The sequence below is a fragment of the Kogia breviceps genome, chromosome 14 (genome assembly GCF_026419965.1).
Source record: "Kogia breviceps isolate mKogBre1 chromosome 14, mKogBre1 haplotype 1, whole genome shotgun sequence".
Lineage (NCBI taxonomy): Eukaryota > Metazoa > Chordata > Mammalia > Artiodactyla > Physeteridae > Kogia > Kogia breviceps.
The window spans coordinates 6024872-6085819 of NC_081323.1; the positions used below are offsets into that span (position 1 = coordinate 6024872).

Genomic DNA, 60948 nt, shown 5'->3' on the forward strand with positions numbered 1-60948 from the left:
ATTCAACAAGAAGACCCCTGCCCAGCTTGATGTATCATGACCCCAGGCAAGCAAGTGATTTTTAGCACAGCTTGAACTGTAATTAAGGGGGAAATTTTTCAAGGAGCTCCTTGTAAACAGCTTGATGTGGTTGGGACCAGGTTGCAGGGGCCAGCAGGGACTGTCCTGGACTATCAGGACAGGGCCAGTGGGATTCCTGAGTAGGTGGCCTAGTTTATGGGTTTGCAAAGTTGCAAGTTCTTGAGGCAGGAGACATGCCTGAGAAAACGTCCGTTTTTCAGCCCTTCAGAGCTTAGAGACCCGGGCTGGGCCGGGAGAGAAGTCAGGCGGGGCTTTGGGGACACTTGTCCCCCTGCCTTGTCAAATTCAGGCGTCTTCCTTAACAAACTCATTTTTGAGAATATTTGCCAGGGAAATAAATGTCCTCAGTAGAGCAGCTTTGGAAAAGTCTATGGAAGGGAAGCGAAATGCAGTCACTAAAAATGGTGGTGAGGAAGGGTGTTTACTCACTTGGAAGATGTTCCTAGTATATGACAGGGTTGGCAAACATTTTCTGTAAAGGGCTGGATAGGAATTTTAGGCTCTGTGGTACATATTGTCTCAAAAGCAGCCACAGGCAATATGCGAATAATATGGCTGCTGTCACTACTACAACAGTGAAGTTGAGCAGATGTGACAGAGACCAGATGGCCCTCAGAGCCCCAAATATTTACTATTTCTGGCCAATTACAGAAAAAGTGTGTGGATCTCTGAGTATACTGGGTGGATTACAAGTCAATGAAGGAAGAAACTCAGGAGAAGCAGCACCCCTACTCTTCCATCATGGTCAAGATGAAAGAACTGACTCAAAGGTGGTAACCACTGGCCACCCTCACCACCTGAGCCAGGCAGCCCACGGATGAGACTTGCTATCTCCGGGATGCTGGCTCACATCCTCCACACCTCCCCACCCCCGCCCCCTGCATCGAAGCTGCAAGCACCTCCTTTTGGGCCCTCCCTGATCTGGCCCCAGCTACCCCTGAGCATGAACCCCACCACTCCAGGCTTTCACTTTACATTCTCATAAAGACGGTATTTGGTGTCCCTTATGCATTTTCCATCCATCCTTCCTCTGGAAACAGGTGCCCCCGCTTTCCCCCAGGCCCCTGCTCCCATTCCACAGGTCTCCCCAAACTGAGCATCCAGGCCGAGGATGGGGCTTGTGACCTAGGCCTAAGCCAATCAGCACTCGGCTTTCACCTCAGCCATCGCGATTGGTCGGGGATGGGCAGATGATCTAGAACGAGCCAATGAGAGGCCAAGAGACGTAGGAAAGATCTGCATGGCGGTGGCCTCAGGAGCTCCTGGCAGCCTTTTTGCAAGCACAGGGGAAGGCTGGTCTGAGAATGTAGTCAAGATAATAGAAATTGGGCTTCCCTGGTGGTGCGGTGGTCAAGAATCCGCCTGCCAACGCAGGGGACACGGGTTCGAGCCCTGGCCCGGGAAGATCCCACATGCCACGGAGCAACGAAGCCTGTGCGCCACAACTACTGAGCCTGTGCCCTAGAGCCCGCATGCCACAACTACTGAGCCCACATGCCACAACTACTGAAGCCTGAGTGCCTAGAGCCCGTGCTCCGCAACAAGAGAAGCCACCACAATGAGAAGCCCGCGCACCGCAATGAAGAGTAGCTCCCGCTCGCCGCAACTAGAGAAAGCCCGTGCGCAGCAACGAAGACCCAACGCAGCCAAAAATAAATAAATAAAATAAATAAATTTATTTTTTAAAAAAAGGAAATAAAAATTTCCTTTTCCAGGGAAGAGGGTATATTTGGCAACTTTCCCCCAAACTACAAAAATAAAATAAAATGCTGAGCAGAGGGGATTATCAGCACCCTCATCTGGGCTAGGAGAGTTGATCACAGATGGGAGCCTCCCATGGGGTAAGTGTTGAAACCACTGCAGAAGCAGCAAGTTTCAGGCATCGGTTCCCAGAAGATAGTGGCCCCTCCCACCCCAACTGCCCCCACCCCGCTCCCCGCAGCACACCCGTTTCCACCACTTGTCCCAACACCTCCCCTCTACGTGACAGGTTCCGAGGAAGATAAAGTTGATGGTGCAAAGACTCTCAAAGCAGAGGTCGCGGTGGCCAAGAGAAAAGCAGCGTCTCCAGGCCACACCTGGAAAGTGTGAGAACTTTCTTCTCCCTGAGCTCAGGATGCCCTCACTTCCCAGGGGCCTGACTCAGTCAGTGGGAGCAGGTCCAGTTCCAATCACTCATTCATCCTTGTGGGCCAGGCACCCAGCAGTGATTCAGACAAAACTCTGTGCCTGCTTGGAGCTGACAGTGCAGTGCGTGAGGGAGGAAACACACAGATACGCGTAGATCAGCAGGACGATGGTGCAATAACGATGAAGGAGGTGAGGTGACATGATTAAGAATGAGAGAGCGAATAGCCCAAAGGTGCAAACAACCCAAATGTCCATCGAGGGACAAATGGATAAACCAGATGTGGCCCACCCACGCAATGGAATATTATCCAGCCAGGAGAAGGAACGTGATACGTGCTACAGACACAAAAGGCTGCGTGTGTATGACTCGGTTTACGGGAAATGTCCAGAAGAGGCCAATCCATAAAGACAGAAAGCAGATTGGTGGTTACCCGTGGGGGCGCCGGGATGGAGAGTGAGTGCTAATGGGTGTGCGGCTGGCGTCTGAGGCGACGAAAATGTTGAAAGTGGACGGTGGTGATGGTGGCACGTACCTGTGACTAATATACAAAACACGCCGTTCAGTTGTGTGCTGTGAGCCGATTGTGGGCGGTGTGAATTATACCTCAATAAACTGTTAAACAGCGTGAATGGGAGTTGAAGGAGAGTCCTCCCTTACTGCCTCTCTGTAGAGGTGACCTTACCATTCAAACTGTGGTCAGAAGGCAAGTATGACTTTCAGGATCTTCTACTTCTCTTTTCCCAAGGTTTTTTTGTGTGTGTGTGGTACGCGGGCCTCTCACTGTTGTGGCTTCTCTCGTTGCGGAACACGGTCTCCGGACGCGCAGACTCAGGGGCCACGGCTCACGGGCCCAGCCGCTCCGCGGCACGTGGGATCTTCCCGGACCGGGGCACGAACCCGTGTCCCCTGCATCGGCAGGCAGATTCTCAACCACTGCGCCACCAGGGAAGCCCTTCCCAAGGTTTTTAAAAAAGATTTTAAAAAACTTAAAAAAAAATTTTTGGTAGCGCCACGTGGCATGCGGGATCTTAGTTCCCTAACCAGGGATCAAACCTGTGTCCCCTGCAGTGGAAGTGTGGTCTTAACCACTGGACCACCAAGGAAGTCTCTAAAAAAGATTTCTTATTAAAGAATAGTTGATTTGACTTTTTTGCCAAGATTTTGTCTCTTGTGTCCACCAAACACTGGACAAGGCACCATGGGTTGCCTGGTAACATACAAGGTGCCCAGATAAACTTGAATTTCAAATCAACAAAGAATAAAATTTCAGTATAAGTATGTCTCAGATATTGCACGGAATATACTTATACTACAATTATTCAGGGACTTCCCTGGTGGTCCAGTGGTAATGAATCCACCTTCCAATTTAGGGGGTGGGGGGTTCAATCCCTGGTCGGGGAGCTAGGATCCCACATGCTGCAGGGCAACCAAGCCCGCGTGCCACAACTACTGAGCTCGTGCGCCACAACTACTGAGCTCCCGCGCCTCAACTAGAGAGCCTGCGTACAGCAAAACTACAGAGCCCATGTGCCCTGGAGCCGCGTGCCACAACTAGAGAAGAGAAAACGCATACGCTACAACTAGAGAGAAGCCCGCGTGCTGCAACGAAAGATCCTGCATGCCTCAACGAAGATCCCATGTGCTGCAACTAACACCAGATGCAGCCAAAAATAAATAAATAATCTTTTTTAAATTGAAAAAAAAATTATTCATTGTCATTGTGTGTCTGAAATTCAAATTTAAGGGGGCATCCTGTATTTTTATTTGCTAGATCTGGCACCCCAGGGTGGAAAGCTATTAGAATCTAGAATCAGCCTGTGATTCAAAGCCTCCTCCAAGCTTGCTCCAGGGGTGCTGAGGCCATCCCCACCACCCACCATGATTTGGGGCCTACGAGGATGTGAAGAGCAGGTATGAGGGGCAGGGTGGGTTCCCTCACTCAGGGCCTCCCACTGTCGCCCCCTATTTCACTGATGAGGAAAAGTAAATTCAATAAGGTGGGTCCCAAGTCCAAGTTCCCAGGGCGGGACGTCATGGAGCCAGTGACCCCTGCCTGACTCCAGAGCCCAGAGCTCTTTGCTGGAACAGCTGTTAGGGTGCAATTAATCAGATGAAGTTTGTGAAGCCCCCAGTGAGTCCTGCTTGCAGGAGGGTTCCAGGAAATGGTGACTTTTACCCACGAGTGATGACGGTCTATTAATCAGAGGGGGACCAGGGGGTGGGGAGGGGAACACCGCGAGGGGTAAAGAGAATGACTTCTGTTGAGCCAGTGTCTGGGGAATAAAATGAGCCCACAGAAGCCTCCGTGGCGTTTCCTTTCCCTCAGGTGTGCACGAACCCCTCCAAAGGTGCCCTCGTCTTTCCCAGGCGAGTTTTAGAGGCAGACACAGGTTTGGGGGGCTGCACGGCCTTGGGGGGCTGCTGCGGAGAGTGAGAGGGCCCTGAGCTGACTTGAAGGAGACTTGGCCAGCACTGGCCATCCGGCTGCAATTTCTGGGCAGCTCCCTGGGACAGCCTAGAATCGGGGCACACCTTCCCCTGTGAAGGTGTCCTCTTCTCCCACACTAGGGAGAGGGGAGCAACTCATCCCTGGAGATGGAGGGCTGGCCCTGAGTCTGCATAAACAACCTCACCACCATAACCCTTATCTTCCATTCGTTTCCCCCATAGATTTCCTGGCTGCATCCCCATGATTTGTCATCCCTCAAAGCTCAAACCCTCTTTCCCTGGTTAAAATGGTCTATGACTTCCCGAATCTAACCACGTCTTTGGGGTTCACATCCATTTGGGGTTCATTTTTTTCTTTGAACTGCTGTGCACATAAGTATTGGTAAAAAATGTATGCCTTTTCTCCTGTTAATTTGGAGAAAAGGTATACATTTGTTAGTTTAATTCACAGGCTCCCATGGACAGAACCTAAGAGGGTGGAGGAGGAGTTTTTCCTCCATAACATAGATCATACAGTATGTGGTCTTTTGTGTCTTCATTCCTTTTTTTTTTTTTCAGTCTTCGTTCCTTTTTATGGCTGAATAATATTCCATAGTTTGGGTATTCCACACTATTAATCCATTTACCAGATGATGGACATTTGAGTTTCCACTTTTTGGCTATTATGAATAATGCTGTTATGAACATTCATGTACAAATTTTGTGTGGACATACGTTTTCATTTTCCTTGGTGGACTCCTAGGAATGGAATTGCTGGGTCATATGGTGAGTCTGTATATGTAACACTTTGAGGACATGCCAGACTCTTTTCAAGAGTAACTGCATAATTTTACATTTCTGCTGGCAATGTGTGAAGATTCCAATTTCTCCACATCCTCACCAACACCTCCTATTGTCTGCCTTTTTGATGACAGACATGCTGGTGGGTACAAAGTGGTGTCTCACTGTGGTTTTGATTTGCATTTCCCTGATGACTGATGATGAGCATCTTTTTATGTGCTCATTGGCCATTTGTACATTTCTTTGAAGAAATGTCTCTTTAAGTCCTTTGCCCATTTTCAGTTGGGTTTTTTTCTTTTCACTGTTGAGTTGTGAGTTCTTCATATATGCTTAATACTAGATCCTTGTCAAATATATAATTTACAAATATTTTCTCCCATTCTCTGAGTTGTCTTTTCACTTTCTTATAGTTTCCTTTGGAGAGCAAAAGCTTTTAATTTTGATGAAGTCGAACTTATCTATTTTTCTCTGGTTACTTTTGCTTTGGGTTGCATTGCCTATGTAATCAGAAAAAAAAGGAAACAGTTTTTACAAAAATAGGCCCAGACATTATGCGGTTTATTTAGTTGGCAACATTCTTGTCCTCGAGGGGCTGACACTCGGCTGAAGTTCCTTGGGACTCACTGCCAGTGGTTAAAAAGCGCTCCGTCTTCATCTTGGGTATTTTTCCAGGTTGCTGGGCAAAGTCTTTCAGATTCTGATGAACCAGATGGCCCTTTAAACAGCTCAGAATTTAAGTGGGGTGAGTCATCACTTAACTGTACTTAGAAATTCTAAAATAAGTCACGTGTAAGCCATTGCAGCGTTTTTGTTTTCAGTGCCTTGCCTGGCTGTGCTTTCAGTGTTTGCTGACTGTGGAATAAACCCAAACACTGGCAGATGGCGGTTGTGCGGCCTGAAGTGGGAAGCATCAAATCCTGCGCCATCTAGGGAAATAGGTACCATATGTGTTCGTAATAACAAAACACTGGAGGGTACCCAGACATCCACCAGTAGGGAACTGGTTAAATTATGGTACATCCAAACTCGAGAATGAGAAGAGCCAAAATCTATTAAAAATAGAGAATGTAAAATGTTGGGGAGAAAAAAAAAAAGAAAACTGAAAAATAAATAATAATAAAAGAAAAAAAAAAGACAAAAAAATGTTGGGGAGGAAAGCTTTTCCTCTACTCTGTTATGCTCAGTAAATAGGGGTTTATGAATTAAACTAATAAAAGATGAACAGAAGACAATTTTTACTAATACTTGTGTGCACAGGAGTTCACAGAAAAGAAGTGACAATCAAAGAAGCAGGTAGACTCAGGGGCTTACGTACCATTTTAACAAAGGAAAGAGGGTTTAGGGTTCAAGGGACAAACTGTGGGGAAGTGACTAGGAAATATATGGGGAAACTAATGGGAAACAGGACTGTTCTAGTCAGGTCTGTTTATGCAAATGCATCTTGGTTTCAACTCCCAGTCTTTTTTTTTTTTTTTTTTTTTTTTTGCGCTATGCGGGCCTCTCACTGTTATGGCCTCTCCCGTTGCAGAGCGCAGGCTCCGGACGCGCAGGCCTAGCGGCCATGGCTCACAGGCTCAGTTGCTCCGCGGCATGTGGGATCTTCCCGGACCAGGGCACGAACCCGTGTCTCCCGCATCGGCAGGCGGATTCTCAACCACTGCGCCACCAGGGAAGCCCTCAACTCCCAGTCTTTGATGATAAGAGTCACTGTTCTCCCCCTGGTGTGCGGGGAAGGGGGGGGGGCACCTTCCTCAGTGGGAAATTTATGTCCTGCTTTTAGGCAGAAAAGGGGAGGGCGGAGAACTCTTCCTGCCTCAGCTGCCTTCAGCTCAAAATAACCCTTATGCCAAAGTGGCACATTTGGGGACAGCATATCCATTAAGGACCCACTTACAACACAAATGAAGGTATAATTAAGTATGGAGGTCAGCCCTCTGAAGGAAGGGGTGGGTTTCTAGGAGAACCTCAGGGCCTTTGCACTTGCTTTTCCCATCACTGTGTCATCACCTCACACAGGTTTGTTCAAAGTGTCCTCTGAAAGGTCTTCCCTGACCATCTGGCACAAGAGACCCCTCCTCTGGAGTATTTTAGATAAATGACGGAAGGAAGGATGAGTGAGTGAAGGGGAGAGGGTGTTTCTGGAAGAACGAAGTGGCCAGAAGGCACTGGTCCAAGCGAGAGGCAACACTCCTGCAGCGTCTGCCTGACGTCTAAGTCCACACACGCTGGGGAGGGAAGGGTACTGAGCAGACTCGCGGTCTCCTCAAGTTGAAGGAATCCGGAAGTTTGCCCAATAAAGGCAGGGGCTTTCGCTTTCCTGAGGGCACCAGGAGTGACCTCAAGGCTGGGGAGGCCTCCCTCTCGCCTGCACGGGGAGCAAGGGTCTGGTGGGAGGAGGGGGAGGGGCTCGTGGTGAGACCAGGCTCTGCCCTCAGGAGCTTAGAGCCTCCCCTTTGCCTCCAGGGTGCTACATCTCCCGGGTCACCACCCTCGGGCAGGTCCCTGCTGGGCCCCCTCCCCTGGGTGTCCCTGACGCCTAGAGAATGGAAGACAGGAGAGCCTGGGCCGCAGCGGGTCCTCCCACAGCCACTGCCCCCTCCTCTCCATCACATTTCCTTTTTATGGGTTTTCCAAATGGAGGGAAATCTAATTTCTTCACCTCCTGGGGTAACGTGCTAGAGGTGTCTTCATGTCCGCACCATGGCTGAGAAGGGCTCAGGGCACCAGGAAAGGGAACTTCTGAAGCGGCAGACTCACGACTCATGCAATATAAGACGATTGTGTGTCAAAAACGTGACTCGACTCATGGGTTAAGGAGGGGCCAGTAGGACGGTACAGCAAGTTCAGAGGAGGCTTCAAAGGACCGGAAGCCGACGGGAGGACAGACAGACAGACGCAGAGCTGCACAACTAACTGCATCCCTGACTTGAGATCCACCTGCATTTTGATAAACACCGAGGCTTCGTGTATTACCCATTTTCTACAGTTTACGGAATTGTTAAGTGGCCCAAAGACAATGGAAGGCGGAGGTCACCCAGCAGGGACGCTGAAAGGTGCTTCGTCTCCCACAGGAAGCCTCATCTCCCCCCATCTGTCGTCACCATATCCCCCACCCCCAAGGGCCCCTGAGAACAGAAACCAACAAAGCCCAGATCAGGTGTGGCCCGGGCTGGGCCTTTTGGAGATACCTGGAGGATGGGTGCGTCTCTGTCCAGGGAGTCGGGCAAGGAGGGTTTCCACAGTCTCTCCACGGCCCTCATCTCTCTAGGAGGGAAACTCGAGTCCTGCCGGTGGCCTGCGAGGCACCTGCTCCCTGTGTCCCACCTCATCCCCTCCCTCACTGGGCCCCAAGAACAGGACCCCCAGCAGCTCGCCTTGAGGCCTGGCGCTCCTGCCTCAGGGCCTTTGCACTTCCCCTTCCCGTGTCCTCATCATCTCCTCGCGGGTCCTCAGGGCTGACTCCCTCCAGTAAGGGCTTCTCAGCAGCCCTTCTCCGGCCACACTAAGATCCTAAACAACCATTCACTCACTGACCCCCAAACCCTGCTCCCCTTCCTTGTTTTACCTTTCTCTGTAGTACATGGGCCCACCTGACAGCCTACATATTGGACTTACGTACGTGTTTCTTGTCTCTCCCCCAGTGGAATGCTAGCTCTGTGCCGGCAAGATGTTTGTTTGTTTTTATCTCCTCATGCCCAGAGCCTGGAACAGTGCGTAGAACAAATACTTGAATGAATGAGTGAATAATCAAACGACAAATGTTCATTGTTAACAAAAAGTAACGTTTTCATTACTACCAGTACAATGAATGCTGGTTGCTAACTGGGATAAAAGTGTTATGACAGCTACTACTTCAACTCACACGTGACTGTGATCGAGGGCCCTTGAAAACGAAATCTTCGGGAAACGAGAGCGCTGTTCCCTGTGACGGGCTTTGTCTGCCCCCTAGTGGAAATCTTCAGTAACTGCAAGCCACGCAAAGCGTTCTGAGACCGGCGTTTCGGGCAGCTGAAACGCTGTGCTGGCATCCCTGATGAGAACGCGACTCAGCACAAACCTTCTGGAGGGAAATTTAGCAATGCCTAACAAAACCACACATGCGGGGCTTCCCTGGTGGCGCAGTGGTTGAGAGTCCGCCTGCCGATGCGGGGGGCGCGGGTTCGTGCCCCCATCCGGGAGGATCCCACGTGCCGCGGAGCGGCTGGGCCCGTGAGCCATGGCCGCCAAGCCTGCGCGTCCGGAGCCTGTGCTCCGCAAGGAGAGAGGCCACAACAGTGAGAGGCCTGCGTACCGCAAAAAACAAACAAACAAACAAACAAAACCACACATGCGTTCACCCTTCTCCCCACCAAGCCCACTCCTAGAAACCTACCCTGAAGACACATCTCCAACACCATAAAAATATGTATGCACAAGGTCATTCACTGCATCATTATTCGTCATTTCAAACTACTGGAAGCTACCTGAATGCATACAAGACAGGGGCTGAACAAACACAATGGAGCACTCCGCAGCGGGAAAAAAGAATGAGAAAGACCCCCTAAGAGCCACTCTGAAGGGATTTCCAAGAACCTTCTGCTAAGTGGAAAAAGCAAAGCCCCAAATTTGGAAAGCTTGCTGCACGTCGGAAAGAAGGGGTATAACAAAATAGACACGCATCTGTTCGTTTGTGCAAGAGAAAGACAGGAAGGACAAAACAGAAACCAACGAGGCTGATCACATCACTACAGGGCTTCGTGGAGGGCAGGAGGGAGTGGGATCCGGGTCGCCGGAATGAGGAACGAGAGGCAGTTCCCTGGGTGTATCTTCTTCTAAATCTTTGACTCTTAGTGGAAAAGCCAAAACATGCATTTCCCATGTGACCCAGCGACCGCAACCCCGGGCATTTATACCAGAAAGATGAAAATGCGTGTTCATGTAAAAACCTGCACACGATTCTTTGTAGCAGCTCTGTAATTATAACTGAAACCTACAAGAGACCAAAACTTCCCCCGCACCGCAGGCAGAGGGTTCCACCGACTCAGCAGCAGACAGGCATGAAGTGCTGGCACATGAGACTACCTGGATAGATCTGGAGGGCCTTATGTCGAGTGAAAGAAGCCAGCCTCACAGGTCACACACTGTAGGGGACTTCCCTGGCAGTCCAGTGGTTAAGACTCTGAGCTCCCAATGCAGGGGGCTCGGGTTCGATCCCTGGTCGGGGAACTAGATAGATCCTGCACACCGCAACTAAGAGCCCACATGCTGCAACTCAGAAGCTTGCGTGCCGCAACTAAGAACCGGTGCAGCTAAATAAATACATAAATATTTTTTTTTTAAAAAAGGTCACACACTGTATGATTTCATTCATATAACATTCTTGTAAGGACAAAAATCACAGAGATGGGGACTTCCCTGGTGGTGCAGTGGTTAAGAATCCATCTGCCGATGCAGGAGACACGGGTTCAATCCCTGGTCTGGGAAGATCCCACATGCGCGAAGCAACTAAGCCCGCGAGCCACGACTACTGAGCCCACAAGCCACAATTACTGAAGCCCCCGTGCCTAGAGCCCGTGCTTCACAACAAGAGAAGCCACCGCAGTGAGAAGCCCGCGCACCACAATGAAGAGCAGCCCCCGCTCGCTGCAACTAGAGGAAGCCCGCGTGGAGCAACGAAGACCCAACACAGCCAAAAATAAATATAAAATAATAAATAAAATTTTAAAAACATCACAGAGATGGAAACTGATTGGTGGGGGTCTCTGCTGGGATGGTGGAGTGGTGGGCCCAGGCCTCCACCCCTGGGATAAAGCAACACAGAACTCCACACACACATTGTTGCAATGTCAGTCTCCTGGTTTTGTGACTGTACGCAAGTTACTTAAGATGTAACCAATGCGGAAAACTAGGCCAAGCAAATAAGGAGATACTCTGCTACTTTTGCAACTTCCTGTGAACCTACAAATTTCAAAATAAAATGTTAGAGAATATGATTCTGGGTCAAACATGCCCGGGTTGGGGGAGGTTTGGTCCCCGAGCCAACACTTTGTAACCTCTGGTTTCAAGGAGCAGGGTATCCCTGTTGGTGATCCTCTGCCAATATTCCTTTGGTCCCATTCCCCTGGTTCAGAGGCTGGTGACTAGGCCAGAGCAAGCGTGGATGTGTCATCTGAGGCATCAGAAACAGCAGATGGAAAGAGTTTGTGTGCGTGTGTGTGTGTGTGTGTGTGTGTGTGTGTGTGTGTGTGCTGTATTGATTTTCTACTGCTGTGTAATTAACTACCACAAAGCCACTTGGTGGCTTCAAACAACACACATTTCTTATCTCACAGTTTCTGTGGGTTGGGAGTCTATGTTCTGGTAGGTGGGCTCATATGCTCAGGGTCTCACCAGACTGGGATCCCCTCTGACTCGGGGGGCTCTTCCAGGTCACTGGGTGCTGGTAGAGCCCATGTCCTTGCAGTTGTATGGCTGAGATTCCGGGTTTCTTTTCTAGCTGTTGACTGGAGACCATTCTCAGATCCTCAAGGCTGCCCTCACGTCCCTGCCCCACGACCCATCACCTCGCATATGGCAGCGGCCTCTTCAGGCCCCCAGGAGAGGGTCTTGGCTACGAATTCTGCCAACCACCGGAGTGAACCTCCTCTGACAGAGACAGCAGCTGTAGACAACTACGGCGGCTACGATTCGCTGAGTCACTGCGGAGGCGGTAACACTGGGGTTTGAGCTGACACTGGAACAACGGAGGTGAGCAGCTTTGTGGAGCTCTGGCTTCTCCATCTGTATCTGACGCATTTGTGCCTGAAAATATTGCATGAAATGGACTGGGGTGAGGAAACACTTGTTTTCCAGGCAACGCCGAGGTCTGCAAAGCTCTGCGTTAGGGCGAGGCAAAGACCCGGGACACTATTTTATGGCAATTGCTAAATCCAATTGTACAGCCGATTTCGTTCTCATTTATGTCCTCGATGGATTTGCTAGAAGGCATTTTGATGTTTTGCTCTTTCTTAGGATTCCCATCATTAGCTGGTAGTGACCCGGACAAAACTAGACACAAAAATATGATATGAAATTACATTTTTGCCTATCAGACAAAGAGGGGATATTTGTGAAGGTTACTGAATACATTGGTTCTCAATGAACACCTTTTCTGGTTGTTAACATATAAATAAGATTAGCATAGGGCTTCCCTGGTGGCGCAGTGGTTGAGAGTCTGCCTGCCGATGCGGGGGACGCGGGTTCGTGCCCCGGTCCGGGAAGATCCCACGTGCCGCGGAGCGGCTGGGCCCGTGAGCCATGGCCGCTGCGCCTGCGCGTCCGGAGCCTGTGCTCCGCAACGGGAGAGGCCACAGCAGTGAGAGGCCCGCGTAACGCAAAAAAAAAAAAAAAAAAAAAAAAAAAAGTAAAGATTAGCATAAACTAGGATTGGCAAACTTTTCCTGTAAAGGCTAGTTAGTAAATATTTTCAGCTTTGGGGCCATAATGGTTTCCGTGCCGTAATTCAACTCTGCCACAGAGCACAAAAGCAACCATAGAAAATATGTAAATGGGTGCAGCTGTGTTCCAATAAAAATTTATTTATGGTCACTGAAATGTGAATTTCATGAAATTTTTTTTTTTTGGGGGCCTCACCTCGTGGCTTGCCGATCTTAGTTCCCTGACCAGGGATCGAACCCAGGCCTTTGGCAGTGAAAGTGCCAAGTCCTAATCACTGGACCACCAGGGAATTCCCGAATTTCATGTAATTTTCATGTCATGAAATAACAATTCATCATTTTGAGTTTTTTCAACCATTTAAAAGTATAAAAACCATTATTAGTTCCTGGGCTGTACAAAAACAGGCAGTGGGCTGATCTGGCCTGTGAGCCATGGTTTGGCAACCTTTACATTATCTCTATTCTAATCTAAAATGTGCCCCATGTTGACATCACAGGTTAAAACCAAAGTCTTTTTTCCTTATCTGCATTTCTTCAGAATGTGCTGTGAAAATAACTCACATAGTCCCAGTTGCTTGAAAACACCCAGAAAGAGTACAGAAGGCACAAAGGAGGCGTCTCAGCTCCTTCCAGTTCTTCCACATCCTGCAAGTTGAAGTTTCGGCAGAAAGTAAAGGGTTCAGGGACCACTTTCCAAAGGTAGCGTCACAATTACGAGAGGGGAGGAGATGGCCGGCTCTGATCTGAGGTCTCTTCCCGAACACGTATGTGTGATTGATCCTGAGGACTGTGACCCCACGATGAGGATGAACTCTTGGAACTCTTTGTGGCTGGGAAGGAAGGTGATGGAGAGGCAAGCCCACTGTAATTTGGACTGAAGTAGAAATAAGGGAATTTCCATGGTCTCGCACAGCCGGTGTCTCTGCCCAGGCCTGCACCTGCAGGTCTTTTTTTTTTTTTTTTTTAAAGATTTTTTTAAAAGACTTTATTGAATTTGTTACAATATTGCTTCTGTTTTATGTTTTGTTTTTTTGCCACTAGGTGCCTGTGGGATCTTAGCTCCCTGACCAGGGATCAAACCCACACCCCCTGCACTGGAAGGTGAAGTCTTAACCCCTGGACTGCCAGGGAAGTCCCTGCACGTCTCTCAAACCACCAGGCTGGCCTAGATTAGGGGTCATGAGCTAACAGAACAGCCTGGAGTAAGTATAGTTTCCATTAGCCATACAGACATGCCAAAATACCCATATTTTAAGTAAGTGTTATAAAGAATATTCACATTGACCAATTTGGGAACCCCTGGTTAGCTCATCTATATCCAAATTACATTAAAAACATGGTTTGATTCTCCGTTTTTCTGAATCCACTCAGACACATGTAACTGTTAGTTTCGTAGTAGAAAAGACAACACATGGGACCCATGAGACAGAAAGAGTAAGACGACTTTTCTGGTGGAAAGAAAATGAAATGATTCTAGAATCCACCATCCCCTTGACACACACACCTCCTAACAATCATTTTTATCATTTTAAAACCTATAAAGTTGTCCTTTGTAATATAATAAATCATAAAGATAAAAAAGGTTCTGTCTTTTGCAAAAATAGCTATTATGCAAATAATATCAGCATCTCACCCCAAACTTCCCAAGCCTTATTCTACAAGGGCCACGGCACAGTGGTCAAGAATGTCACCCTACACTAATGTCACTGTCCATGCACTTCTCACCACCCTCAGCTCTAGAGGAAGTGAGGAAGGCAAAAACAAAACAATAACTGCTATGGCTACTGGCCTCACGCTTTTTTCAAGCTTAAAAAAAGAGAAAGGAAAAAGATCCCCAATTCGAGAATTCTTTTTCTTCAGAATAGTTTTATTAGTTTGCATACGGTTTGTCAACACTCAAATTTTTCTCTCCTACTGTGACACACGAACCGTCACTCGGAGTCTTCTTCGCTCCATATCTCATATATTGTAATATTATTGTGTGGGTCTGCAGGCACCTCTGAGTTCTGAAGCTTGAGGTTACCGCCGGTTGCCATGGCGGCTTTCAGATTCTGCACCTTGGACATGAATTTCACAAGGTCCATCTCGAGCTGGGTTAAGGTATTGAATGCATAGTCTTTGTTGGGGGAAGCATTTTGATTTTTCTTTACTGGAGAGCGAAATGAACAGCCTCGAAGGGCAGGAGGAGTCTTCTGCTCCTGTCAAGAAAGATATTCAGGGTGAATAATACTGTTGACGTTGCTGGTTTTGACACAATTCTGAGAGAGCTGGGCTCACCTAAGAGAAGTTGGCTCTAGCATTGATCTAGCCCAGGGATTGGCAAACGGTGGCCAAATCCGGCCCACTAGCTGCTTTTGTTAATAGTTTTACTGGAACACAGCCAGGCTCGTTCATTTGCATACTGTCTATGGCTGCTTTCATGCTCAAACGGCAGAGCTGAGTCCTTGCAACAGAGACCGAGTGGGCTGCACAGCTGAAAATATCAACTATCTGGCCTTTTTCAGAAAAGGTTTGCCAACCGCTGCTCCCATCAGTTTGGACACAGAATCCTGAAGCGGTGGGTTTGTCCAGGAGCGAACATGCTGCCGTATTTCTCTCCCTTCCCCTTCTCAGAGCTGTTCAGCCACTTTATGGACAGGCTGTTACCTCCTGACACCTCTGACCCTTTACGACAGGTCTTTTCCTTTACCTGGGATAATGATACCATTTCCATTCAGTTCAGCAACTTGTAATGATTCAAACGCTAGGGAAATTAAAAATCAGAGGCGGTGAATCTGCCTCCATAAGTAATGTTGACCTGAAACACGCCAAGTTCTTGAATCTCTCCTCAATTTGAAAAATCTGATTTAACAGGATAAATATTGAGCCAAGGTTTCAGTTGCCCAGTAAACAGAAGGTGGTCTTCAACTATGAGACCCCCACCTCTGTGAGTTAGGATCTACCGTCCTCCCTAAGGACACGTCGGGAAATGAGTTAGCCAACGTTTCTCAGGACCAGAAGTAGGTACTCTGTATTCAAACCCGTTGTACTTAACGGTCTTGCCTGTAACAACCAGAGCATGTATTCCTCTGAGTCTGAGCTTTCTGAGATGGAATCAATGTGGTGTGAAAAACGGAGCCATCCTTACCTTACCCTTCTCACTATCTCCTCGAAACTTTAGCATCACATACAGCGCGACAACAAAAATAAGCCAGAGCCACTTGCTCCCAAGCCAGCCTTGGGCATGCTCTGGGAGATTCTGCCGAATTCGAAAGTGCCCTCCGCAAGGCACCTTCCCTTGGGGTTCTCTGACTTCCGTTCTCCGAGAAGAAAACATAAAGGCATAGCCGCAGGAGAGGCACAGAGGAAAGAACAAGAACCATTTCAGCGTCCGCATGGTGGGCAGAGATGGGGGACAAAGTGGCTCATGGTGTGTTGGTCTGCCCTTTACACCCAGAGACTGGGGACCAGGGCTGGGCTGGGCGGTTGGTGATGTCACAGAGGCCCTGAGCCAGAACCAGCTCGGGCCATTGTGATGACTTCAGGGCGGAGGATAAAGAGGCTCGCAGGGGTCACCTGGGAGTAGGGCTTAAAGGGAAATGGCGAAATTTCCAGCGGGCAATAAAAAGAGAGGTGGGGGGGTGACCGAAGGCCATCTCCTTGCCAGTATGTTCTTTCTGACCCTCATGCTCTACTGGGAGAGTCCATCTATTTTTGTTTTTCTATTTGATAACTGCAGACGCTGTGGTGAGCAGAGCAGCCCGGGAATGTGCCCCTGTGGAGCTGAGAGCCTAGTGGGAAAGAAGGATATTAAACCAGAGGCTAAAAAAAAAAAAAACCAACCAAAAAAACAGAGGCTATAGACTAAGAGCCACTGAGGTACTTTGGCCTACATTGTTTCTGAAAATGATTATTTGCCAATATTTAAATGTCGGTGGGGGGAGGGCTTCACTTAAAAAGGCCAGATTTCAAAGGAAACTAAGTTTCCTTTGAAAAGCATGGACCATCTGGTAACACAGGGGCCCCTCTCTGCTGGAGCTGAGCAGCAACCGCCCCTCTAGGTGGCCATGTTTTCTCCGCAGTCCCCACCACTCCCTATCGCCTCAGTTACGTTCATTGACTTCACCTGAGTGTGCAATGCCTGAGTTAATTAAGAGTATCATTTATTTCATTAAAATTGTGCTAAGGGGACTTCCCTAGTGGTCCAGTGGTTAAGACTGCATGCTCCCAATACAGAAGGCACGGGTTCGACCCCTGGCTGGGGAACTAAGATCCTGCATGCTGCATGGTGTGGCGAAAAAAGAAAAAAATAACACCTGTGATAAGAATAGAGAGCTTTAAGAGAACACAAGGGGGCAGCTCTAGGTTGGTTCAGGCAGGAAGGCTTTCCTGAAAACGACATTCAGGTAGAATGTGAGGGATGATCAGGGGGAGGCTGGATAAAATGGGGAAGTCGCTGACATCCAGGCAGGTGTGAAGACTCTGAAGCGAGAGGGACACAGCCTGCAGGGCGACAGAGGCTGCCGCCAGGAGTATAGCCGGGGCTCACTGGTCAGTGCACTGGAAACCATCAGTTTCTGAAAATGACATCAAACAAAAAGTCCTGACTAATGGAACGCAGGGCTTGTACCTGTTCCGCTGGGTCACCTGATTCACACTTACTCCCGGGGAATAAAGCCTTCTGCTGGATATAACCAGGGGTCCACTGGGTGCCTGCACTGTGCCTCTAACTGTGTTGAGTGATGAAGTTCTGTGAGACGGTGTGAAACCAGGAGGGGAGACGGAGAGTGGGATCCAGAGGCACAGACCGCCCTGGGGCACATGCTCCCCCAGCTTGGGGTGGGCAGGCAGGGCGCCCTGCCGAGAGCATCTGTGCAGGGCTTACGGGGGCGCGAGGTCCAAGGGTCGATTAGGAAATAGGCACAGCTATTATAACCAGACTTACCTGTATGTAAAGGTATGTAAATGCTGATCTGGGAAAGAAAACAGATAATCTTCAGGTTTGTTCTGGAAAAGTCCACAACAGAAGTTCACCGATGTTAATATCATTCTGATGAAACTCCTCTATATTCACAATGTCAGCACATCCTTGGGCCCAACTCCCCAGCCTGCCGAGGTGCAGGGCCTGGGCCGGGGCGGCCTGCCGAGGTGCAGGGCCGGGGCCGGGGCGGCCTGCCGAGGTGCAGGGCCGGGGCCGGAGCGGCCTGCCGAGGTGCAGGGCCGGGGGACGGAGCGGGCTGCGTTCGGCTCTCCACCCGCCCCCCAGAATCCTCCCCCCGCTGAGGCCGCCCCTCCCGCCTCCCACCTTCCTCTCCCAGCTCCTCTGCCTGCTTTTTAAAAAAACGTATTTTACATAAGCGCAGCCGACTTACAACGTCGTCTCCTCTGCCTGCTTTTTCATGGGAACCGGGGCCCTGGATCTGGTATAAAGAACCATCTGAACGACACAACTGTCTCCAGAAAGGCAGTGTTGAACCTGGATGTTCCTGATTCTTAGTCTCACAGGAGACTTTCATTGATTACTCACTTCAACATACTTTATGGATAAGATACACCAATTTTATGCACAGTTTCCCCCTTTTATAATCTTCTGCTGAGAGAGAAAGTGGAATTGACATGATGTCATAGAACTACAATCGCTATCAGTGCAATGGCCGCGATTTTCTTACTCAACGTTCGGGGAAGAAAGAAGAAAAATACAGAGATGAGAGCAAGAGCGGACTTCAGACTTTCGCACAAAATCATCAGTGCCAACTAAATCTCCTCTCTCATCAAGGCGATCCGCAAGGAAGCCCCCTCAGTCCCCTCCCCGGCGCGCGCCGAGACGACCCCTCCTACAGCCCTGCAGGCGGAACGCACTTCAAACTCGTCCTTCCTCAAGTTCGGTTTCACTTGGCTTGTTTAATTAATTAACCAACGCGAGCAAAACCATGAGAATCTGAGTCAAAATGAGCCAACCACATACCCGTGAGGACTCTGGCGTCTTTAATTATTTTAAGCATAAATAGTGCGGCCAGCGTGCTTTTGGCCGTGGGCAGGTCCACGCGCACTGGGGGAGGAGGTGAGCGGAGAGGGTGGCGGGGTGGGGCCGGCAGGGCCACCGAGCCCCCGTCCTGCCCTGCCCCGCCGGCTCTGAGCTCTGGGCTGTGCCAAGGCCACGGCCCGGGCCTCAGAAGCAGTAGGACGTGTGGGTGACCCAGTGGGCTGACTCCTCCTTGGAGCGCTTGGCGGAGCTGTGGGTCGTGAAAAGGGACTTGTAAGCTTCTGACTCTCCGCTGTCGGCGATGGACCTCTTCACGGCTCCACACGGAGGCTTCCCAGCTTTTCCAGAAGAGCTCCCGTGCGCTGCTGGAAAAATGAAAAGCCCAAAACTTTAAAGCTGGGACTACAGATCATTCCAAACGTCACGTACTAAAAAGTTCATTAATCCCAGGAATTTCCCTCCTGCTTTCTGGGGATGAATGTTGAAATACATTATCTCAATCGCCAAGTCCTAAAAGCAAATGAAGCGACTGCATTTAAAATCACACTCATCACTACTTGCTATATACTCTCGGCACTGGTCCCAGCTCTGGGATGACGTACATGAGATGCCGAGGCCAGGTGGCCGAGGTGTGTGTCTGGGGGACTGGAACCCATGAAGACTCTGGAGGACGATTACACCACAGGATTACACACTCCTTTACCTCATCAATCTGTGCTTTTCTTCTTTGTGAAATGAATACTGTTTTCTTTGCTAAAGGTAGTGAGTTTCGGGAGAAAGGCACTAAATCCTGGACCATCCAGCAAACAGAATGGCTCTCCGTCAAGAGCAGGTGGAGGAAGGCCGGCTCGAATGCACACGTGGTGCAAGGCAAGCCCCAGCCTTAAATTAGGGAATACCCGAGTCAGGCCTTGGCACCCCTTCTTAGCCTGGCCCCAGGTGCAGACTCCACAGGAAGACCGGCATTTGTGCCCACACCCCTTCCGTCCCGAGAGGGCTCCTGCTCTAAGGTGAATCAACTGTTTCTTAGTTACCCGCCAAGAGAGCTCAGTGAACTATTTAGAGACACCACGAGGACGAGCTTGAGTTCTCGAATTCATGCCAGCAAAACCGTGACGCACCCACGCAGGTTCCCAGCGGCCTAGGGGCCCACTGCCGTCTCCACAGGACCCACCTGCACTTCTGGGAGCCGAGGTGGCTTTCTTCTCTTGAGAATCAAGGCTGGTTTCTTCAGGCTTCCCTGTCTTCATTTTTGATGGTCCTGGGGCTTCTGTGAAAGAACAAAGTAAGCAAAACAAAACAACATCAGGAACTTATTTAGGAAACAAGCCTATGGCCTTATTTTTGCTAAAATAAGGACCTCTTTTAGCATCTTACCTTCACTGACATCTGATTTTGAGAGAGACTCTGCCTCTTTGGGTTTCTTTGTTTTCTGTGAAAAGAAAGGGGAGGGTGGACACGTGCTCAGATTCACTGATTTCGGTGTGTGGCCCCCGCCGGTCCGGGAGCCCAATGAGAGGCCAACACGGGTCACTCAGGGCAGGGCTCCCGGAGAAGAGGACTCTGATCCTCTGCCCTGAACCTCGGGCCTCCCCACGTCGTTTCCAGTTGTGCCCTCTTGCCTCACGTGACATCCATCCGTAGAGACTGCTCAGCTGTAGAGTTATGTTCCAAAACCACATCCTCAAAAAATCTAAATGCGGAGGACAGGTTTCAGTGGTGACAGTCAGTGTTAATGGTGGCGACCGCACACAAAAGAGCAGTTAGCTGGATAATAACGGAAGTCCAGCCGCTGCTGAATCTTAACCTTTCCAGGAAGACTTCTTCAAAGTTGTCCAACTGCTTTGACATCTGTGTAGTTAACTGTAAGGACTTGAGGCCTGTACTAAAGAACACTTGAGCCAATTCTCCTCAAATCTCCTCTGGATTACTTCTGTTAGAATTCTGTCGCTCATAATAGTTAAATTGGTCAGCAAAAATTTAAGAAATGAAACAAACCATTCTAAAACCACACAGCTGATTACATCACAGAAAGGACAAACAGGACTTATGTTCACTCAGAGAATTTACTTTAAACATGCCATTTTCCTAAGCATGCAAAAGGTGGCGTTAAAGATACACAGCCTAAACGTTTCAGAAGGCTCCCATCACTAGAAAACGTCAGACCTCGCTCAGGCAGTGGCCCTGAACCTGTAATATATACATGCTACGTGATCTATTACACTTGCATAAAACATAAACACGACTTGTTCATTTCACACATGGAAGACGTGCATTCAAATTTGTGAGGGTAACACCTCATCCTTCAAAAAAAAAAATGCAGAAAACTGCTAATTTCTAAGCCCTCCATTCACAGCTGAGGTTGTCTGAAAAGCACGAGCAATGAGGCCTTAGACAGGAAATGCTATGCCCTGTCTCCAGCTGCGGGTATATTGGGGAAATATTTTGGTTTCCTGGTAGCCGTCTCTAGGAAGCATTCCCAGAAGGTCCGGGGAGTATTCTGCCGAGAGGGGCATGTTAGTTCCACCGGGCTTTGAACAACTTGGCAGGAAGCCCGGGACAGAGGAGACAACTCACTAAAAAGTAAGAGAAGGCTAATGACCACACCAATGTCTCTAGGAGCTTCTGTTAAAATACAATTTTTCCCTTTTGTGCTTCTTAAAAACTGAACTTGATCAATAGTAGCAACAAAGAACAAGCAGATCCTTTTTGGTAAATGTCATCAAAAATATCTCAAACTTCTATTCTCTTCTAAACCCGAACTCACCCCTGTAAATGACAGAGTGTCTCTTTATTTCTCATGAATACTGTAATAACCTCACACAAGACTGCTTCATGGAGTACTTCTACTGGCATTCGATCACAAAAGCTGCGCACAATTCCTTGTACTACAGAACCATTCACACGCATTATTTGTTTTCTACCTAAGTGAAGCTCTCAAAGGAGGAAATGCCAGTGGTTTGGCTCTTTCTGAGAATTCTGGACCCATACACAATAACAATACTGCTATCATATTCTCAGCTTTTTAAAGCCTCATAACCATGAATTATGTATTATTCCAGGGTGATACGGTCTTGTACTTTCCTCTATTATGATTTAAAAAAATGAAAAACCTGAAAAATCTTTAATTATTACATCACTGGTAAATGCACACGCCAGTAGCACAAAGCCAGGCAGGCTATTTCTCTTCACAATTTTATGTCCTCAGGATACTGAAACTAATTTTCTAATACTTTAGGCATTCTTTTGCCTTAGTTCTGATGATGATATGAAGTTTCTCCCACATTTACCCTGAACCCTTTTTTTTTTTTTTAAAGAATGAAGAAAAGACCACGGCTATCATCTGTAAGTACTCAAGAAATAACAAAATTTACTACTGGATCCAGAGTCGATGACACACTGAATGATTTCTTAGCTGATCAACTGTTTTGAGCCTGCTCATCACATCAGATCATTAAGCATGGATCCCACTGCTTATGGAAGGTGGTTCTAAACCTGGGGCGCAAAGCAAAGCCTTCACCCCAGCACCCCAGACCCAGAGCGCCGGGCATCAGCAAGCATCGCCAGGGCGCCACTCAAGACCGGGGCTGGGGGAGGCTCAGGACGGCCAGGCGGCGGCTTCCACGGGGGGAAGGCTGCTTGTCTCCTTGTTCCAGGGAGTGCAGGGAGGGGGTGCGCGCGCGTGCGTGCGTGTGCATGTGTCTGCGTGTGCGCGCGCGTTTGCATGCATGTGCGTGTCTGCATATGTGCGCGCGTGTCTGCATGTGTGTGTCTGCATGTGTCTGCGTGTGGCCGCGTGTGTGTGCGCATCTGCATCTGCACTCCCAGGAGTGGGTGGGAAGCGCAGGCCCCGGGCTCCCCCCAGATCTCTCGGACGTTCAAACCTGGGCGGCACAGGCTCTCCAGAGGTGCTGGGGGTGGTGACTTTCACTCCTCCTCCGTTTTACAAGGTGTGACACCAAGCCTCTTTACACTCAGTGCCCGCGCAGCAATCGTGGTGGCCGTCTTGCCCCCCGGACGCACTTCACAGGCCTGAGCTTTTTCACCCTCCTGCCCACAGCCACCCCCGCCGCAGGTGGCGTGACCCCCGCCCCCCTTCACCGATGAGGCAGCCGAGCGCAGAGCAGACCACTGAGCCCGACCCAGCGAAGCCGCCTGGAATCTCCTAGCGCCCGGGCCCGCCTGGTCATAAAAACCGCCTCGATCGCGGCAAACCCCGAACCAGCGCCAGCAGCACAGCTGGTGGGTTTGCAATGGGCTCTGGAGCAGAGGCCGCGGCTGGGCAGGGCCTGCAGACTTGACTTGCACCCAAACTCAGGAAGGTGAGGAACCGAGCCCAGGACTCTGGTACCTTTCCCAGCTTGGCTCGCAGCCTCCTCCCCTCCATCCTTCTCTTCAGCGTTTCCACATCCTCCTTGGTGCCATTGAGCACGATGACGTCGTCCTCCTGGAAGGCAGCCCCACACTGAAGGGGACGAAAGAGAGAAGACGACAGATTCCATCACCACGCGGAAGGCAGCTACCCTCAGGCCCTCACTCTTAACCCAACCACTGGTCCTCAAGTTCTTGGCAAATTCCTGTTGTTTCCCTGCCTGCACCTTGGCTTGGCCAGTTTTTGACCCTGAGCCCTGCTTGAGAAAGTTTCTGTGTACAGTTAGCATAGCAGGCCTGCCTGCCAGACTGGCCCTGGCTGGTGTCTAGGAACTTGGATTTCTGCAGGGTTCCTCCCACTTCCTAATTGTGTTAGGCTTCTTTGCTTACAGGCCTCCCCACTGGACCCGACCTCCAGGGGCCCCATGCAAAGACCCAAGCACAGGGTGGACGGTTAGGAAATGTCTGTTGACGGAATCATTAGCAATACTTATTGAGCACCTACTGCTGGCTCATCTCATGGGGACCGACTTAAGAAGAGCCTGTGAGACCCACACACAGCTGAGCCAAGGCTAAAAGGAGAGGCTGGGGGATCTCACATCCCAGACAGAGGTTTGCAACCTTGACCTTTTACATCAGCATCTCCGGGGAGATCCCTGAGACCCACCGCCAGTTTCTGACTCAGGAGTTCTAGGGTGGGACCCGATAATTTGCATTTCTCATGTTTTCTCAGGTCATGCAGATGCTGCCTGTGGGGGAACCAGGCTTTGAGAACCACTGTTCTAGAGTTTAGGAAGTTGGCCAATCAGGGTAAATGGGCTAAATCCCAGCAGGAGAAGGGAAGGACCATTGCGGAGGCACAGCCTGCATTTCGGCTCCTTCCTGGGCTGCAGCTGCCACTGTCACGCCCACAGGGGATCTGCATTTTCAATCGCTCCCTGGGGAGCCAGGCCTGCTGAGGACAGTATTTGGGGCAGCATCCATTTCGGGGTTTGTTTCCCGCTTCCTGTGGGTTCTCCAGAGTCCCTCCACCTAGACCTCGGCCTCAGTTACCGCATCTGTAAAATGGGGATAAACTGAACTCCCAGCATGATCGGGTTGGGGCAGGAATTAAGGGTAACGCCGTAGGGAATGGAGCCCAGACCTGGGCACTGAGCACTCAACCATCACCAGTGTTGCATTTTACTAACACAGATGGAGCTCCAAGTTCCAGCCCTCAGCATCATGTCTCTAACTAGCTTCCCTAGGCAGAAACATCGCATAACCTGGGTTCCTCATCCATGGATTCAACCAACTTCAGACAAAATATTTGGGAAGAAAAAATTTTCCAGAAAGTTCCAAAAAGCAACACTTGAATACTATATAGTAGCCACTTACCAGTGCAGGGCGGGGCAACTATTTACACAGACCAGCAACTATTTACATAACAGTTACACTGTATTTACAACTATTTACATAGCATTTACATTATATTAGGTATTATAAGTAACCTGAAGATGAGTTAAAGTAAACACGGGAAGATGGGTGTGGGTTATATGCAAACGCTACACCATTTTATGTAAGGGGCTTGAGCATCTGCGGATTTCAGTGTATGCGGGAGTCCTGTGCCAATCCCCCCAGCCCCCCAACCAATAGGGAGGGATGACAGTACGCCCTGCTGCATTTTCCTCACTGGGAGTTGTGGCCCCTCGTGGAAGCGAGAAAGCAGAAGGAAGCCTCACGCGGCTTCCTCTAGACTCTGCCTGGGTCTCTGTCCCTCACCATCTGAGGGCTACACAGCCCTGCTGGATCACTGCACAAACCTGGGCCGTGAGGGCGGCCGTATGCCGAGTCCACGCCCAGAATCCCTCTGAGAGAAAACATTCTCAGCACAAGAAAAGCCACGCAACTGCTCTTTTTCTTAAAAGTTGTCACAGCTTTCCCAGCACCTCCTAACACACAGAGGAGCCGGTCACCGTCTGCTGACTCTCCTTGGCCGCTGCCTTAGCTGGTTTATTTATTGTGGTTCTGTGTCCAAAACCCACAGCTCTAGGTCAAAGTCGGCTCCTTTTCTAAGGTGGTAAAGACCCACACAGCCTGAGGTTGGTGCCACAGAGAGGAGCTCTGTGCACAGACAGGGGGCGTGTGGTACGGCATCTGGCCAGGGCTGCCTCTGGAGAACAGAGATGCCAGGAGGCCAGGGGAGGGGAACAGCCCCTCTGCAGGGGAAGGCCGCCTGGGAAGCCCCGGGCTGTGGGAGACTGAGGCAGAGCCTTCCCCTGGGGGCTGTCCTCCTCGGAGAGAGAAGGAAAAAGAATCTGCAGGAACAGAAGCAGGTGGTAGATAAGGCCCGGTGGGGCTTGGGGCAGGGGCTCTGGCGTCAATAACCCTCCTTAGCGCATCTGCCCCCCTGCTCCGCCACAGCCCTCATCCTCCTCCCCCGCTGGCTTTCTGCGCCTCTCCCCACCACTCCTGCTGCCCGGGTCTGACCGATCGTGTCAGCGGTCCGCAGCCTCCTTCCCTGCACACGACTGTTTAGTTGTCTACGTGGGACGGTGGGCCCTGTCCTGCCTACCGCTGTGGTGTGTTGTACCCGAGCTGTAGTCCTGGAGTTGAATCGGCTGCTAATAACAACGAGCCAGGAACCTTGCACGTTAAAACTTGAGATATCTTGCTCTTTGTCCCCAAATTCAAAAAATCCACTAATACCAAACCCACCCCCCTCAAGGCCTCTCCTGCCTGGACCTGAGCGGGCAGCCCCTGAGGATGGCAGCACGTGGCCCTCCCTCCAGCTACGGGCCCCTCGCCTGTTCTGGGGTCATGCCTGACACCTCACCGGGCTTCTGCTGGAAGCCAGGGCCCTGCGAGGAGCGGCCCATCCCTGGAGGCAAGTAAAACCAGGGCAGGAAGCAGGTTTCTGCCCCGATGTCAGCTGCCAGACAGGGGCTCTTCTCCGTGCACTAAAGGGCAGGGGGGCTTTAGAAAGGGAGGGGGGCTGCTGCAAAGGCACAGCGGCCCAAAGGGACTGACCCTCTCTTTGCTTATAAAAGTAACAGGTACACAAAGTAGAAAACACCCGTATTTCCCATTTTTCTATGTGTACTGTTCCCGTACAGGTGAAATCACATATTTATTTTCAGTTTTGCTTCCTTTTATTACTTGTACCTCAGATGTCCAAAAAAGGGGGGAAATGGCTAAATAAATCATAATACATTCCTAAAAAGGAAGAGTATATAGTTATTTTAGAGTTTTCGACAACACAGAATATGCTCATTATATGTTAAAAGGAAAAGCAGACTAGAAGTTGTATATTCACATGACCTCTGGATGTTAATTTTTTTTTAATATTGAAAAAAAAGGCCAGTAGGAAAGTGCTGAAGGAAACAGAATTAAGAGTAATGTACTACTATATCTGTATATTTATATCACAAACAAATGGAATAGTGGTTTCTCAATCTTTGCTCTTATGTGATGAACAACTGATTACATGCATCTTTGACCCCCAAATTCCACGTCTGAGACTTGGTTGTTCTCTATCACAGAACCCTGTTTCCCGCATTCATGGCTTATGACAAATGAATGTATGCCTGTACGTGTGTACTGACTTTTAAAATAGGGCTTCCCTCTGTCACACTGTAAGCTCCAAATGGGAAGGTTCTGTCTTTATCTTTCATGGTTGTAGCTGAGTCTGAAGCCAAGGGTCCTGCACACAGTGGATGCTCAGTAAATAATTGCTGAATGAAGGAATGAGAACATGACCTAAAGAAATATTTCAAACCAGGATGAAAGGGAGTGAAAGCCAAATAGCTCCCCTAGAAGGTCACATGAACTTTACCCTCCTTACAACATGTGAGAATGCCCATCATATCACGTAAAGGAAGGAAAAAAAAAAAACTTATGCTAATCTAAAAAGCAGAAGACGACAGTTCCTTTTTGGCTTTGATTAAGAAACATAAAACACCCCACTGTATTCACAGCTTCTCTTTTATGCTCTATGTCTGTTTTATTTATTAGGATTTTCACCTTTCAAAAATTTTAGTTGAATCACATCAGTATAAGAAGCTGATACAGGGCTTCCCTGGTGGCACAGTGGTTAAGAATACGCATGCCAGTGCAGGGGACACAGGTTTGAGCCCTGGTCCAGCAAGATCCCACATGCTGCGGAGCAATTGAGCCCGTGCGCCACAATTACTGAGCCTGCGTTCTAGAGCCCTCAAGCCACAACTACGGAAGCCCACGCGCCTAGAGCCCGTGCTCGCTCCGCAACAAGAGAAGCCACCGCAATAAGCCCACGCACCGCAACGAAGAGTAGCCCCAGCTCGCGTAACTAGAGAAAGCCCGCACACAGCAACGAAGACCCAATGCCGCCAAAGATAGATAAATTAAAATTTTTTTAAAAAGAAGCTGATACGTTAAGCCTGGTGTTTTTGTCCATTTATTACAACACTCCGTTCAGCATGGTTGGTTTTACTCTGTCTCCCCCGTAGAGCTATGGGAGTATAAAGCTGCACGCAGGCAACTCTCCGCATCATTTTCTCAGGTTCTTCCACTGCTGTTTTCCAGGTTAAGCATGTGAGGTCCAGGTGAAATCCAGCGCCAATCCTCTTCCCCTGGGGACGGACCTGCCAGGCCAGTTCAGCAGCACTCACAGGACAATTTAAAACAAGCCCTCGGGGTTGGGGGCAGAGTTGGAGCAACACTTCACCAGCTGGCAGGGTGGCCTTTCCTTTCCTGACTCTTGTTTGGTAAAATTAGTCTCTCAACTCACAGAAGGTGGACAACTCCATGCAAACATACACGGGGTCTCCCCACTAAGAGGCTGCGCGGACCTGTTTTTATATAAAAGGCATACATGTCACACGTGCAGCAATGCTGCATTCCCTTAAGATTAAAGAGACTAGGTTCCCTCTGCCTAGTTAAGAAATCTTTCTAGGGCCACAGCAACATCTGTTCTGCAAAAGAGCAACAGGTATCTCGAGTCACCGCAGCAGGTGAAGAAAAGCTGAACTCGGCTGACTAAATAAAGAGCTCAGGTGTCTGGACACCCACGAGGCTGAGTCTCTCTGCGGGTGTGATTCACGTCTCTTGGCTTCACCATTCCCGACAGACACATCTGGGGTAAGCCTAAAGAGAGGTCCAGCAAGCGGGAGGACCTTTTAAACCAGAAAAGGAAGGATGTTAGGAGGAAAAGTATCCATCGGAGGAGAATAACGAAAGGGAGCCGTTACTACTAACCATGCACAGACGGGCCGCGGGAGGACGGGCCACGGCAGGGCGCACCTGCCTCCCTGAAGTCAGGCCTCTGGAGAGCCACGCTGAAGTACTCCGAATGCTACTTAGGAATCAAATGAGATTTTTAAGTGACTTTTATTTATCCCTTTAGTGAAAAAGTGTCCCATAACCAAACTTGGCCTCCTACTTTTAAAAACAGTTATTAAAGAATTGGACCCAGGACTGACAGGATTTCATCCAGCTTTCAGAATCCGACAATTACCCTGCGCTGCCCTTTACCTTGGCTGGGTGTTTTCTGCTGTTTGTTTTGTAAGGCAGGGGGCCAGCCCTGAAGAAATATGCAGGTTCTATTTTCCAACCCACGCATCAGAATCAACAAGAATAAAATCCTCCAGGGATGAAAGGGTAACAAAACCTGCCAAGCAACTCTGTTCATGTGATTTCAGCCGGAGCCACAGCAAGAGAAGCAACTGAAGGAAAAAAAAAAGCCAGGCTGGGCGCAGACAGGGCCAGGACCTCTCTACCCCATATGCGAACCTCTCTCCGTAAGTGCTTCATTAACTATGCAGAGATCATGAATGGCACAGGCTGAGCAGCTCTTACTACTAAAATATGTTTTTCTGTGCCTCCTCCATGGTTTTAAAATAGAACTATTGGAATATCAGTAATATTTTAAAATGCAGAAGTAGCAGGCATCTTTTCCTCTCAAAAAAGTCCTCTAATAAAAGCGTTTTTGTTGTGATTGTTTTAAATGGATATCCTAAAATGTAGTTTTCCCCTTCACATCAAAGTGGCTGAAGAGGGCTTCCCTGGTGGCGCAGTGGTTGGGAGTCCGCCTGCCGATGCAGGGGACACGGGTTCGTGCCCCGGTCCGGGAGGATCCCACATGCCGCGGAGTGGCTGGGCCCGTGAGCCATGGCCGCTGGGCCTGCGCGTCCGGAGCCTGTGCTCCGCAGCGGGAGAGGCCACAACAGTGAGAGGCCCGCGTACTGCAAAAAAAACAAAACAAAACAAAAACAAAACAAACAAACAAAAAACCAAAACAAAGTGGCTGAAGAAACGTATACACATTTTAGGAATAAGCATGTTTTTTTTTTTTTTTTTTTTTTTTTTTTTTTTTTCGGTACGCGGGCCTCTCACTGCCGTGGCCTCTCCCGTTGCGGAGCACAGGCTCCGGACGCGCAGGCTCAGCGGCCATGGCTCACGGGCCTAGCCGCTCCGCGGCATGTGGGATCCTCCCGGACCAGGGCACGAACCCGTGACCCCTGCATCGGCAGGCGGACTCCCAACCACTGCGCCACCAGGGAAGACCGGAATAAGCATGTTTTGATTAAGACATCTATTTTACTGGACAGCTTTGACGGTCTGAATTCAAAATCAGTCTACCTACTATGATAAATCTCAAATAGTTCAAGAAAAAACTATTAACTTGTAGGGTGCTTTGGACATCATTCTGAGCCCAGAGATGACAACAACAACAAAAAACAGACACAAAATTTTCATTGCCACAGCTACAGTGACTTCTTTAGGACAAACGTGCAGTACCTGGAGAGAGAACCAACATTCATGGCCTGAGGGTCTCACTGCTCCAGGACTGGCGGGTACCGAGTAGCCCCACCCAGCCCAAGCACTGAGTGCCGCCCCGGCCCAGGCTCAGCGGGAAACACTCAGCCATGTGCTCCACAGCCCTAGCCTGGTGTCCTCATGAGGCAGGTATCATCATACACCCCCATCTGCCGTCCAGAAAATAAAGACTAAATTGTTTAATCTGGTTAAGCTAATGTTAATACTCTAAAACAGTAATAGTCTATAGAATATATGGCAAAATATTACAAGTTCATCTTTAAAGATGCCCATTTTCTAACAGGAATTACCTTTTAAAAAAACCACGAGGGGGCTTCCCTGGTGGTGCAGTGATTGAGAATCCGCCTGCCGATGCAGGGGACTCGGGTTCGTGCCCCGGTCCGGGAAGATCCCACATGCCGCGGAGCGGCTGGGCCTGTGAGCCATGGCCGCTGAGCCTGCGCTTCCGGAGCCTATGCTCCGCAACGGGAGAGGCCACAACAGTGAGAGGCCCGCATACCACAAAAAAAAAAAAAAAAAAACCACGAGGGACTTCCCTGGTAGCGCAGTGGTTAAGACTCTGTGGGCTCCCAATGCAGGGGGCCGGGGTTCGATCCCTGGTCAGGGAACTGGATCCCACATGCGTGCCGCAGGTAAGAGTTCACATGCCACAACTAAGGAGCCTGCATGCCACAACTAAGACCCGGTGCAACCAAATTTAAAAAAAAAAAAACAAACCCACAAAGTATAAGAGATTTAGCAAATCTTTTATCAGGATGTTGCCAACTCCCCCTGAAAAGCCTATATAACAAATTAAATCCCGTCATAACAAATTCAAAATGACTGCCCTTAAGTGTTCTAGTGGCAACACATAGTACCAAACCCATACTGCTGACTTCTGTTCTTGGCTGTTAAGGCTTGCAGTGGAGGCGGTGGGAGAGGGGCACTGCAGACAGATAAAGAAGGCGGAAAAGAAGAAGGAGAATATGCTCGCTGGCTCTCATAATTAGGATAGTAATGTATTTTGAAACAACTCCTTGGAAATATTTTATGCTTGGACAAAAACATAAATAAAAGGTAAAATAATTCCACTCTGAGAACTGTAACTGGAAATCGTTTGTGATTTCTAGTACCTCGAAAAGGAAAAAACTTTAACACCATCCTTAACCGTAACCTTGGTAATTACTGCTACTGAAAGATATTCTACAAAATCCCTTAGGTGTCATATGTCCTCAGTCAACTGAACGGGTAATCTTCAAAACATTATTCACTGTCTGGAAGCTATTTAATTCTACTGTACACTATCCATATTTTAATGATGCTACTCACCAAAGGCTGCAGATATGAGGAACTAAAAGATTATCAAAATATATAAGGCCCAGGAAAGATAATTTAAGGAATGACACTATATGAAAAAAGCCTTAAAATGTTCTCTCTCACACACAATATAATAATTTTAGAAATCATTTGTGATTTCAGTAGTACATGAGGAAACAGAACACTGGAATGGTGAAATAATGGGTCTGGTCTGAACAAAGAACTTTTGTATCTGCTCCATGATATATAATGATAACTGCCACTCTTTCTAAAGTCTTTAAAATAAATAAATATTTAAACTTTTTGTGGAGGAAAAAAAATTGCTCGATAATTAGTAAGACTGCACTTTTTTTTTAATGGGCTGCATGTTCCTCTCACTTGGAAAATATCACTTAGCTGAAAAGGACGCTCATCACGATTTAAACAGGAAAAACTGCCGGGCCCTGAAGAGTTGATTCCTGCGGGAAGTTTCACATTATCCACCAGATGTAGGTTAAAGCCACAGAAAGAACTATGTAAATTCAGCAACAGTGGAGTCTCCAAAGGCTTCATTACAAGGCTGTCCTGACTACCTGGAAAAGCTTGTACTGAAACAATGAAAATAAAGCTGGTGACCCTTCCCACAACATGGCGTTTTAGCCACACCGATTTCTAAATTTCAAAGTGACCCTGAGCCAAAGGAAGATGTAACTGGGCAACTGTGAGCACAGCACCAAGAGAACAGGAGGCCAAGAGGCGGCTGAGTAATGGTGACAGGGGGGGCTCGGGTGCCCGCCTCTCTGTCAACAGCGGAGGGAAAGCATTTAGCCAGCGTACTGCCCTGAAGACAACGGACTACACATGGGACGTGTCTTCGCTTAATTATCACAAAACACTGAAAATACCCAATCCCCTGGGCTCTGCGTGGGGTACAGTCTGTCAGTGAAGAGGGGCTAACATTTCTGTGATGAGACCCGCATGTTTTACACTTTGACTATAAGCTTACAAACAACAACCAAGACAACAAACAAACCAAAACACCCCCAACCCCCTTCCCATGCAAAAGCGAAAGGCAGGAGAAAATGTAACAAACTATGGTACGTGGTTTACCTTTCACCAAAATTCTTAACAGAGAAGCAGTTAAAAGCTTTATTTTCATTTCAAGAAGGTATTTCTGCCTAACTGAATTTCTGTTTCTATGATAACATGTTGTGTCTATTTTAGAGACCAGATATGAAATGTGTTAATTATACTGATGACTCTGTGCTTATAAAAGGTATTATGCAATTTATAAAAATATCTTTAAAATTATGCCATAACGTTTTGTGCTTGGGGCAATCAACACTTACCGAACCAGACTATAACGTAACCTGACATATTTGGGCAGTGACTGCTTTTTATTTCTGAAGCATGATGGGTAAAAAGAAACTATACGATGAAAGTAAATACTTTTATAAAATCCACAATCCACAATTAACATTTACAGTTTTTATGGGCTCACAGTTTAAGAACACAGGATAACTCAAAATGCTGCCTTGTTAATGCTTTATCCAAATGGCATTTGCAATAATGATGTGGAAAGGTAAGGGACTAATGCTAAATCTGAGATAAACACTGGTCCAAAGTAAATGGGTTTTTAAAAACAGGAAGTAGGGGGACTTCCCTGGTGGTCCAGGGGTTAAGAATCCGCCTTCCAATGCAGGGGACGCGGGTTTGATCCCTGGTCGGGTAACTAAGATCCCACACCTTATGGGGCAACTAAGCCTGCACGCTGCAACTACTGAGCCACACGGGCTACAACAGAGAGTCCACACACCACAACTACAGAGCCCACGCACTCTGGAGCCCTCTTGCCACACCTAAGACCCGACACAGCCAAAAATAAAACAAATAAATATCTTTTTAAAAAATAGGAAGTAGGAACAAGCAATGATATGACTTTTTACAAAAACCTAGAGACAAAATTCACAAAACAAGGGAAAAAACTACTAACAATGTAGATATTTTACCTGATCAATTTTCTTCCCTAAATTCCAAAGGATGGTCTCTGCATGCCAATAATAATTAATTAATTAAAATCCTTATTCATGCATCTCTGTAGAGTTCAAGAGAGGAAACTAAATTATTATCAAATAATTTTATTAGATAAAGATATCTTGTTTTTAATCACTGAAGCCTTCTCTAAAAACAATTCATGAACTCATTTCAACAAGTTGAATTATGTGATCACAAAATTTCTCTTGATTTGTTGTTTTCTTTATTGGAAGGATATATTCTCATAACACGATACAGAATAATGGCATAAGATAAATTCTGAATAATGCAGAACAGGACAGTATCTATGTCCAAAATAAATATTTGAGATTTTTATCTGCCAAGATAAGGGCAATAACACATGAAAATGCAGTCAACATCATTGGTCATCAGGGAAATGCAAAGTTAAACCACAATGAGTTACCATGGCGCACCTATTAGACTGGCTAAAGTTGTTTAAATGGACCACGCCCAGTGCTGGTGAGGAGGTGCAGCAATGGAGCCCTCATCCGCTGCTGGTGGGAATGTAGCATGGCACACCCACTTTGGAACCTGGCAATTTCTCAAGAAGTTAAACATACACCTGTGTGCGAGCCAGCCATTTCACTCTTAGGTACCTACCCCAGAGACACAGAAACACAGGTCTGCACAAAGGCTTGTGCACAAATGCTTACAGCATCTTGTAATATCCTAAAACTGGAAACAATTTCAGTGTCCTTCAACAGATGAAGAGAGAAACGGATTGTGGCTCATCCATTTGAGGGAATAGCGCTCAGCAATAAAGAGGGAAAAATGGTGATAAATGCAGTGATGTGGATGAAATCTAAAAATCATTATCCTAAGTGAAAAAAAATCCAGGCAAAAAAGTACATACGTATAACTTTGTTTATATAAAACTGTAGAATGTGCCAGCTAGTCTATAGTGACAAGAGCATATGAGTGATTGCCCAAGACCATGGTGGAAGGAGGATGGAGTAAAAGGGGCTCAAGAAAACTTTTAGGGGTAAAAGAGATAGATGATTGTTATCATGGCTGTGGTGACGGTTTCATGAGTATATACACATATATAAAAGCTGATCAAATTATACACTTTAAATACGTGTGCGCCAATAGAGTTAATAGCAGGGACGGCGGGGGTGGGGGATAGAGTTAACAACACCCTAAATTCTGCGTGTTGTTCTTTTAGGAAGCTTAGAGGAAAACATCTCAAACCACGGTAATGAGAAGGCACTGGAGCTCAAAACAAGAGCCAGCTGCGAGCCACAAAGCCAGGTCTTCTCCTGTGCGTAGCCATTTGCATCTTCATTGTTCTTTATTTAAGGAATCCAACTCCTGAGCAACCAGAGGAGGAACCCACCTACCCAGCAGTAGTGGAATGTGGCTTTTATCCAGATGAACTGTGTTCGGCTTTGTTTGAAGGGAAAGAGGTGGCTCCCCAAATTGCAAAATTCTGTAGAAACCCTCATGGATCTGAAATACTTGCTCATTTACACAGACCAGGAAATTGCTCCAGGATATCCCAGGAGTTGCATTTCATAACCAGACCCCTGTCTGCAGAAGAGGGCACCTTCCCTTTGGCATATATTATAACTATTCATAAGGAGCTGGCTATGTTTGTGCAGCTTCTCAGAGCTATTTATGTGCCTCAAAAATGTTTACTGTATTCATGTTGATGAAAAGGCCCCCAAGAAGTATAAGACTGCTGTGCGATCCCTGGCTGTTTTGAAAATATTCTTACATCATCAACGAGAGAGAGAATGGCTTACACTGGCTTTAGGAGACTACAGGCAGATATTAATTGTATGAAAGATCTAGTCCATTCCAAATTTCAATGGAACCATGTCATTAATCTTTGTGGACAGGATTTTCCAATCAAAACTAACAGAGAAATCATACACTACATCAGAAGCAAATGGAATGATAAAAATATCACTCCTGGAGTAATCCAGCCACCAAACATTAAATCCAAGACAAGTCAAAGCCATCCCGAATTCACCCCCGAAGAAGATATCTATGTATCTCCAAATGAAAGATTCAAAGATGAACCACCCCATAACTTAACAATTTATTTTGGAAGTGTTTACTATGTACTAACAAGGAAGTTTGTAGAGTTAGTACTAACAGACACCCACGCAAAAGACATGCTTCGGTGGTCTAAAGACATCCACGGCCCAGAGCGACATTACTGGGTAACTCTGAACCGACTGAAAGGTAAGAACAATCCAGCAAAACAGTGTCTTTTCAGGCCAGAGGCAACAACAGAAGTGTATCCTTAACTGAAGATTCTATTTCGGCTCTTTGGCTTGGTAAACAGCTCTACGCTCTGTCAGACCTTCCACTTGGGCAGCCCAGGAGGGTGTCTGCTTTTAGGGACCTGAGGTTTGCTGGGAGAGCCCCACGCTCCCAAGTCCGGCTGGCTGCTTCTGCCCCCTCTCCAGAAGGAAGTACCAGCATTGCGCCTCTCCTCAAATAGAGCCTTCTGAAAATTCTGAGAACAGATCTTTGGAAAGTTCTTCCTTTCTTCCTTCACTTGTTAGATACTGCCGGATACCTACCAGTGCCAGGGATCATGCTAGGGGCTCGTTAAGAATGGAAAATATTAAAACTAGTAATTTTGTTTGTGGCTAATATGATACTTCAGATAGGTTTTTTTAGAGGTGGAGGGAAATCTGATGCCCTCCTTTAAATGGGCTTATTTGCTCTTTTCTATAAAGCTGATTGGCTCTTATTGCAAATGTGGCTTCAAGCTTGAACAGCTCAGTGAATCAGTCAGTCCAGGCGACAGTGCAAACAATGAAATCCAGCAGAAATGGGTTAGGAGCTTTTTAAAACCTCTCATATCCACTGAAAATCCTTTCAAATCACCCCCAGAGAGCTGTTGCAGAGAAACCCAACATAACATGCTGTCAATACTAGGTGAGCTACTAGGGATGGAGGAGGGGATGAAAAGTGAAATCTAAGCACAGAGACTAATACGGGACCTCGCTCCACCCTGATACTACCACAGGTGCAGCACACACCCCGCCCCCAGAAGCGTTAGCCTTTCATCAGATGAGAACACGCAGCCTGAACGAGGCTGGGCTTTCCCTTCATCTGCTCACTGTGTGCCTGCATGTCTTTTCCCTTAGATGCCCCAAGGTTCCACCCCAAACACTGGATGAGAAGGGAACGTTCGCGCCATTAAATGGAAAAACAAGGAGGGAACTGTTCACGATGGCTGCAAAGGTAAAAACAAAACCCAAGGGGGTTCCCTGGTGGCCTAGTGCTTAGGATTCTGGGCTTTCACTGCCGGGGCCCGGGTTCAATACCTGGTCTGGGAACTGAGATCCTGCAAGCCGCGCAGCGTGGCCAAAACAAAAACAAAAACAAAACCCAAGCCACGAAACGCCTTCAAATTTTATAAAAACTGTACAACTGTGACCTCGAAAACAGTGGGAGAAGACTGACGGTCATGTTTACTGCAATCTGGAAGAATTAGTGATGATCCAACTAGCACGGTGTCAATTTTTAAAAAACTTTCCTTTTAATTATAATATCCAGACAGAGAAGTAGACAAATTCTAAGTATCTGAGTCGATAAATTTTCACAAAGTGAACACAACAGGGCTGCAACTTTTAAAGTTTTAAGATAAAAACACATGAGCTATCTGGCTTTTCCCACTTGCTCCTAGAATTCAAACCCTAACATTTATTTAAAATGAGCTCTCTGCCTCCCTGGGTCTCTTTACTAGAACAGATGCCTGAACAACACAGGTATATGTTACCTGTGTTATTACACATGCTACCATACTTCTTACGCAGTTCTTGCTTAAAAGAGGTCTCCTTGCTTTGTCCTCAGGAGATTCTCCCCGAGGGACTGTGAATTCTTTTGCCCCCCTGTCTTGTGTGCCAGAGGTTTTAGTGACCAGGGCAACGCACAAGAGCCAGATCTGGGGTGGAGGAGAGACGCCTCGGTTCTGCGAAGAGCCTGGAAGAGAACTAGCTGTGGCTACAGAGCAGCTCTCGGGCGCGTCTCGGTTCGGGGAAAACACCTCCGGAGTCGAAGAGCTAGAACTTGGCTCCCGGGAAGTGATCCGTGCCTCCTCCCTGGGGCTGGCGCTCTGCACCCCCGAACCCCCAGGGTGCTCAGACAGTCTCAGGGAGGAAATGATGGATGCCACACAGTTCACAGCATGATATGGACGAGTCCAGCAGAAAGATGGCAAGTTTTCTGGTGCACTCTGGGGAAGGAAAACAGAGCGTGCTTGACGTCTCTGGGGCCACAGCTGGCGGTGGACAGAGACCACGGGAAGACTGGAGCACAGCCGTGTGTGAAGGCGGCTCCGGCAGAGCACGTGCTCTCCAGGGATACCTGGGCCCTGCGCTGTCTGTCTGCAAGCAGCTCCCTAACCACCACGGGAGCTACTGCAGAGATACATGACCTATTTTCACAAGGCATCTGGATACAGTCCTCGGGTCTGAATGCAGTATATCAGATAATGCAGAATAAACTAGGTTCGCCCAGTTTCCAAGCTGATGTAAAGACTGACCTAAAAGAAACAGGTTGTGGACCAAAAAAACCTGAAAATCTAATACCAGAACAGTTCAAAGACAAACAATTCCCGCTGCCATGTGCACAGCCATCCTCCTGACAGGTACCAGGTCAGAAGGACTGGAATAACTTTCTAGTATTTTTTAAAAGGTAGATATGATTTGGCTAGGGGGATAGTCACATAGAAAGAAGGTGACAGTTAAGCGACAGGCTAACAAACAACCTTGGCCTTTCTTCAGGCAGTAAGTGGCTCACTGTCATTACACACGGGTTGACAGGACTGGAGGATAAATGCTCAGAAAAGGAGAGGCTCAGATTCTTCCTGGAAAAGTGATTCACCAATGGTATGTAAGATGTCATGAAGGGTTGTGGCTGTCAGTGATAAAGTAATGATTCCAAATTCTGAAGAGTAGCAAAACTGAGTATTTTAATAATGTTTGCAAAAAAACCTAGTCACTGCGAGTCTTAACAAGAATCATTATTCCCTACAAGTAAACACTTCAGAAAGTTCTTGCCATCATGAGCTTCACTGTGCAAATGGTTCTACTAGCAAAGCAGTACAGGGCCAACCCCAGCCAGCATTCAGTCAGTCCCGACTTAGGCCAAGCACTGCTGTAGGGTCTGTGGTAAACCCTTCTGGAACCCGGCTCTGGGCCTGCCGTCGAAGCTCGCAGCGATCTGCGGGTAGAAACTATCATTACGCACACTTTACAGACGAGGAACCCCAGACTCAGAGAAGTGAGGTCACTCCCGGAGTCGCAGGACGTGGCACAGGCAGTGGCAGAGCTGGGTCTCAAACCGGCTGCGGCTGCCTGACGCCACGCCACTGGGGGAGCGTGTGGCCCAGCTCTGCACGCGGTGCAGGGCCGTCGCACTGCTATCAGCAACAAAGAGTTTGTTTATTTTCAATCACCAAAACAGCGTTAACCCAATTCTGACTAAGTTCCATTTATTTGTGTTCCCTTCCAGTTCATACGTACATAAACTATAGAGTATACGGTTGCAATGAAGGTGCAGTCGATTCCTGTCTCACTATGTCCTAAGCTTTTCATACTGCCTTCATATTTGCACTTTCAACTGGTTAAATGTAATACTACTGAGATTCTGTGACACCGCACCAAGAGTCTGTCAGTTAAAAAGATTCTGATCATGATAACAGCTTTCACGTATACAGTGCTCACCACGGGCCAGCTCTAGGCCCTTCGCTACACGAATGCACGCTTAGCAGGGAAAAGATCCCTTTTGATTTTTTTCAGTCTTACAAACGACACTGGACATTTCTGCGCGTGCGGTTCCCACCCTTTAAAATAATATTTCCTTACGATAGGCTTCTGGAAGTAGGATTACAGTATCAGCAGGGGGGAGAGGGCATGGCAGCTCTGAGCAGAGGAAAGGGCAAGGTCTCCAAAATGAACAGCAATTTCCCTTACAGGCAAACGGAGCACTCCTGCCCCTGCAAACTGAAGCTGGTGACAGAAACCACCTCCCACTGTTGGCAGGAGGATTGAAATAGAGTCGGAAGTTGGAGTCAAGCACAGTGTCAGACACGTAAAACGCGCCCCTGAGCTCACCTTGAAGGAGTCCAATCAGTACTGGATTCAAAGTAGAATTCCAATTTTAAATATTTCTATTTATATCAAGCTCACTCTGCAAAACCAATAGAAGGTTGAAGCAATGACTTACTAAAACCAACACAACTCTTATGAACTACCCACAACCAAGGAAAACAGTTGCAAAGTTCATGGAACTTAAAAAACAGCAGCTACCTCAGAATGTAGGTGCTACCTGGCAAACGATGGCTGTTACTTCTCCCTCGTGCTGATGACTAGCAGCCAGTAAACATTTCAGAAATCCCCAACCAAACCAATGAAAGCTTCCCTTCCATCATGAATTCAAAATTCAACATAAAAGCCCTTGTCAAAGCGATCATGGAAGCCCCGTTTAATCTGAACTGGCACGAAGCAGAGAGGCCTTACAGATGACCTTAGAAGTGCGTCACTTTTCCACGTGGATGTGAACTGACGAGGAAACAAAGGCAGCTAGGTTTCTGGGTTCCCTCTGCAGGCCGCTATGTCCAGGACGCCTGTGTGTACGGGCCAGGAGACTTGCCCTGGATCATTCAATCACCTTCTTTGTCTGCCAACCAACTTGACTCGACGAGCCTCTTGTGCTCTCATGCTTGGAGCGGTGGCACAGACTTAAAGTTCCAGGGCAGGCGGAGGCCCCTGTGGAACCACACTGGCATTCCCAACGGGAGAGTCACTTTGATATGAGATTGAACCGCTGAGCTGGAAGTTATAGAGAATGTTTGCGCTCTTACTGGTATAACTCTGTTTCCCTGACTGGAAATCAGAGAGCGTCCAACCGCAAAGAGTGGGAAAATAATTCCTCGACACAAGTTAGTCCTGGAATGAGTTTAGAAACGTGCTGCCAACAAGACTCTGCTATTGATTACAGGTCACTTTTATGGCTTTGAGCAAAAGAAATCACAGACAAAAAATAACTCAAAGTCCCCCTGGTGACTGGGTAAGTGACCTGGAGGCTCAACTGCCTCACTGAACAGCTGCTGAAAATCACAGCCCCCCAAACACTTAGATCCAGGCTCAGGTTAGAATAAGAACATATCTTGTCGTAAAGATATACTACTGTGGATGAGACTCTAAAAAAGAACAAACTCCCACAGAAAATGGGAGAAAATATGCTTATCTCTGGCTGGGAACAATGTAACTTTGCTCTGGAAATCCTAGAAAAACATGGAAGAGTCTATTTCCTTTGGGTAAAATAAAATTCTGGGGTTGAAACACAACTTCCTACAAAGGCCGCCCCAGGTCCCTGCAGCCGTGCAGCTGTGATGATGCAGTGGTCTAGGTCTGCACAGTCTGATACCAGACACAGCCACGGGGAGAGCTGGGCGTCTGAAACGTGGCTGCAGTGGATGATTAAGTGAACCTTAACTTTTAAAATTTTAATTAACTGAAATCTAAATAGTCACGTGTGGCTGATGATTACCATACAGAACAGCACAGGTCAAAGGCATGAATGGTCTTAATTCTCTCTACTCACAGATTCAGGTCTGCCAAAAGTCCACGAGCCTTTGTTGTTTTGTCGAGGGCTTTTAATATACTCTTTCTAAAAAAGAGCTCACGGCGTCATACAAGGCTGGAAATATACACCTATTAAACAGCACAACTAAAATAAAGGAAAAGCAGGAACCACAGGAGAGGACACTAAAGAAATAAATGTATAATTCAAGGGCGAAGTATAACCCCTCAGTGAACTGACGCTTCCCAAACAGAGAAATGAAATGAAATCCACTCAATGAAAATAGCCCTCGAAAAGCACCAAAACTACATAGAAGGAAAAGAGGTTCTGAAAGCACAGCCCACAAATCAAACCCGAGCTAACCACAGCATATTAAAATCTCTGTTTAAACAAACATTTCTTCCCCAAAGATACGTAATCCCAGGGAGAACACACAGTAGAGGGTTAAGACCGTCAGAGAAGGGCCTGAGAGCCCCAGACAGCTCGGTGCAGCCTCCCCACTCACAGGCAGACACACAGCTCACCACCGTGTTCCGACTGGCTGTTCCGAAAGCTCAGGTTCACCACAATCATGTCCCTTACGTTTCATGAGAACTCATTTGCAAGTAAGTGCACACCCCATTACATTTTTAAAATAAAATAAAATAAAAAATAAAAGAGAAGCGTAAATCTTTTCAAGTTACTGAAAAGATCAGCCTTCCTTCATCTCATTTCAACATCAACCCATAGAACCCAAATTCAAACACAGACCTGCCCTCAGAGGGCTCAAACATTATAATGGAAGAAGTCACCTCAGTGAACCCTTTCAGTAACAGTGAGAAAAAATAAAAATAATAAAATCACTTAAAGGCACGGTGAAATGAAACAGCATGAGATTCAGGGAAGCACACGCTGGGTTTCAGTGGAGCGTCAGGGGACAGGCCACTCTGTGGGCATCAGAACCAGCAAGAAGCTGCTGCTCTCTCTACCCTGACTCAGCCTCACACTGTACTCATTCATAAAGTATAAGAACAAAATTAAATCATATGTAAAACGTGTCTGAAATACATTGCTACAGACTGTAACTGAAAGGCAATCTTGAGGTTAACAGGGATCTTGAGATGATTTTCTCTAACTTTCCAGGGAACAGAACCTTCTTGCTAATATGCAGAGTGTGCTGTTCAATTTTTCTATTGCATTTTTCTTTCATGTGGAAGTTTACGGCTGCCTCTGCTGTATATGATTTCTTGAGGCTTAATATTCACAAAGACCATAAAGACAGCAGAGAGGAAAAAACGTGAAGGGGGGCCAACCGCCTTTGAAGAGACTCCCTTCCTTAACTTATTTTCTCACCTTCCCACTCCACCCACTCCATGACAAGTACTCAAAACAAACAAACAAAGGTACAAGAGTGTAAATTTCTGTTTCACTTCTGACTTTAAAACATCCCCACACCGCACTCACCCGTCACAAAGCCTAAATAAATGAAGCCAGAAGGCTAGCAAGTAAAATACTGCTGCCCACACCTCTAACCCCCAGGTCAGCTTCTCAAGCTTTACTGCGCCATACAAATGCCCTGGGGCTCTTGTTAAAATGCGGTTTCTGATTCCGCAGGTCTGGGGAGGGGCCTGGGAGTCTGCATTTCTTAAAAAACAACAATTAGGAAACATGCCAGGCGACGTCAATATTCGCAGGACCACGGACCACGTTCCGACTATCAAGCACATCGTTTATGTTGCAACCTGTGATTACTCCGGTGTGTTTCTTCCTATTACAAGAAGGGAAGAACGCAGTGGGGTATACAACTAATTTTTCGGCGAGTGCTTTGCTGACCGTGAAAACACAGAGACCCAGCAACTACATCTCTGGACTCTGTTTACTGAAATCAAGTGTGCACACCATGTTTTTTAGACACAGAACCAGAGCTACTTCAAACCCTGGAGTCTCTAACGTCGACGGAGCTACACAGGGAAAAGCAGAGAACGCGCACACCCTCCGTATCACGGAGGCTCCTGACACTTCGTTGTTTTTTTTTTAAATATCACATTCTATCGTGTTTGTTTACTGGTTTATTCCTTTCTGTTTTCAAGGAAAGGTGTCTTCCTTTTTTTCTGTTTCCTTTGGACGTGCCGCGCAGCATGCAGGATCTTAGTTCCCTGACTTGGATTGAACCCGTGCCCCCTGCAGAGGAAGCGCGGCGTCTTAACCACTGGACCGCCAGGGAAGTCCCTGCCACTGTTCTTATGATGTTGGTTCCTCTAAATTTCAGACATTACCTAAAACGTGAAAATACTTGCTTTAAACTTTGACGCTGTGGCCTTATCTTCCATCTTTCACATTTTCACGATGCACTACAGCTCCTGAAACTGCACCATCACTCTCCCTTTTGCTAGTTTGGCAGAAGTGGCTCCTGTCCACCTCTTCTTCCTGGGCATCCAGCTAGACTATAACCCCCAGAGGCTCCTGCATGTCGCTGTGCTCATGTGACTTGAGTTCTGGCCAATGCAATGTGAACAGAAGCATTAAGCAGGCCTGGCCCATAAAAACCTCCTAAGCTAGAGGCTTCCTTCTCTGTCCCCATCAGCCAACTGAACAGAGAATACTCTAAACACCGGAGGAGGTCAGACCGACAGGACAGAAGAAGCCTGAGCCCTTGAGTTTCCCTTCCAAGAAAGCTGCCTAACCAGGAGTTCTCACCGTATTAGCCACTGGAATTGAGGGGCTGTTTGTTACAGGACGTAGCCAACCTTGACCGATACACTTAGTATTACTAAACTTTAGAGACTTGAAATTAGAAGTACGAGCTTGATTCCTAATGACAGTACACAGATTTGTCATTTGATTTTTTTCTTCATTTAAACATGTCATTGTTTGGCATTTGGGTCTAAAAGGAAAGCGTCCAAGAATTTACTACAATTCCTTTGTTTTACACACTAGAATCTGAAGCCGAGAGAGGTGGAGTGATTTATACTCCCAAGCCAGCCAGTGCTGGTGTGTGAGTCAAACCGGATCTATATCAGGCTCTCAATGTCGGTCCTGTGAGTGCCCGAATGAATGACTCCCGCTCAAGGCTGCCACGGACTGACTGTCCCATGCTCTGATTTTCTAAACTGTATAATGTTCTCAGTTGAATTCTGCTCCCCCTCCCCGGCAAATGTCGAGGTCCTAACCCCCAGTATGTCAGAATGCTGTCTTCTGCAGATGCAATTAGTCAAGGTGCAATCACCAGCGTGGGCCCTAACCCAACCCAACTGGTGTCCTCGTGAAAAGGGGAAATTTGGATACAGGGACAAACTCCACAGAGGGAAGGCCACATGAACAGACACAGGGAGAAGCGGCCATCGACAACGCAGGGAGACAGGCCTGGAACAGATCCTCCCCTCACGGCCCTCAGGAAGGACCAACCCAGCCAACCTCGTGACTGCAGACTTCTAGCCTCCAGAACTCTAAGAAAATAAATTTCTGTTAAGTCACCCAGTTTGTGGTACCTTGTTATGGCAGCCCTAGCAAACTAATACACAGAGTATTCAATCTAGCTACATATGCAAAGGCAATTTTTAAAAAGATTATACAAGTGAAAAGAGTAAAATATTACTCTTCTGACAACAGATTTATTTTTAAGAGAATTGTGTCCCTGAGGTGTTCCTGGATTCCAGCCAGGGTCCTGTCTTGACTGCAGGTGGTCTCAACAGCCCTGGCAGCCCCCATTAGGAGGCTGGAGGAGCCGGTGTCCGGTCCTCATCTGGTCTTGGCTTCTTGTGCAATCCTGATGCAGTTGCTTCCCCTTTCCTCCTACTTCCTTCCTTTCCCTTGAAGCGCTCTACGTAGACTTTCAGAAGTTTACTAGCACTTTGTTCCCAGACACCAACAAAATGATTTCAGAGTTCCCTTGCAATGCTGCATTTCCATGAAATAAAAATCAACTTCTCTGCAGAGCTGTGAGCAGACACTCATCTGTTCTGCTGCAAGTCTGTCAAGATGGTTAGGGATGTCTGAGGTCAACCAATGAAGAGGACAACTGCATACCAAGCTAAGAAAGTGATCCCTGTGGGTCGGGGAAAGAAGCCTGGCTGCTTTCGATCCCTGAGTCCCCCAAACCTGCCTGCCCCTTAGAATTATTCTGGGAGCTTATATGAAAGTGGAACTCCGTGCAGGCTCCACGCTAACCCTGAAGGTTCTCACGGGGGGTCTCAGGTGGGGAGTGGAACTTAGCAAACCACTGTGGTGATTCTGCAGTGCAGCCTGGGTTGGGAACCACTGATTCAGGACATCTGGCTGCTTTAATAAATCTCAGCTTCATTTCCCACCTTCTCATATTTATATTCTTTCAAGTAAACTTCCTGAGTGTACCTGCGAATGTGTCTAACACTCAGACAGCGCCTCGCGCACTATTTGTGAAAACACACACACACTTGGACACAGAACAAATGCGAGCGAGGTTCCTTTCCTGCTCGCGGGAAGCCCAGGCCAGCCGAGCCCCCTCTCCATCACTATACTTCTCTCAGGCTCCTTTCCTCACCTGCTGTCAGGGGCTCGCTCTTGTTCAGTCTTTCCCCTCTGCCCGCACTGCACGGACTACACACCGCTACCCCCAAGGCCGCCTGCCGCTGCACGGCCCCGAGCTGCTCCTCTGGCTGGCACTCGGAGTTTCCGCCACCAGCCTGACTCACGTCTCCGGCCTCTCCCTGCTCCTGAGCGGCTGGGGCGGGACCACACCTTGAGGCCCCATCTTCACAGGCTGCCCCGGCACTTCCCCCACCCCCGAGTGTGGCGGCTGCTCTCCTCTCCCACGCACTCCCTTTGCTCACAGCGCACCCAGCATCACCGACAAGGGCGTCTCTCAAACTTCAGGCGTTCCCCTGCTTAAGGTACCGTCAGTATCTTAATATTTTTCGTTAAATCTACCCATTGTTTTACTTCAATTTACTTTAAATGTTGACTTTATATTCATACCGTATGTATAAAAACAGTACCCCTTGCCATAAATGTAAAGAAAGCATAAAAATGCAGAGAACACAAACAAATCTCTCAAGGCCCTGCCTGCCAAAGCTCTGAGCGTAAGGTCTGCTCTCTCTTGGGAGCTCAGTGAGATGCATTAAAACTATCTAAGGACCAAATGGAGACTTTCTCCGCAAGGCAGGCAGGCACACGGGCAGAAGGGACGCCAGCATGGGAGCTACCGTCCTGCTGTGCAATGTCTGACAGGGACGTCTGGGGTCCTGTCTGTGGACCCCTCACACCAGCTCGCCTATGCCAGCAGCCATGTCCCACTCTCTGGGAAAGCCTGACCCATGAGAACACGCTCTGCCTTCAAGGCCTAGAACAAATGTCTCCTCCCATAAAGCCATTTCTCACCAGCACAGCCAGCAAGTTCTCTGGCCCTTCAACTCCAGTAACATCCTTACATCCACTTGGCAACTGGCCTCAAAAAACAAAGCAGAGTATGATTTTTCATGTAACCTGATTCCTGCACGACTACAGTCTCCTTGGACACAGGGACTGACTCCTTCACATCCCATCCTCCCTGGGAACATCTGTAACATCGTCTTGAACACAGGAGACATAATAAATAGTGGACAATAAACGACATGAACCAATTCCTGAATGCATTCTTTGAATTTCTTTTTTTGGCAAATGCTTTATGAGACAGATTCCAAATTCTATGACGGCTTGATCCGTAACCACCCCAAACTGGAAACAACTCCACGCCCCTCCCTGACTTCTTCACTACAATCACTACCAATCACCTTTTGTCTGTCTTTGAGTCTCAAATAAATGGAATCACATTTGGGCGTATCCTCCTCCACATCTGACTTCTTTACAGAGAAGTCATTCTGAAACTAAAGTACATCCGGCCTGGCCAAAAGCTGCCCCCAGCTTCCCACTGCTCTTAGGGTAAAATCCACAAGCCCCAGCGCAGCCACCTGGGCCCTACAGAAGGTGGCCCCTGCCTGACCCTCGACCTCATCTACTTCTCTCCTGTCCCCACCCTCCACTGCGTTTTCTGTTCCTTCTACTAGCAAAGTCCTCCGTCACTTCTGAGCTTTGGCTCAGACCTTGCCTGGCTGGCCCCGGCTTACCCTCAGGTCTTAGCTCAAACCTCCAGAGGCGCCTCTGCTGACCACCACTGAGGAGGCCTCTCTCCCCACCGGGTACCTCACCCTCTGCGTTTCCTTCCTGGCAGCTGTCAAAATCGGTACTGCCTTGCTCCGTTACCTGAGTGTCTCTCTCTCCAACTGGAATGTGGGTTCCATGAAGGCAGGGACTGGATCAATCTTGCCTACAAGGTACGCCACCCCACATGCCTAGGACGGTGCTGCCCATGACAGCTGTTCCACGATAGCTACTGGATCAAAGAATAATTCACAACAGGGAGAAACAGTACCGGGAGGCCTAAGGAAATCCAAGCAGAATCAATGCGGGTGAAAATGCAGCCAGGCGTTGTTGGTATCCACGACATTAAAGTAAATGCCAGGCTCTCCACGGACCGGCGGAACACCCAGACACAGATGTCCTGGGCTGCAGCAGCAACCCCGTGAGGGCAAAGTCCTCAGCACCTCCCTCATGGGGGCTGAGCGGGCGCGCTCTCAAGTGATGGGTCTGCTCGCTCCTGCGGGCGTCTGCTGAGGACGTGAGGCCTGCCCTGGGGAGAACAAGGCCGGCGGGGTGAAGGGATGGATGAGCTTTGCCCTCGCTCTCGAACACTCGCGGGCGGAGCGCAGGGGGTCACGAGCGCGGCGCAGATACACCACGCGAGGCTATAATGATGGATACACGTCATTATGCACTTGTCCAAACCCACAGAATGTATGGCACCACGAGTGAACCCTAATGTAAAGGGGATGTGGGTGATGATGGGGTGTCAACGTAGGCTCCCTAACTGGAATGAGTACACCACTCTGGGGCGGATGCTGATAATGGGGGAGGCACGTGTGAGGGTAGAGGGTAGGGGGGAAACCCCTTATTTTCCTCTTAATTTTGCTGTGCACCTAAAGCTGCTCCAAAAAAAAATTAAGTCTTAAAAAAAAAAAAAGAAAAAAAAAAAGAGTTAGAAGAAGAAACCCTCACGGTCCAGTAGGGAAAGCACCACCTACCTAGCAATTACACTGTGATGAGATCAGTGGGGTAATAAGGTGCCCGGGGAGCAGGAAAGGAGACTGAGCAGCAAGGTTGACACAGGAAGCAACGGCTCTGGAACTAAGGTTCGGGGAGCAGGACCCCTCCCGCTGGCAGGTCACGGTGGAGGGGACAAAGGCACAGGAGAGGACAGGCAGGCAGGGACACGTCACAAGAGGCGGTCTGAGTCTCTACTTCCGGCAAGGATGGGAGTAGAAAGGTTTTAAGCAGAGAAGCAACTAATTAGATTCATGTTTCAGAAAGAATTGAGAGACGCTGAAATGCCACATGGAGGGGGGACCCCAAACCATTTGATTTCTTCAGCTACTGGGAAGGAACAAATGATGTATGTCAACAACTCACCGTGTGACAAACTTCTGTCTTTATCTCTTTCAAGGCTCGTTCAGAAAACACGCAACCACAGCACCGCAGGAAACAAAACCTGGAGAAATAATCCAACATGGAGAATGACTTAAATAACAATTTAAAAATTATTACCCACGTTACCAATTAACATTTGTTCTGTTTACACAAAGGCCAAGAACCACAAAGAAAAAATGGTTATATTTGATTCCATTAAAAAAAAAATCAGCGTGTCCTAAAGTACTTAAAACACACACACACACACACACACACACACACACTCACCGCTTTCTGGAAGTTTGCTTTGCGCCACATCATTTTTACGAAAGACCTACATCAGTACCTATTCTCGCTAACAGAAAGAAATCCAAAATGGATTTCTGCTTTTACGAAAAATGGCAAAAACTAAAAAATGGCATTCAGCATTTGTTTTGCAGCGAGCTGTTATACAGGCAGCTCGCACCCCAAGCTCCTTCTAGAGGAACTACACTCAGCATCTCAGTGTCAAGCTGCCATAGCTTTGAACTGTGTCTGTGACCATCTGTGCTTTATCCCTATTTATTTTGTGCAACTGCTAGCAAGATGTGTCTTAAGAGTAACTGCTTCTTCGATTTACACCATTTGAGCTTAGGAAAGTTTTCTTAGTCACTTAGGAAAAGCTCTACTTTTCAGAGAGAGGAGAAACTTGTGGCCTGAAACTAAAACCACAAACATAGGCCAAAGTTCCACTCTTACCCCCTTGCAATAATCCTTTGGAAAAAAGACTATCAATAAAAATAAATAAAGGTATTTTTTAAAAACACCACAAAATGTCAAAAGACGGAATAGGAACTCAGGGAGAAAATATTTTAAACACATGAGGTTCAGAGTTTATGAATATTCAAAGCAGTCTTTAAAAGCAACAGTACACAATATAGAAAAATGGGCAAAGGGCATTAACATGCAGTTGACAACAGAAATATAAACGGCCCAAAGACATAAGAGATGCTTAACCCCTACTGTTAATTACAGAAATGCATTTCAAACAAGGACATACAGTGTTTGACCTATCAGGCAATAATGAAAGAGTCTGAAGGTATCCATTTGGAAACTGTCTGAGGAAGCAGGCACATTTGTTGGTGGGTGGGTACAACACGGTACAGCGTTTCAGGAGGACAACTGGCAGTAGTATCAGGTAAAGCATCTCTCTGCAGACTTTCTCCTACAGAAACATGCCCACAAGTGTGCACATGCACAAGTACGCATTTATGAAGTTGTGCAGTACAGCAAGGAAGAAGAGGAAGCCACCTAAATGCCCATCAACAGAGGACTGGTTAAATAAATATGAACCCTTACGCAGCTATTAAAAAGAATATGGTGGGACTTCCCTGGTGGCGCAGTGGTTAAGACTCCATACTCCCAAGGTAGGGGCCCCGGGTTCGATCCCTGGTCCGGGAATTGGATCCCACATGATGCTGCAACTAGGAGTTCGCGTGCCACAGCTGGGGAGCCCGCGAGCCGCAACTGAGGACCCTGCCTGCCGCAACTAAGGAGCCCACGTGCTGCAACTAAGACCCGACGCAACCAAATAAATTAAAAAAAAAAAGAATAAGGAAATCTGTATGTATGGCCAAGCAAATGTTTAAATTAGACAGACAAGTAGAAAAAAAGAAGGTTACAAAATATGTGTAATATGATTCCATGCCGGTGGGAAGCATACCTGTCTATTTGTATCTCTCTTGCAGAGGTGCAGGGAAGTGTGTTGTGTTGGTGTTGCAGAGGTCTGTAGGGGGCGTTAGACACCGAACAGCTAACGGTCCTGTCACTGGAGGCTAGGATGGGGCAAAGGTGCAAGAAGCACTTTCACAATTTACTTCTTTTTAATTTACTTATTTATTAATTTTTTTATTTGGCTGTGCTGGGTCTTAGTTGCAGCATGTGGGATCTTCGCTGTGGCACGCAAACTCTTCAGTGCAGCATGTGGGATCTAGTTCCCCGACCAGGGATCAAACCAGGGCCCCCTGCAATGGGAGCGTGGAGTCAGCCACTGGACCACCAGGGAAGTCCCTCACATTTACTTCTTATGTTCCTCGAAAAAAATGCCACCATAGAAACTTTCTCCAATTTCTCCATAGAAACTTTTAATCCTAGGGATTATAGCAGATGTAGATTGCTCTAATGAAAACCAAATTAATAACACTGTACTAATATTCATTCAATGTTGTTTAGGACTAAAAAAAAAAACCCCCGCTTTATGAATGCTTACTAAGTAGAGATTTAGGAACTGGTTTTTCTTTAAACAAAGGCTAAATGTTTTTATTATACCAATAACCTATTTCTATTTTTCTATACATTTAAATCTTTATTATACAAACGTTATTAAATATACAAACTAAACCCAAAATCAATTTTCTAGTGTGGAGGCCCTATTAACAGCAAGACGGCAAAGCCAAAACAGGCAAAGCTCAATTAACTGAGAAGAGAAAAAGGAGAAGAGATTAACCAGAAAATGAAAGGGAAAAAACTAGGGGAAGCCACAACTGGAGCAACAGGCTACAGGTAACCCCTGCTCAAGATGCCAGAGTTGAGTTTGTTTCTGCTAAGTTCCTCTTTTGGGGGTGAACCATGGTTTTCTTAAAAAGAAGTGGGAAGCCAGATACAAAAGGTCACATATTGTGTGATTCTATTTATATGAAATATTCGGAATCGGTAAACCCACTGGACAGAAAGCAGATTGTTTGCTGCTAGGGGCTGGGGGGAGGGGGCATGGGGAGGGACTGCTTAATGGGTAGGGGGTTTTTACTTTGGGGTGATGAAAATGTTCCAAAACTAGATGGAGATGATGGCTGCACAACACTGAGAATGTACTAAACGCCACTGAAACATACACTTTAAGAAGATTGTGAATGTTATGACTTTCACCTCAAAATAATGTGTACACACACGCACACGCACACGCACACGCACACGCACACAGACAAGTAGGACAAGGTTAGGTACATGACTCGCATTCCCCAGAATATTCCTCTTGTGAACTTTAGCCTTCATTTGGGTATGAAATGAAAGGCTTTCTTCAGCTTTATTTGGGTATAACTGACAAACAGGAATTGTATATATTGAAGGTGTACAACTTGATGATCTGCTCTATGTAGAAATCGTAAGATGATCTTCACAATCAAGCTCATTATCATACCCATCACCTCACAGGGTCACCACTAAACGGTAAACTTTAAGAGAGGCCTAGGGGGCTTCCCTGGTGGCGCAGTGGTTGAGAGTCCGCCTGCCGATGCAGGGGACACGGGTTCGTGCCCCGGTCCGGGAGGATCCCACATGCCGCGGAGCGGCTGGGCCCGTGAGCCGTGGCCTCTGAGCCTGCGCGTCCGGAGCCTGTGCTCCGCAACGGGAGAGGCCACAGCAGTGAGAGGCCCGCGTACCGCAAACAAAAAAAAAAAAAGAAAAAAAGAGAGAGAGGCCTAAATGATTTCCTTTCAACATGTAATATGTTAGATGGAAGATTCCAGATGACAGGCTGGACTACCAGCTATTAAAGATATTTCTAAATGGTGCGGAAAAAGTTTAAAGCTTTGGCAAAGTGAGACATCCTATAAAAAGGCACCTACTAATCCCTCGACATTCATATTTTTTTTAAGGGGGTAATATACTTACTTACATTTGCAATATAAATCTCAAGCTTAAGATTTCTGGTGCTCTAGCCAGAGGATCTGTTAGCTACAAATTCAAAGCAAGTTATCATAATCAACCGGGCCTTTCACTGACTGATCAACCACACGTTCTGTAAGACCGTTTTCCACTGCAGAGTTTTTAGCAGTTGTAAGGAAACGGGATTTGTTTGATGGCAAATATCTGTCCTTTACTTTCTTTCCCCTAGGAGAAGACCAAAGAACTCACCTCAAGTCTCTTAAGTGTCACAAGACAAATTTTTAAACTCCCTCTTTACTTTAGGTTCTCTGAACCTCAAGAACAGAAAAAGCTGCGGACAACAAAGAGGCCATGTTACCCATGGCTGGTAGGGAATGGACATGGTCTCGTGCACCACCCAGACCAAAAGACACCTTAAAGAAATCCGTGTGATTATTAAGCTTCGGCACAGATGCTAACAGCACTGGGATTACTCACCCAGACTCCACATCATCTGCCCACGTCCATTACTGACCTGTGTCGGCCATTCATCTCCAAGCCCACAACGGGGCAGATGAAACGTGCCCGCTGGAGGTCATCGTGTTTGTCACCTTTAGTGTTTCCTTTATCTCCTTCCCAGGCGGGGTTATCAGAAAGCCTCAGTTCTGTCACATTCTGTGAAAAAATAATGAATATTTTAAGAGTTCCTTTGACAAATGGATCATCTTTGGCCTTAATTATTATTCTAGTCCCTTCCCATCCAAACCTCTTTTTCTACTTTCCTTTAACATCAATTAACATGGATATAAAATTAAACCATAAGTTGGGATAGAAAACAAAATTTTTTAAATGCACTGTCTAGGAAATAATTAATTTCTATTTTACAAGCATTTTGCTATATAAGGAAAAGTAACTTCAGACATGAAAATTTACCCCACTAAGCAAAAGCTTTGTATTAGTTTCATCCATAAAGGAACACTTTCTTTCCTGGCTGATGACGTCTCACTGAGGCTGTTCATATTACTGACCAGCCACGTTTATTTAACAGCTAAATAGATGGTAAAATCTGTGAGGCCATGGTCTAATGAGTCCAAGGCAGACTATTAGCCAGGGATTTCTGTCATACTCCAAGATCCAGCTGTTCCAGTTATCAAAATTCAGTTTTACCAGGAGTGACTTAACAGCCCCACTTTAGCGTTTGAAGCATTTCTTCACATTTAACCGCACCATTTGATTTCAACACTCCAGAGAGCAGCTGAGCACCTTGAAAGGAAAGCCACCACACACGGTGTCGGCCTCCTGCTTGTGTGTTCATCAAGTTCTCTGCTCAGAGTATCTGCGGACTATTCACTGCAGTAGTAATAACCTTTGCATTGTTTTATGTGAATCCCTTTGTCTTTACAGTTGTGACTTCTTGGAAAAAAAATTTTTGCATTAAAATTAAAAGTTCAGCCACATACAGTATATATTGTGTTTTAAGTATAGACTTGTGTAAGTTGATTTCAGTGATAACCACATTTTTGAGACATGATAATTATGCTGTTATGGGTTTTTGAGAAATGAATTCTCTTCCCAAGGAAACGATGACAACCCCTCTGCCGCGCCACCAGCAGCTACGCCTCAGAATCACCGATTTGTCTGAGATAAACATCTTCTGTAGCTACCCCAAGAGCTCAAACAAAAAGCCTGTTATAGTAATAAAAGAATTTAAAAAAGAAAAAGAAGGAGGAAAAAACTCAAAGCCTTAGCCTGGGAGTCAGGCGCTCTGGATCCAGCTTAAGGGCCCCACTGACTCGCCATGAGGCCTCAACATGTCACACACAGGCAGTGATTTCTCCTGTCAAGCTTGGGGGTTCTCATATTCTTCACTACTTTGATCTTTCTCCCACCGACCAGATTTGAAAGATTTCGTCCTGTCAACAAACTTCCCTTACTAAAAAGCTTGTTTTTCCACTTTTATGAAAGAACTTTCAGAACCTCTAATCAGCAGGAGATAACCACAATGAATGAATGGTTATTTACCTATAAAAATCTCTAATTCTATAAAAGTGTCTCCCAAACCAAAATTCCAGTGGCTGAGTTTTAACTATAAAAATAATGCCTCCCAACACCTATACAGCACAATATACAAGTTTCGAAGTTTTGAAACTTGTATACTACAGTTTTGAAGTTCTTTCACACATATGAACTCACAACAGATTTATAATCCAGGAAGTACGGGTGTGGGGACTTCTGGTTTGAACTTCAAGTGACTTGCCCCAAATCACCCCTTTATTAGGTGGCTGGGTGGGACTGGAATTCCAAATTTCCAAGTTCAGTCTAAAATGTACATGAATTCTATAAAATAAACCCTAACCACTGAAAGCCCCGGAGCACTTCAGAATCACCTGTCTTACCTTAATGCTTTTAATGTGAGAGGCTGCCTTCCCAAGAGCCTTTTCGGAAGACTTGTCCAATAAAAACTCAATGATGGCATCTTTGTTGTAAAGTCTGCAACAATAAAGATCAGTCAAAACATTCTGGCAATAATCAACCTTCACCCAAAGGAAGGAGACTGAACTGAGTACAATCCAAAGTCATTGACGTCTGATAACAGAAATGCCCTGCACTCCTAAAAAAAAAAAGTAAATTTAATCCTGTATCAACCATTTCCAAAGCATACAAAGAAAGAAACTAGTTTAAATAAAGGGCTACAAACTGGCAGTCTGAGGACTGAATGTGACCTGAACAAGGCTTTTTTTAAATTGAGAAATTTAATATAAAAGTACACATTTTCAACTTTCTCTGAAAAAAAGAAAAAAAAAATCAGATGTTCTAGAATCAGTCTACATTCTTGAACTGTAACAACAGGCTGGAACTGAATAGCAGCTACCCTTAATTTGCCTTTTTTGTCGGCCGTGCAGCACAGCTTGTGGGATCTTAGTTCTCCAAAAAGGGATTGAACCTGGGCCGTCGGCAGTGAGAGCATGGAGTCAGTCCTAACCACTGGACTACCAGGGAATTCCTGCAGCTACCCTTTAGACAAGATGTGAACTCTCCAGTTTCCCCCAGTCGTCACCGTTCCCTACTGGCCCCACACGGGTCCTTCATGCATTTATCTTTATAAATTAACTCCTAATGGCCCCTGAGTTTTCAACCCATGGATTAAATAAACCAAACTGAATAGAAAAGTGCAGAAGTATGTTCTGAGACAGGGAATGATAACCCAGGCTTCACAAATTTGCTGGAGATCATTCACATTTGATGAATCAAGAACAGCATTTATACATTAAAATTCTTTTTAAGATCAATTAATAAAAACTCATCTCCGTTAAGTAAAGGAACCATACCTGCCAAGTTCACAGGCAACTATTGGTCGTCTTAATATTTCTTGACTTAGTGTACAATAGTTCCACTGGGCCACTAACTCAGCATCCTTGTCAACCTGAGAATAGAAAAAAAAAAATCCTGTCAAATAATTTTCACCTCTGAAAGACACATGGTCCACAGTTCCACATATAAAGGCTTATTCAGTAATACCACACTGTGACAATTATTTTGTTTGTTTTTAAAATATTTATTTATTTGGTTGCACCAGGTCTTAGTTGTGGCTCACCGGCTCCTTAGTCATGGCTCGAGGGCTCCTTAGTTGCGGCATGCGAACCCTTAGTTGCGGCATGCATGTGGGATCTAGTTCCTTGACCAGGGATTGAACCCAGGATCCCTGCATTGAGAGTGAGGAATCTTAACCACTGCAACACCAGGGAAGTCCCACGATTTTTGTTCTTTTAAATCAAATATAGTGACACAAGAAGTCGGGATTTAAAAAGTCACAAGTGACCGACACTATGTCAAATAAAGGCCTCTCTATACATGACACGTACAAAGAAACAGTTTGTGTCAAGTCATTATATTGCTTATGCTAGTTACATATTAATATCTCTATCTTAACATTAAGTTAGGAAGGCCATACAGAAAAAACAAGCAGTGCAGGTTAATTCCTAACAATGGGAAAGGCTCCAAAGTTGTAGCAGAATTTAAGGACAAAGAATTGAGAAGACAGGCATTTAAAAAAAAAAAAAACAGTTCAGCACAAAGACTGTATAATTCTTTATAAAATCAGCAATTTAACAGAAGTGTTTTTTGCCAACTGCTCACTATGTGGCATATCAAGCCATTATCCACAGTATAAAGATCCAGAGCTGAGACCTTCCATAGCCCTCAAATGATATTTTCACCTATTTAATATTCCATGTCCCACTCTTTCCTCTTCCTAAAATGTCAAACCTGAATAATATAACAGGATGGCACATTTGAAAGAAAACAGGAAGAAAAAATTTTAAATTCCCTTAAATTTAATTTTTGCAGGAACAATTACTTAAGTGTTTGCTGTGTGCCAGGCACCGTGCTAAGCAGTTTCAGTGACTTGTCTTTTAGCCCTCATAAAACCTTCTGAGTTAGGATTTTTACCTTTGTAGTTGAGGAAACGGACATACCAAGAAGTTAAGTTACATGTCAAAGTCACAAACACGCAAACAGACAAAGGAGCTAGGATAAAAAGCCAAGCAGGGGACTTCACTGGTGGCACAATCGTTAAGAATCTGCCTGCCAATGCAGGAGACACAGGTTCGATCCCTGGTCCAGAAAGATCCCGCATGCCACGGGGCAACTAGGCCCCTGCACCACAACTACTGAGCCTGCGCTCTAGAGCCCGCGAGCCACGACTACTGAAGCCCACGCCTAGAGCCCATGCTCTGCAATTAGAGAAGCCACCGGAATGAGAAGCCCGTGCACCACAACAAAAAGTAGCCCCTGCTCACTGCTCACTGCAACTAGAGAAAGCCTGCGCGCAGCAACGAACACCCAATGCAGCTAACAAAAAATCAATTTAAAAAAATAAAAAAATAAAAAGCCACGTTCAGCAAGTTTAGGATCTACTTTCTAGATTACTCCTTGCCCAGGAATTTAAAAAGTGGTCTTCCCTGGTGGCGCAGTGGTTGAGAGTCCGCCTGCCGATGCAGGGGATACGGGTTCGTGCCCCGGTCTGGGAAGATCCCACATGCCGCGGAGCAGCTGGGTCCATGAGCCATGGCCACTGGGCCTGCGCATCCGGAGCCTGTGCTCCGCAACGGGAGAGGCCGCAAAAAAAAAAAAAAAAAAAAAAAAAAAAAATTGGTCCCCCCAAAACTTCTGAAAACATTTATTCTAGGGTCACTCTTTACAGGGCAAGGTCTCAAATTTAAGTAATGTTTTGGGCCAGACCCAACATACCATATGAGTGATCAACAAATGTTATAATTTACCTATTTGAAAATGTAAGCTCTACAAGGGCTGGACTCTGTTTCCTGCTGCATCCTCAGGGCCTAGAATGGTGTATACGGTAAGCACTTAATAAGTATTTGTTGAGTGAATAAGGATAATAAAAATCCATCCTGCCTGGGCACTCTAGTTGTTTCAGATCACCCTTTTTCTTTTCTATCCCCTTCTGACACCTATTCTTTGCCAAGCCTTTCATTAAGCTACTTCTTCAGCTCTGGGCACAAGTTAACAAAACTGAGCTGAATATGCTTTGGGTAAAAGCTCTTGCACACAAGTGGTAACTACCCAGCATTAATGTCTGCACATGTTGGTAGGATTAGAGGGTACACTCCATCCTCCTGGGTGTTCATTCACTCTCAAATTCCACATATTTGTTGGGTGTCAACCGTGTGGCAGACACATCATAGGGGTCGCAGAAATAAGACGTACAGGACCCTGTCCATATAGAAAATAGACAAGAACAAATATAGTGCTAAGCACTATAAAGAAAAGTAGGGACTTCCCTGTTGGTCCAGTGGGTAAGACTCCATGCTCCCCACACAAGGGGCCTGGGCTCGAACCCTAGTCAGGGAACTAGATTCCCGCATGCATGCCGCAAGTAAGAGTCCACATGCTGCAACTAAGACCCAGCGCAGCCAAAATAAATAAATAATAATTTTTTTTTTTTAAGAAAGAAAAATAAAGCAGCAGAAGAGGAAAGAGTGATCAGAAGTGAGATGTATTTTGGCTACAGTGGACTGAGATACCATTTGAGTAAAGAACTGATTGACGTTTAAAAAAAAAACAAACCCAAATGATATGACTATCTCAGTGAAGAACGTATCAGGTTGAGGAAATTATACTCCAGGTTGAGGAACAAGGCCTGTGTAGCTGGAACAAAATGAAAGGGCTGGAGAAGGGCAGAAGATGAGGTAATTACATCAGATTGTGGGATTCTTTTTCTGAATACAATGGGAAGCCACCGGAGTGGTTTAAATACAGTTGATATGTGGAATTTATCTTTAAAAAAGACTTCTCTGGCTGCTGAATGGAGACTCACATGGACCATCCACAATGTGCCAGCCACTTGTATTAGGTGCTTTACACCCCTTCTATTATTAAAAAGTAATTACTAGTGCTAACTTTGAAATCCTGAAAAACTGGATGTGAATCCTGGCTTCATTACCTACCAGTTGCATGATCTTGGTCACGTTACTGACTCAATTTCCCTGTTAGTAGCATGGACATTATAATACATAATTTGCTCAATTACTGGTGAGAATTAGGGATTATTCACTCATTCATTTATCCACTACATTTACTGCACCAGGAGCTGTCCTAGTTGTAGAGGGGGGAAAAGGTGCAGGCTCTGCCACCAGGAGCCTACCATCCTGAGATCCACATTAATCAACCTGAAAGCAGTGTACATGGTTGTTAGATAGTTTGTTTTTTTTTTTTTTTTTTTTTTTTTTTGCGGTATGCGGGCCTCTCACTGTTGTGGCCTCTCCCATTGCGGAGCACAGGCTCCGGACGCGCAGGCCTAGTGGCCATGGCTCACGGGCTTAGTTGCTCCACGGCATGTGGGATCTTCCCGGACCAGGGCACGAACCCGTGTCTCCTGCATCGGCAGGCGGATTCTCAACCACTGCGCCACCAGGGAAGCCCTGTTAGATAGTTTTTAAGAGGAGGACCTGGGGACTTCCCTCGCGGTCTAGTGCTTAGGGCTCCGAGCTTCCACTGCAGGGGTCACGGGTTCAATCCCTGGTCGGGGGGAACTAAAATCCCACATGCCTCGCAGCGCAGCAGGAAAAAAAAAAAAAAAAAAAAAAAAAGAGGAGGACGTGATCTCATAGGTAACGGTTTGAGAAGACTTCACTAAGAAAACGAAGTTAGTATGTACAAAACTCAACAAAACAGCAGCCATCTGTATCATTGTTACCAGCAGCAGACAGACTTCAAATCCTGGTTCTGCTACTTACTAGCTTTGCAACTTTCTCCTCCTGAGCCTCAATTTCCATGTCTTCTGACAGTATGTACCCGTAGAGCTGTTTTGAGAATTACATGAGCTACCCCAAATTACGCGCACTGCCGGGTGAACAGCAACAGCACGCACTCAATAAAGGTCCGTTATTAATACTGTGGTTAATCTTGAGTTCTTTGAAAGGGATAAATGAGCACAGTTGCGTGTGGAAACCCGCTGGCTCCCCCTCCCACCTATTTTCGCTCCCTGGGGGCGTCCGCGTGCCCCACTACCCCAGAGCCCCACTGAGCCTATGTCACTGACCTTCTCAACTTTCTTCGGCCCCTTCACCAGTTCATGCCTCTTGGGGATTGTTCCCCCGTCGCAACCCATCGCAAGCCGGGAGTCAGAGTCCAAAGTAAGCCCCTACAGCCGCAACTTCCGGGCTACCTAGCGACTCTACCAGTCACTTCCGGCGCGCCGCAGTGACGCAAAACGCCCGTCGCAACGCGGCGGGGTGGGGCGCGGCGCGGCGGGGCGGGGCGGGGCTTTTGCCCAGCCCCGGTTGCCATGGAGAACATCGCTAGGCGCTGGGCGTGGCCTCGCGGCTGGAGCTGTTGCAAAGTGCTGACTGGGCCTCGCGTGCCAAGCAGGGTGCGAAGCGTTCTTCCACTCCAACGAGGCAGCCCGTCCTTTTGTCTTTCCGGTGGGGGCTGGATTTCTGCTGCTCGCGTAATCGCTTCCCCACCCTCCCGGGGCGAGGTCCTGAGGGGCGGCGCGGATGGGCGTGACTCAGGAGCATGTGTGAAGACCCAACACAGCCAAAAATAAATAAATAACATAAATAATAAAAATTCTTTCTGGAAAAATTGATATGCAGAGTAACTCATTTTAAGAGTTAGCATGGGGCTTCCCTGGTGGTGCAGTGGTTGAGAATCCACCTGCCAATGCAGGAGACACGGGTTCGTGCCCGGGTCTGGGAAGATCCCACATGCCGCGGAGCAGCTGGGCCCCTGAGCCCCGGCCGCTGAGCCTGCGAGTCCGGAGCCTGTGCTCTGCAACGGGAGAGGCCACAACAGTGAGAGGCCCGCGTACCGCAAAAAAAAAGAGCATGAAAAAAAAAAAACAACTATGTGCTAGAATTCTTTAAGAATTTCACAGCCTCATTTAAGGTTACACTCGGGAGGATAACCCGAAGACGGTTAAAATAAAGTAGAAAATGGAATTGATTGCTGAGATAACTCAGGATGGAAATTACTTTTTGTTTGCAGTTTTAGTGAAATATTAAAAATATTCTATGAGGGACTTCCCTGGTGGTCCAGTGGTTAAGACTCTGAGCTTCCACTGCAGGGGTTGCGAGTTTGATCCTCAGTCGGGGAACTGAGATCCGACAGGCCGCACAGTGCGGCCGAAAAAAAAAAAATTCCAGGACTATATGGGCCTTAGATGAAGTGGCCCCTGGCTACTCCTTTCAGCTCATGTCGCTCTCTTTTCTTTCTCTCACTCAGTTCCAGCCTCACGGGCATCCTCCTCTCCGTTGAACTCTCCAGGTGTACATCTACTCTGGGCATTCACCTTGCTATTCCCTTCCAGAACACTCTTCCCCATGTTTGCCAGGCCAGCTCCCTTCAGTGATGCATCACTCGGCTCCTGGTCCCCTCTTCGGAGCCATCTTCCCAGATCTCTCCATCTAAAAGAGCACGTCCCCTCCATCACGCTACCCCCTACCTTGATTTAATTTCTCCCTTGCACTTCCCACCACCGATACCAT

At 47.1% G+C, this 60948-nt stretch overlaps 3 protein-coding genes across 4 annotated transcripts; 1 reads left to right on the forward strand and 2 right to left on the reverse strand.

Moving 5' to 3' along the window:
• Window positions 1-14756: 14756 nt before the first annotated feature.
• Window positions 14757-16594, reverse strand: LOC131741862 (protein FAM209-like). Its single transcript, XM_059039195.2, is given in 3 exon segments — window positions 14757-15053; window positions 15983-16282; window positions 16284-16594. Coding segments are annotated over 3 exon segments (774 nt in total). The 5' UTR covers window positions 16491-16594; the 3' UTR covers window positions 14757-14786.
• Window positions 16595-18802: 2208 nt separating this feature from the next.
• Window positions 18803-59674, reverse strand: RTF2 (replication termination factor 2). 2 transcript variants are annotated; one of them, XM_059039191.2, is made up of 9 exons: window positions 59502-59674; window positions 55270-55364; window positions 54337-54430; window positions 52476-52615; window positions 48323-48401; window positions 23169-23282; window positions 20195-20249; window positions 19992-20087; window positions 18803-19182 (listed from the first exon to the last, which is right to left on the reverse strand). In XM_059039191.2, the coding sequence occupies exons 1-9, from the start codon at window positions 59568-59570 to the stop codon at window positions 19004-19006; spliced, it is 921 nt and encodes a 306-aa protein (XP_058895174.1). In that variant the 5' UTR covers window positions 59571-59674; the 3' UTR covers window positions 18803-19003. The 2 variants fall into 2 exon arrangements, with proteins under 2 accessions (XP_058895174.1, XP_058895175.1); XM_059039192.2 differs by having other exon boundaries at window positions 18803-19179; window positions 59502-59659.
• LOC131741864 (beta-1,3-galactosyl-O-glycosyl-glycoprotein beta-1,6-N-acetylglucosaminyltransferase 7-like) lies at window positions 33718-40109 on the forward strand. Its single transcript, XM_059039197.1, is given in 7 exon segments — window positions 33718-33772; window positions 34520-34941; window positions 34943-35006; window positions 35009-35503; window positions 36431-36517; window positions 39887-39973; window positions 39976-40109. Coding segments are annotated over 7 exon segments (1344 nt in total).
• Window positions 59675-60948: the final 1274 nt, after the last annotated feature.

Bases quoted from the DNA above. Each gene is read 5' to 3' on its own strand.
- RTF2 (XM_059039191.2), bottom strand. From the start codon at position 59,570: ATGGGTTGCGACGGGGGAACAATCCCCAAGAGGCATGAACTGGTGAAG. The intron at 55,365-59,501 runs GTCAGTGACATA...TTCTATTCTCAG, and splicing joins GGCCGAAGAAAGTTGAGAAG to GTTGACAAGGATGCTGAGTT. The intron at 54,431-55,269 runs GTATGGTTCCTT...TTATTGTTGCAG, and splicing joins GTTGCCTGTGAACTTGGCAG to ACTTTACAACAAAGATGCCA.